Raw genomic sequence first — 72,089 nt, 5'->3', positions numbered from 1 at the left:
TATTTTAACCGAAATCAATAAAAAAAATTAAAACATTATGCAAAACATTGCATTTGATGCATTTCTCTTGATTGGCCATAGATGCCGATTTTGCACGAAAAAGAAAATATTTAAATACGTTATTTTGTGATTTTTTTTTTTCAATATTTTACAAAAAAGCTCTAATGAAAGAGATAAAGCATACACAATTTCGAGACGTTTGGTACCCTTATTCCTAATTATGAAAAATTGAGTATTTTCAAAATATACGGTATTCTGAGATATTTTTTGCATTTTACAAAAAAAAACTTTATTAAAAGTTCAAAAGCTTACAAACATTCGCTTAGTTGTTACCCATGCAGTAAATCAATTCGAGTTCAATTTAAAAAAAAAATACTGTATTTTGTGAAAATTAGAGTATTTTACAAAAAAAAAACCCTAAAAAGAGAAAAAGCATACAAAATTTCGCTTCGATTTAGTGCGTCCATATTGGAAATTCCCATTTTGCATTTTACTGATCTATAAACTTAATTTTAAATCAATTTTTCTTATAGGCCAATGCTGAATAAAAATTTAAATGCTATAATTTTTTTAATCTATTGCAATGTATTCTACTGTTTCTCTATTTCTACAACCAAATTTGATTTTCCAGACCAAAAAGATAAAATTTAAGTTTCTCAGATTTTTTTAATTTTAAAATATTTTCATCGAACTGGGATCTTTTTCTAAGTCCTAAAAACAATTTTGTTTTAATTTATTGATAATGTTTAAGGGCTTTTGAAAAACTCCAGATTTTATTGCGAAGGTTTTCAACACCCAACGAGTTTCACCTCCACTGCTCTGTGATCTGCCACACTGCTGCTCGCTGACTGATGTGCGGCGAAAAGCGCAGTGAAATGGAAAATCAGCAAAAAGCAAAAGAAAGAACTATGCTAATAGATTAATGTAACATTATCGCGAGTCGGTGCGAAATATGTGTGAGTGTGTGTGTGTTGTGAGCATCGCATCGCATCGTGGATCGTAAAAAATGATGGCTTTTGCGAATTAACAATGCGACCACGGCGTGCGCAAAAAAAAGCTGTTGATTTGAGGGAGGAAAGGAAAATCGAGCTTTGGTTGCATAATCCATTTTGCCAAGCTCCAGTGCCGGTTGGTGTGAGCATTAAAGTGAGAAATGAGTTCCGTTCAGTCAGTCAGTGGGTGGATTAGTTTTGATGGTGGATAATTTTCGAATTATTCAGAATCGAAGTGTTTTTTTTTTTTTACTTTTTCCCCTTTTTAACCAAAAAATCCTTCTCAAATTTCATATCGTCAGGGATAAATCTCTTCATCGTCATCATCTGCACACATTATCGACTGCTCACAAAATAATCCACCCTTTTCTTCCGCCACTTCCCTGAACATGAACTGAACATGAACATGTGCTCCGAAAGGGAGTAGGGCTGGCTAATCAGCACCATTTGATCATAATACAACATAAGGACAAATCACTTTAAACTTCCTTTTGATGTGTGTGTCGTTCACCAGATAAGTGAATTATCTCCTCCTCATGTTCAAACTTCCTGACTCGGGACAATTTACAACTCCTGAAAAGCGTCCACGTGAGCGATCCCATATGCTTCCACCGACGTCCAACCAACTGCACCCAATGTGGTTAAGTTCAAATAAGAGTGTGAGTGTGTATCTGTCAAATGTACACGCACACTGAGACTCACTTAAATCCCTTAAGTTAGGGGGCGAAACCTCGACTCAACAATAGCAGCCGTAGATGCCTTCAATCAGCTCACCCACAAAAGAAAAGCCAAATTGAAGCACATCCGTAAAACTGACAAATCCATTATGTGAGTGTGTGTAGACGACCGACGACGGAAGCAGTCAAGAAGGGGAAAATGTTCCACCCCCTCTCCCCTTCATCCTCTATCGTGACGCCGGAAAAACCCGGGGAAAATTGACGGAACACAATTGAAGTTAGAGGAAAAGAGAGAGGACAGAATATCACGCAGATAATCTACCTAATACGTCCTATATTAAGTGCTAATAAATAACAATAACAATCTCATTTAATTTCCATCACCCTCGCCCACCTCCACCCCCTATGACGCCACTCCTTATTTTGGGGTGAAAACTACGCAAGAGGGATGCTGAGCGAAGGAAATCCTTTTTGTCTCGGTCTCGGCTGGGAAATGCTATTATTCTAGCGTTATTTCACTGCTCGATAGGGGAGAGTGGGTTGAATTTTGTAAAAAAAATCCGCAAAAAAATTAATTTGAAAACTAACAACTAAAAACTAAAAACTAAAAACTAAAAACTAAAAACTAAAAACTAAAAACTAAAAACTAAAAACTAAAAACTAAAAACTAAAAACTAAAAACTAAAAACTAAAAACTAAAAACTAAAAACTAAAAACTAAAAACTAAAAACTAAAAACTAAAACTAAAAACTAAAAACTAAAAACTAAAAACTAAAAACTAAAAACTAAAAACTAAAAACTAAAAACTAAAAACTAAAACTAAAAACTAAAACTAAAAACTAAAAACTAAAAACTAAAAACTAAAAACTAAAAACTAAAACTAAAAACTAAAAACTAAAAACTAAAAACTAAAAACTAAAAACTAAAAACTAAAAACTAAAAACTAAAAACTAAAAACTAAAAACTAAAAACTAAAAACTAAAAACTAAAAACTAAAAACTAAAAACTAAAAACTAAAAACTAAAAACTAAAAACTAAAAACTAAAAACTAAAAACTAAAAATGACAAAATCGACATAAACGATAAAAACGATAAAACCATAAAAACGATAAAAACGACAAAACCCAACAAACACGACAAAAACGAAAAAACGATAAAAACGACAAAGAATTTTGTTTTTTTCGTGTTTAGGAGGTCATTTTGTGCAAAAACGACAAAAACGACAAAAACGACAAAAACGACAAAGACGACAAAGACGACAAAAACGACAAAAACGACAAAAACGACAAAAATGACAAAAACGAAAAAAAACGACATAAACGTCAAGAACGTCAAGAACGTTAAAAACGACAAAAACGATAAAAACGATAAAAACGACAAAAACGAAAAAACGACAAAAAAGACAGAAAACGTCAAAAACGACAAAAGAACGTCAAAAACGACAAAAAATGACAAATACCGTAAACTGGGGTGACTTTGATAGCCCGGGGTGACTTTGATAGGTTTTTCAAATGCCCGTCAAATTAATATCTAAACATTTTTGAGAGTTTTGAGTGTGCAAAAATGTGACTGTAACATTGGATGTATCAAAATTAATGGCCAAATCAAATTTCTATCAATGTCACCCAGGGCTATCAAAGTCACCCCATTTTACGGTACGACAAATACGACAAAAACGACAAAAATGACAAAAATTACAAAAAACGACAAAAACGACAAAAAACGACAAAACGACAAAAAACGACAAAAACGATAAAAACTACAAAAATGACAAAAATGACAAAATCGACAAAAACGACAAAAACAACAAAAACGACAAAATCGACAAAAAACGACAAAAAACGACAAAAACGATAAAAACGACAAAAATGACAAAAACGACAAAAACGACAAAAACGACAAAAACGACAAAAACGACAAAAACGACCAAATCGACAAAATCGACAAAATCGACAAAAACGACAAAAATGACAAAAACTTCAAAAACGACAAAACGTTTAAAACGTTTAAAACGGTTAAAACGATAAATTCGATTAAAAACAAAAAAAGCGATAAAATCGATAAAAACAACTAAGAATTTTTAGGAATTTTTATTTTTCTCGTGTTTAGGAGGTCATTTTTAGCAAGTTTTTTTCTACGAAAAATTAAAGAATTGTTTCAAAAATGTGATTTTTGGGCTATTTTGCCCAATATCCCCTAAATTCCGACCCGTTGAAAGCATCAGAGTGGTGGCGGCGTTGATTCGGCGGTTGGTTGGTCGGATTTTGGTCCTTGAAAGCATGACGAGATCACTCTCCCAGTGCACTGCTCTCTCTCTGCACGGAGAGACCGGCCGGGGCAAATCTAAGAAAATCTTGGTTAATTTAACTAAAAGTATGGGTTAATTTTTTACACAGCTTTTTTTCAACAATCGATTGTTGATTTTGCTAACCCGAAATTGCTGACCACCGATAATTAAAATTAACTAAAAAAATACTTGGAATTGCCATTTTTGTTGGTTAAATGGCCGAAAAAAAATTCTAGCAGTCGACTGCTAGAATATTTTTTTCAGAAAATTAACTAAAAATTTCTTGTTTTCAGCTGAAATATTGTGGAATATTCTGTTGAAGACTGGTTGGGAAATGTTTTTCAACTTTTTTTCAACAATTTTTTTTCGTTGTATCAACCGAAATATTTTTGCATGCAGCAAATTATTAGTATTTTATAACAAAACATTTCTTAATTAGACATAATTTATGTAAGTGTTGATATATATTTTCTTTAATTATCTAACGATATAGGCTGGGCCGAATTTCTAGCTATATTTTAACTATTGTCTTACTTGAATTCAGAAAAATATTCGTACATGTAGTCAATAACTAGCAGTTGTTAGCGATATTTTTATTGAATTTGCAGTAAATTTTGTAATAATGCCTCACAAATTAATGCTGAGTGTTTTTATTTTCGCATTTATTCTGCCTAAAAATTTAACGTTTTGTACTAATTTGTTTTTTTTTTTTTGCATGAAGTTGTTAAGTTACTGTTAAAAGCATCAAAACAAAACTTTTTTTTTAATGTTGTTATAAAACATGTAAAGTTTGAATAATGTTTTAAAAAATTACGTTGCATTAAACTAAAAATAATGAAAAGGCAAATTACAAATTTGTTAAACATATTTAAAAAAGATGTTTAATTTCTCGTAAATTTCTTAAAAATAGAAACCGAGCAAAATTTTCACCAAGTTTTAAGCTTATATTTTTATTATGTTGTATAAAATTAAGTGTTGTATCCACTTACCATCACTGTGAAATCATCCGATAAGTCATCATCATCTACAATGGTCTCAGGTTTAGTTATTTTTCTTGTGGTTGGAAACAGAATTTTCACTAAAGTGAACCTTTTGCTGCAAATAGACATGTGAAATGTATTAGTAATTTAATACAAAATTCTTAATTTCGGCTATAAACTGAAAAAAAAAGGAACGTAAATAAATGAAATTATATTGAGGAAAGAAGAAATATCAATAATGCTACTTACCAAAGTTGCATTAATTTAACAATTACTTTTGGCAACAAACTTTCATTGCATTTGATTCAATTTATTCAACGTACTTCGATTCCTGAAAAAAATATTTTGAGTTTTACTTACCAGTTTATTGAGCAGTCTTATTGCAACAAAACTTTCAAGATAATAATTATCTTCTTTTATGTATTTTATATATTTTTTATTTTTTTTATATTTTACTACATCTCTATTTTTTATGTTGTTTATGTTGCTTACACATGGCATTTCTATGTATTTTATAATTGATGATTCTGGAAAAAAAAATAATGGTTCATTAAGTTTTTATCCGTCGTAAGCACGAAGCTTTTTAATGATTCAGTTTTCTAATAAGAATCACATTAGATAAATTATTGTGCAAAAATAAACCCATACTTACTTGGATTAACCAACATTTTGTTAAATTTGCCCGGGCTGCTCTATCCGTGAAGAGTCGGCCCGCATTTCCTTCTATTGCCCTCTCGTTCCATCAAACATTCTTCTAACATGTTCAACTCACTCGCATTGGAGGTCCTCATGGCAAATCGTCCTCTTGCTCTTCATAGTTTATCACCTGCAAAGAAATCATCAACAATCCTACTCACCAATTCCACCTCCCCAGTTGCAACACTTTGATGTGCCACTTCAACATTAGCTAAATAGTGTAAGTTTCACCTTTCACATCCTCTCACTTCATAATTAACAACACAAACTCAACAAATCGACCGCTCTCATTCGAATCCTGACTTCAAATGACAGACGTAAACAAACCTAAGTTCATCTTTTAAATATTCAACCAAATGTAAATTATATTCAACCAACAAAATTTTTGATTTTCCTAAAACCAAAGCTAACAGTCGAGCACGTTCATTCGAGTTCGGGAAATCTGTTAGCTTTTTGCCTCTAGCATTTTCAACAAACAGGTTATTAAATTAATACTAAATTTTAGTTATTCTAACGGAATATTGGCAGTAACAAGTACGTTTTTGTTAAAATTAACGAAAGTGAAATCAACAATTTTAATTGTTAAAATTTCTGGGCACGGTCTCTCCGTGTGTCATCATACTCCATCCCTTTCTGGGGTGAACAGCTCTCCGGCTCTCAACACAAAAACACCCCTTAAATTATGTGCTTGACTAATAAACTTTGGCTGCTGTTTTGCGCCCTCTTTGCTTGCTTATATTAGCTGGAATAACGGTCGGACGGTTGTTGAGAACACTTAATTCGGAAGGGAAAGCCCACCCCTGCTCCCGAGTGAAATTTATTATTCTATTATCATTCGTGTAACGCGACGATGATTAGCGATAATTGACGGGGAAATGAGCGGAATTGGTTAATACTCTTAGTCGATTTAAAGGAGTCGGTTGAAATATCGAGAAATTTATAGGTTTTCTAAATAAATTTGTTTTTTTCATTCGCTCTACTTTTAGTTTTTCAAGGTTCCCTTCAAGTTCCTGGTATTACTTTCCCGAAACCTTAATTGGTTTCCCTCGAGCTCTTCTCCAAATTCCGCTAAACGAATTACGCCGATCAATTGAGAACCTACCACCACGGTCAACCGAAATGTTAACCGTGGAAAAGCCGCTCCGCTTCTAATCCCCCCCAAAACTCAGCCAATTTCACCCGAAAATCGTCACTAACTGTCGCCACCACCGGGACGACGGTCAATAATCTGTTAAAAAGTCCTATTACGGACGTCCTTCCGCGGAGGAGGAAGCCGCAAAAGTGGACATGTTTTTTTTTGACCCCCTCCAAAAACAAAATCCCAAACAATTCATTACGTAAAAAGGTGGCCCATTCACACGCACCGTGTAACGCGTGTGACAGTTCGCGCGGCTGGCGGCAGTGCTGCCAAACAAATCCGCTCCATTAAGCACCGCGAAGCTGAGGGGAAAGATATGGTAGCGGCTGCCGTCGAGTCAGTGGAGTGTGACAAATTCGGCGCCATAGAGTATTTTGCAACTTTTTTATTGTGTAGAAAAGTTTAAAAAATGCTGGTAATACTGCTTTGTTTGAGGTTATAGTCTGTTATAGTTACTACTCGTTTAACAGATCTACAGATGTTGGCTGACATGTTTTCTTAAATATGTCATGTACCATGAAAACGTGAATTTCGCGATTTTCAGGTCACGAACTATGAACAAGATTCTATGAAATCTGTTCATGTGATCGTTAACAAAATTCATGATTTAACGATAACAAAAACAACTCACGTTGCTTTACTGTAAGGCCGTTGCAAATATTTTATCCTTAAAATTGACTAATTTGGGGTCGCTGAACTTGTAAATAATGTTGAGAATAAGAAAATAAAAAAAAATATGAAAAATACGTTTTCATGATTCGATTATCCAAATTTTATTTTAAGATCTTCGAATAAAAGATCAGAAAATCAAAACATCGGATAAATAACTGCTCGGCATAATTATGCATAATTTATTTAAATTTCACAGCCCACTCTACTGTCGATCCCACTATTATTTAATTCTCATTTTACTCTCTATCAACCCTCTCCTTAGTTCACTTGGTTTTTCTCACTTTTTCAATTATATTCTCAAAATTCGGGAGACAACGCACAACGAGAATTCGCACTCTCTCATTCACTTTAACTTGCATTAATTAATTGTCTGTCAGTCACTTTCTCACCAAAAAAAAACTTCAGTTTCTCATTCATTCACTCACTTCACAAAGTCAGTAAATAAAAAAAAGATTCTTTACTTAACTCTTAACCAATTAAACACTCAATAGTACTTTCTCATCTCACTGTAATCTTACTCGCACCTCACCCCTGAATCTCCCCTCTTTGTCTCATCTCTCTCTATCTTAATTTAACTTACTTACATTTTCTCTCCTTCTGTCATATTTTGTCAATCTCATTCACGCACTCACTTTTCTCTTATATACTCATTCTCTTCTAAACTCGCTCACTCACCAACTACATTTTTCTGACTCACTAACTCATTTGGTTTATCTCATACTCACTGAAATACTTTTCCTCCTATTTTTTTTTCTCACTCACCCCACTGCCTCGTTCACTCATAGTTACTCGTTTTTACGCTTACTCATTATATGGCTTTTTAACACTCACTAACTCTTTTTTGGTCCTCACTCACACTTATTTTCCAGCAAACTAACTCACTCACTCTTCCGTTCTCATTAACTCACGTTCTTTCTCATTAATTTACTTTTTCTGTTAAGTTTTCAACTCACACAAATCTTCTCACTCACCCTCAAGTGAACGTTTCTTATAAATCTCGCTTACTCAGTACAAACACAGCTAAAAAAGTAGTAATCCAGCTGCGTGTAAATTGCCAGGGTGTAAAATAAATATTGCATTATTTTATGCAATTTTATGTGATTTTACACTCTGAATTATGTAGCCCATCAGTATGGGAAACCTACACAGCAAAAAATCCGATGGTGAAATCGCATGCAAAAGCATGCACATCACCTTTGTGAGCAAAAGCATGTAATATTGTATGAGAGAATGTGTACACAAAAAGCATGTACAAAAAAAAAAAAAAATTTTTGCACAACCCAAAAATAACATCAATCTAGTGAGAGTCATATCCAGATTACCAAGTCCGCGCCCCAACCGTCTAGGCTATCTCACCGTCTTGTAAATGTTGAGTTCAACGCCGATATACCAGTAGGTTTCCCGTACGTCGTATACTGAATTAACTGTACACGATGTATGGGGAACGTACAGATACATCGGTGTTGATCCAGCCAAATTCACAGCAGCGAGATAGCCGAGATGGTTGGGGCGCGGACTTGATAATCAGGATATGACTCTCAACAGATTGATGTTATTTTTGGGGTGTGCAAAATCCATTTATTTTTCTTTTGTACATGCTTTTTGTGTACACGTTTTCTCATACAATATTACATGCTTTTGCTCACAAAGGTGATGTGCATGCTTTTGCATGCGATTTTACACAGATTTTTTTTTACTGTGTACTCTACCGAAATGTCAAGCTCATATATGCGTTTATCCTTACAGCTTTGCATCGGTCTGATGGCCGAGTGGGCTAAGGCGCCAGTCCTTAATATTGGTGCTGGGTTTGAATTCCGTCGGTTGTAACTTTTTTTTGTGTGTTGCAAAAATTTCACATGCAGCGTGTAATATTAAGTGTTTATTTTGACGAAGGTGATGTGCATGCTTTTGCATGCGATTTTACCATCGGATTTTTTCTGTGTAGCTTTTTCTATCTCTCTCTCTCTCTCTCTCTCTCTCTCTCTCTCTCTCTCTCTCTCTCTCTCTCTCTCTCTCTCACACACACACACACACACACACACACACACACTCACTCTCACTCACTCAATCAATGATTCGCTAACTTATTCTTTTTCTCTCACCAACTAATTATCTGTCTTTCTCACTATTTCACTTAACTTTATTACTCACTCACTTTCACAATCTCGTTCACTCATTCTTGATTGATCAAGATTACTCGTCATTGACGAATACAAATTATCGACACATTCTGGTATCATTTTCAATGGCAATCTCTAGTGCGTCGATTTTTCCAAAACCGCGAAATTCCCGAATCCCGGGAATTTTCATATTTTGTACCGGTTCAAATAAGGTTGTGAAAAATAATAAACATGAGAATACTTAGTAATTGATAAGAATGTTACCACATTTAATTTTGTTCAGGCTTATATCAGCTTTTATATTGCTTATTTGGGAAACTTGTTGAAATTTTGGTTATCAGACCCACAATATTTTCTATGTTATTTGGGATATTCACGCATATTGTTGTTTTTAAATTTTCAAAAAATATCAAAGCATCGACATTTGGGGCAAATCAAGACAAATTGAACGAATTAACAAATTAATTGCTTGATTTTTTGTTTTGATTTTTAATTAAACTAAACAATTAGTACGCCCTAAAATCTATTTTCCTTTTCCAGACTAAAGCCCGATTTACCCAGTTGGCGGTAGTGCCTTGAAGATAATTAATAAATATGTTTTTAGAAAAAACACAAAATTATAAACTTACCTCATATTTTACACTAAATGACTGATTTTTTAATTTTCAAACAATTTTGTTGAGCTTTTCTAGTCATGTCACCAGAAACATTTATTGTGAGTAATATTTTAAAAGACTATTCAATTTAGGATAACAGTCGATTAATCCAAAATGTGATTCATTTAATAACCAAAGCCCAACAGAAAAAACTAAAAATACTAATTTTATTAATGCTGTCTAGAAATTGCTGCCCTTGTTCAGATTGTAGTTTACATTATCATCAATTAATAGTATTTACAAACCTGGAAATTCTTGTAGAGTTTGGCAAACTTTACAAATGATTCGAATAACATATTGCGCAAAAAGTTGTCGATCATTCCGCATTCCTGCTCGTCATGAACGTGAACAAAGTTCATAACTCCAGGAATAATTTTCATGAGCTTATGAATTTAATCCACACGGAGAGACCGTGCCCAGAAATTTTAACAATTAAAATTGTTGATTTCACTTTCGTTAATTTTAACAAAAACGTACTTGTTACTGCCAATATTCCGTTAGAATAACTAAAATTTAGTATTAATTTAATAACCTGTTTGTTGAAAATGCTAGAGGCAAAAAGCTAACAGATTTCCCGAACTCGAATGAACGTGCTCGACTGTTAGCTTTGGTTTTAGGAAAATCAAAAATTTTGTTGGTTGAATATAATTTACATTTGGTTGAATATTTAAAAGATGAACTTAGGTTTGTTTACGTCTGTCATTTGAAGTCAGGATTCGAATGAGAGCGGTCGATTTGTTGAGTTTGTGTTGTTAATTATGAAGTGAGAGGATGTGAAAGGTGAAACTTACACTATTTAGCTAATGTTGAAGTGGCACATCAAAGTGTTGCAACTGGGGAGGTGGAATTGGTGAGTAGGATTGTTGATGATTTCTTTGCAGGTGATAAACTATGAAGAGCAAGAGGACGATTTGCCATGAGGACCTCCAATGCGAGTGAGTTGAACATGTTAGAAGAATGTTTGATGGAACGAGAGGGCAATAGAAGGGAAATGCGGGCCGACTCTTCACGGATAGAGCAGCCCGGGCAAATTTAACAAAATGTTGGTTAATCCAAGTAAGTATGGGTTTATTTTTGCACAATAATTTATCTAATGTGATTCTTATTAGAAAACTGAATCATTAAAAAGCTTCGTGCTTACGACGGATAAAAACTTAATGAACCATTATTTTTTTTCCAGAATCATCAATTATAAAATACATAGAAATGCCATGTGTAAGCAACATAAACAACATAAAAAATAGAGATGTAGTAAAATATAAAAAAAATAAAAAATATATAAAATACATAAAAGAAGATAATTATTATCTTGAAAGTTTTGTTGCAATAAGACTGCTCAATAAACTGGTAAGTAAAACTCAAAATATTTTTTTCAGGAATCGAAGTACGTTGAATAAATTGAATCAAATGCAATGAAAGTTTGTTGCCAAAAGTAATTGTTAAATTAATGCAACTTTGGTAAGTAGCATTATTGATATTTCTTCTTTCCTCAATATAATTTCATTTATTTACGTTCCTTTTTCAGTTTATAGCCGAAATTAAGAATTTTGTATTAAATTACTAATACATTTCACATGTCTATTTGCAGCAAAAGGTTCACTTTAGTGAAAATTCTGTTTCCAACCACAAGAAAAATAACTAAACCTGAGACCATTGTAGATGATGATGACTTATCGGATGATTTCACAGTGATGGTAAGTGGATACAACACTTAATTTTATACAACATAATAAAAATATAAGCTTAAAACTTGGTGAAAATTTTGCTCGGTTTCTATTTTTAAGAAATTTACGAGAAATTAAACATCTTTTTTAAATATGTTTAACAAATTTGTAATTTGCCTTTTCATTATTTTTAGTTTAATGCAACGTAATTTTTTAAAACATTATTCAAACTTTACATGTTTTATAACAACATTAAAAAAGTTTTGTTTTGATGCTTTTAACAGTAACTTAACAACTTCATGCAAAAAAAAAAAACAAATTAGTACAAAACGTTAAATTTTTAGGCAGAATAAATGCGAAAATAAAAACACTCAGCATTAATTTGTGAGGCATTATTACAAAATTTACTGCAAATTCAATAAAAATATCGCTAACAACTGCTAGTTATTGACTACATGTACGAATATTTTTCTGAATTCAAGTAAGACAATAGTTAAAATATAGCTAGAAATTCGGCCCAGCCTATATCGTTAGATAATTAAAGAAAATATATATCAACACTTACATAAATTATGTCTAATTAAGAAATGTTTTGTTATAAAATACTAATAATTTGCTGCATGCAAAAATATTTCGGTTGATACAACGAAAAAAAATTGTTGAAAAAAAGTTGAAAAACATTTCCCAACCAGTCTTCAACAGAATATTCCACAATATTTCAGCTGAAAACAAGAAATTTTTAGTTAATTTTCTGAAAAAAATATTCTAGCAGTCGACTGCTAGAATTTTTTTTCGGCCATTTAACCAACAAAAATGGCAATTCCAAGTATTTTTTTAGTTAATTTTAATTATCGGTGGTCAGCAATTTCGGGTTAGCAAAATCAACAATCGATTGTTGAAAAAAAGCTGTGTAAAAAATTAACCCATACTTTTAGTTAAATTAACCAAGATTTTCTTAGATTTGCCCCGGCCGGTCTCTCCGTGCATGAAGGCATTGCAAATTAAGTTATAGTCATAAAGTCCTGAATCCAAATTTTTTAAATGTTCATGATTTATTTGTGATTCAAAAGTTTTCACAGTCGTAAATTCAAGGAAATAAATCATGAACTTATGAAACCAAGAAAAACGTTCACAAAACCATGCATTGTGTTATTCACAAATTCATGAATAAACATTCATGAGGGTTTGTGAAACATCTGTCATTTTTTGAATATTTTGTGAACATTATTCATGAAATCATGAAAAGTTTCACAAAATTTCTCATAAGCGGCCACCTCACAAAACAATCCTCCGCAAACGTCAAACGAAATGCTAACGAGAGAACCTGCGGCAGCGCCATCTCCACATGACAGCCGCAGAGGAGCTGTCACGCTCAACGGCGCGAGCCGTTACCGGCGGCCTACTGCGAGGTGCGAGCAAAAAAATCAATTACCAATCGTTAAACTTCATAACGCATAATTTGAACAGCGAGCTCTTTATGGAACTGGAGCACACGATGTAAAATGCCCGAAAAATTAATGAGGCGCTTCGTGGAAAAAATATCGAGTCGGCTTCTCGGAGGAGGAAGTGTACCATAGGCCTCAAAGGGCCGTCTTCCTTAATACGGGCGCCCAAATCGACGACGTTAGGAAGCCATTTGTTTATGCATGTATTATGAAGTACAAAGGAAAAAACGGAAGGTGTTCAAGCGGAAAGTGTTAACATTGGTATTATATCAATATATGATGAAGTGAGTTGGTTTCCACTCAACAACAGCGCAAATAGATTTGTTCGGACCGGCGGGAAAATCGAACTGGGGTGGGCAGAAAAACTTGAAGCAAAACTATAAACATTTGAAATCGGTAAACGGTGCGACGACGACGTCGACGCGTGTTCCGGGGCCACAAATTGACGTTTCAACGAAGCTGGCAACACGTGTTCGCAAAGGGGGGTATGTAAACAGAGCCCGGGCGACGCTCCGTGTAACGGAGCCGTTAGGTTCCGGACGTAAGGATTTCGTTTGCCCCAAAAATCGGTAAAATGCTTCCGTTCTAGGTCGCATTATTTATGTAAATTGCTCGGGGCGATTTGTTTTACCGCGTGACTTTCTTTAATCAAAGTAAGTTTGGTTTTCTGACAACTCAATGTACGTCGAAAATAAAATTCCTCAAAAATGAGTTCAAGCTACTTTTGTTTCATGGGTAGAATCGATTGGGTTCTCTTTTCGTCTCAAATCGCTTTTTGTCATCTTCCAAAAATCGCGCTCACCATCGCCTCGGGGTCTCAACTCCGACCGGTCATCACACAAGCTTCCGTCTGCCGTCGACAATATTCAAAAACTTGACCCCCTACCCTCGAAGAAGCAAAAAAAAACCTCAAATCCGTCCGTTCCGCCCCGACACTCAAGCCCGATTGACGCGCGATCAATCAGCGATTATTTCCAATCATCGTTTTCTTGCCCTGAAAATATATTATAAACGCTCTTCGGAGGCCACTCCGGGTCCGCGGGTCCTTTGCCCACAAAACCCAGACTCCTGCGGAACCGGACAATAGAATTCCTCCTGCCCCAACTCCCGCGGAGCAGCGATTCTTTGAAGTTTCCTCCGGGAGGAGGACACAAAAGGCCGCTGCGCTCTCCTGCCGCGTTAATGATCTTCACTTGATCGCCGAAACTGTGCTGTGGCCGGTATTGTTGTGAATTTATCGTCGATTTGATCGATGCCACTGGCCCGGCTTCCGTGCCGGGACCTCCCGTCGTCGGCGGGGTGTTGACGGGTTCAGGGAGGTTGCGAGGGATTTGGGGTTGGCTTTGGGTCGGTTTTGTGATCATATTTCTTGAAAGCTTGGAATTATTTGCTCTTGTAAACACAATTTCAAGATTTTCAGACGATTTCAGGTTTGTTTTGGTTCAATTTTGTCATCATATTTCTTGAAAGCTAAGAATTTTAGCACTTATAAACACTTCTTACCAACTTGTCGACCAATCTAAGATCAACTGTCAACTGTGACTGCCCAGTGAGCTTGACTCGTAACGAATCAATGTTTGTTTTGAAAAAGGTTGCTGCGATTGCGCAAAATGTCAACCAACAAGTGCCCAGTGAGTTTTATGAGTTACGAATTGACACTAAAACTGGTAAAAATCCACTTTTCTTCGAAAATGTTGACGACCGACGTTATGGTCAAAGAGGTTTCGAGGGAACGATCTTGTTGCATAAACCCGGAGTGGGTTTGTGTTGGTTCGATTTTGTGATCATATTTCTTGAAAGCTTGAAATTTTTTCATTTGTAAACACAAACAACTCGTCGACCCAACTGATATCAACTGTCAAACTGTGACTGCCCAGTGAGTTTGACTCGTCGCGAAGCGACGCAGAACCTCCCCAGAAACGTCACTGTCATGCAGGGGCAGGACTCATTCTTTTCTCCGTTTTCGGGAGGGGACTCATTCTGACGTCGTTTCCTCCACTTATTAGGCCCTCGTGTTCAGCCATTATTTCGAGAGGTGGTAATTTATGTACACATTTTTCCAGGCTCTCAAACGCACAATGCGCATTTATCCCGGGGAAGGTTTTTGCTTTCTTTCAGGTTAAAAGGTTTTTTTTCTGCGCCGACCCCTGACCGCGGAGATTCGAATAGCTTGAGCTTTTGTGGCCGTTGTTGTGAAGAAGCGCTTCTCGTGTTGTTGATGGTCGTCGCGCTGTCAGGAGCATGACCAAATTGGATCGTTAGCTAATTCGTGGACGTCCCACCGGGCCCCGAGTTGCCACGATTAACTTCTTCAATTGACCTGCCCGGTCAGTGTATTGGTCCCGGCATGGACGGTAGAAAAAGGAGCCCACTACTGGGCACATCGTCGTGGAGATAAAAGCGTTTTTCAACATGATTCTATTGTTGACTGCGGACGGGGGGTCTCGCGCAGCAATAAATATATCTTCACCCGAAAATCGTTCAATAACTATTATTAAATTTATCGAGCCCCGTGCCTAATGATGGCTAGTAAAAATACTTCATCATATATAGACTTTTTTTTTTCGCTGGTTTCGTTGTTCTTCTAAGAAGTGGTATCCGTTTCTGCGCGAGAAACGCTTGGAGGAAGAGCCGGGGGGTTAACAAATTGTCGGGGTCTCTAAGCGGTGTCTATCTGCAAGATATTTAAAAGCTCCAGCCACCTCACTACTAATGGATCTTGATAGGGATGATTTTGCTTCGGTGACTGGAGCTGGAGCAACAACAACACAAAAAAAAGCTGGAAATAAATATATAAAGAGCGCGCGCGCACGAAACAGAAGCACGTTGATTTAATTCAAAATGTTAGCCAACCATGAAACAGTAGAAAAACGAACAGTGAAGTTTTTGAATGGATCGCTGATTGGGGAGAATTAACCCGGGCAGTAGCTGGAAACAATCTTAATAGCATTAAGGAATCGCAACAAAATGAAACTATCAGAATCTTGTCAAACTGCCTTAAAAAAAGTAAGGTTAGGTAATTTATAACTTTTTTTTTCCTGAAACAACTCCTCAACCAAGTCCATCAAAGGGTCCTCCCGCAGCAAGTAATTACACGATGATGGAAGTTTCGGAATCCCGTGTTACCCACTGCTGGGCGCGACAGCCGCGCAATTATCTCCTTCTGTTTCCTCCTCCTCCTCATAACTTTAGGTCCAGCATCTTCCCCCAAAAAAAGATTCAAAAAGAAAAAAAAAATCAAAGAAAAATATTCCCTTTTCAAGCTCCCTTTTTTGTTCGTCTCTCCCTTAATAAAACGGTTAATTAACTTACAATTTTTCAGCGTACGCGCCCGCGAGTCGGTTCTTTCATTTCGGTTGTTATAAATACACTTGGGAGTTTAAAGTTTTTTTTTTGGGTGGGGGCCTTTTGTTCAGTTTTGCATTAAATTTTCCACTTCAAAAGTGCATCATGCAGAAAGAATTGACTGTGATTGCTTGTACTTTTAAGCAGAAGAGCAGCCGCTTTCAGACGCGGCGAATTTTTGTTTTATTTATAAGTTTTCGGTCAAAACAAAAATAAGGAAAAGGATTTTTCAGACAATTCGCGTAACAGTGCACCCACTGGGCACATGATGAGTGACAACTCTCAGCCTGAACGCCAAATCGGCGTGTTCAGTTTGTGAAACGTATTTGTTGAGACTAAGTGACAAGTGATTATTCCAGGCATTCAAGAAATATGATGACAAATTTTCCGATTTATCAAGCTTTTGGAAGAATATTTACAATCGCAAAATCAATCAAAACAATAATAAGCAAGAGATTTATCAGTCAATTCACGCCACGCCACACTCACTGGGCACATGCAGAATGACAACTCTCAGCTTGATCGCAGCAAGCTGCTTCAAATGTCAAATTAGCGTTCTCACTTTTCAGTTTGTGAGACGTGTTTGTTGTGTTTACAAGTGATAGTTCCAGGCATTCAAGAAATATGATGATAAAATGTTCCTGATTTGGGTGAATTCTTCAACTTTTGTGATAAAATATCACGAAAACCAAAACAATCGTGCTGATCCAGTGTTTACAAGTGATTATTCTAAGCGTTCAAGAAATAAGATGACAAAATGATCCTGATTTGACGCTGCCCCTCGTAAAACTCAGTTTTCCCAAGATTTTTGAGGATTATGTAAGGTACGCACATCGGAAGGAATCGGTCAAGAAAAAAATCAAATGGGCAGCAGCGGCAGCGCAAGCAAGTCAGAAAGGGTGAAGAAAAGCCCCAAGAAAACGCTCACTCTCCTTTGTTCTGATGTTCGTAAAGCTGTTTCTTGGCCCCTTTCCTTCCGATCTGCATACTAGCCTTTAGTTACAATCGTAAAATCAAAACAATAATAAGAAAGGGTATTCTCTGTCAATTCACGCCACGTAACACTCACTGGGCACATGAAGAATGTCAATCTTCAGCTTGATCGCAGCAAGCTGCATCAAAAGTCAACTTGCGTTCTCTTTTTCAGTTTGCAAACCGCGTTTGTTGTGATTACAAGTGAATATTTCAAGCTTTCAAGAAATATGATGACAAAATGTTCCAGATTTGGTGTTTTCTTCAACTTTTGGTAAAAATCATCACAAAACAGAAGGAATCGTGCTGCTCCCAGGCGCAGAACGAATTTGCCTTGTTTACAAGTGATTATTTTATGCTTTCAAGAAATATGATGACAGAATGCTCCTGATTTGATGCTGTCGCTCGTAAAATTACAATTTTTCACGCTTTTGGAAGAAAATTTTCAATCTCAAAATCTATTAAAACAATAACAACAGCCTTACTTAAAATCATGATTTTCTGAGTTCAATCTCCCACTTTTCTATACGATTTTTTGAGTTCAGCTACTACAACCATAAAAATGGTTATATGGGTTGAACTGAAAAATTCGCTTGATAAGTGCGATATTGAACTCAGAAAATCATGATTTTTGGTAAGGGTAAAGAGATAGATTTCTCAGTATATTCACGCAACGCCACACTCACTGGGCACATGAAGAACGACAACTTTCAGCTTGATCGCAGCACGCTGCGTCAAACGTCAACAGGCGTTCTCAGTTTGCCCAACCAGTTTGTTGTGTTTACAAGTGATGATTCCAGGCATTCAAGAAATATGATGACTAAATGTTCCTGATTTGGGTGAATTCTTCAACTTTTGTGAAAAAATATCACCAAAACCAAAGGAATCGTGCTGCTTCCGTCGAAAAAATATTACTTGTTTACAAATGAAAAAAAAAACACATTTCGCCGTCAATCCGTGCCACGCTACACTCACTGGGCACTTGAAAAACGTCAACATTCAGATTCAGCTTCCATCAAACGTCAAGCTGCGTTCTCAGTTTGTAAAACGCGCCTGTTGTGTGTACAAGTGATTATTCCAAGCTTTCAAGAAATATGATGACAAAATGTTTCGGATTTGCTGTGTCTCTTCCAACTTTTGGCTTTCAAGAAATATGATGACAAAACTGCTGCTGCCAACACGTTTCCTCCAGCATTCAACCAATATGATCAGCAAATCAAGCGCGGCATCATGCCGCTCTCGTCGGCTTGTTCCGAACCGAATCCATCAAACAAAAAAGAAAACAAAGTTGCATCGGCAAACGAGGCATCCAATTTATTAAATTTGTATGCAGTGCGCTCGTTACCGCAGGCTGCTGCCGTGTGAAAATTCTTCCTCCGAGCCTCGATGAATTATGACATATGTTACCTCGCCGGTTCAGTCAGTAGTGGCGGCGGTCTGTAATGCACTTTCGCTTGCCCACTCTTCCCGTCCCGAGCACTACATGTTGAACATAATCGTTCTGTAATTTGCTTTCAATTAGATTCAATATTCCCGCCGGGGTCCGAGGCTCCTTTTTTTCTGTGCGAGTTTGCGCTCTACATTTGTGTGAGTGAGTATTTCTCCGACTCTTTCTCACCTTCACAATTTAATTATGTTTTAACCATCTGTTACCAACCGGCTCCACCAACTAGAGGCCCAATTTGGTTCCGGAGGTTGTTGTTGCACTTCCTTGTTTGACGCGTCGGTGGCGACGCGGCGTCGCGGCCTCTTTCTCACCGGCGTGGCGGCAGCGATCTGTTACTGCGCTCTCTCACTCTCTTTTTCCTCCATCCAATTGTATTATCATTACCGGTTTAGTGCTGTTTTTTTTTTGTTCGATTTTTTTTTGTATTCGTTTTGTTACATTCCTACTCCTCCTCGCCAAACACACAGCTCGATGTGTGTGCGTACGTGCTCATTAATGTGAATTAAAAGTCAAATTGCATTTGTACGCACCAACGCGGATCTGATCGCGCGAAGCGATCGATGACAGGAAGAGGGAAAAAAACATTTGTACCGTTTTCAAGCTGTCATTTTGGGGTCGGCTAACAAGCAAGCCTCTAACTATTCTAGGATGTTTTGATCAGAATTTTCATCATATTTCTTGAATGCTCAAATTTTCAAACAGATTTTGTCATCATATTTCTTGAAAGCTTGAAAATTTCACTTGTCAACATTGCAAACGCAAAACAAACACGATTCGCTTACTGCGATCTCCAAATCAGCTGTCAACATTGGAGTGCCCAGTGAGTGTTGCTTGGGACGAATTGACAAAGTAAAGGAAACGAGTTCTTTGGAAGCCTCTCTTTTTTTTGTGAATGTTCTGTATTCATCAAACTTAGTTGATTACTTTTGATTTGAACAGGTTTTGTCATCATATTTGTTGAAAGCTTGATTTTTTTGTAAACATTGCGAACTAAAAACAAAGACTACTACTTGATTGCGTGATTCCCAAAACAACTGTCATCCTTGAAGTGCCCAGTGAGTGTTTCTATGCAAAAAGCAGCAAAAAGGGAATATTTCTTTTGTTCTACTCGACACCACGAGCTTGGTTCGTCTAATTTTCATAACTTTCCATGTTTATTTCTCGTAATATTTTCCAGTTAAGTGTATGATCTTTACAATGCGCGTTCCATTTCGATTTCTCAGCGTTCGGCTTTGATGTGTTTGTGTACGGGTGTGTAAGTGAGTGTGTGCTGGTTGAGTCTATACAATCTGAGAGTACGATTTTTCCAGCTTGTTAACCTCTTTTTATGAGCGTTTTGTTTTGTTTATTTCTTCAAATTTGTTTGATTCGAAACGGAATGCTGCTACCGGGGTGAGAATTTTCCACTTACAAACGTACGGAATATATTTATATCAATATGTACAATTTCCAATAACTACCTAGCTTACGTCGTTCACCCCCACTTGTGTGACGGAAACCAACCAACAAAATTATGTCTTCTTCTGCATTTTTAAAAATAGTTGTGTGTATCTCTGTTTATCATTTGTTTTGCTGCATAAAACTTAAGATGGAGGAATGTCTGTTTACATTTTCACTTCTGTTTATTTGTGACTTTCTTTAAAATTGTTTAATACTGCATCGCTTTTTCCGAGCCAAGGCGCACGCACTTTTTTAAACTAAATTTTGGCAAATCCGTTGCAACTCACTGTTATTTTTCTTCTTCTGTCATTTGTGGTTCCGGTTGAGCAAGTTTGGGTTGTGGTTCAGTCACAAAAGCGCAAAACATGATGAATGTCGGTCGGAGTTCTCACAGTCGCGAGAGCGTTAATTGGGCGGTGGCAGCGGCAGCTGCTAAAATCATAAACTTTTTTTTAAAGCGTTTTGGGAAAAGGCTTTCGTCACATTTTTTTATGGGGAAGGGGAAATCACATGGGAAAAGAGCATGGGGAAATTGAAGGGGGACGAAAAGTTTACAACATTTTACACTTATAAAATAATTAAATAATTATTTTCAAATACTATTATCATAAATTAAGATTATAGTTAATAAATTTAGTTCTCGTTTGCCGGCGCCGATCTCTCACTGGTTAGTCTCTCTCTGCTCGCTCACGATGATTTTTTATTACCATTATCTATACAACAAAAACAAAATTAACCACGGCGAGTTGCTCCCGTCATCGTCTGTTCCCGAATCTTGAGAATATAAACTTATTTACACAAACACGCACTCGCGCTCGCTCAAAGAGGAAACGTCATCGGATTCTGACAGCAAGCAGTTCAACCGTGCGCTGCGCGCACCCACTGGGCAACCCGGCTTTTGTTTACGTTTCGCGACCGTTTTCCGGATCTTTGGCAAATGTGGTCGCGCGATAAACGTAAACAATGCGCTGTCAGCGTGACATTTCAACTCTCGCTCGGATTCTCTTATTTTTTCGCTAATGATTTCACTTTAAAAAATAATATCTGCTTTAAATAAATGCTATTAAAAATAATAATCACTATTTTCTTTTCGCGCACGCTTTCTGCTCTCCCTTTTATAGGTATGTATACGTATATATGAGTGTTGCGGGGTCAATCACACGGCGCAGTCTTCAGACCTGAATGTTTTCCTCCTCGTCGTCGCTGGCGGGATTGCTCTCGGACCGTCCCGGCGGGCTGCCGGGGTTGAGCGTTGGACTCGGCGACCGCCGGGGCTGACTGCTGAGACTGCTGGTGCTGCCGTGGTTGTTGTTGTTGTTTGAGTTACCTGCGCCATTGTTGTGACTGGCTGCGCTTCCGTTGCTGCCGCTTCCGCCGCCCGCTCCGGGACTTGTTTGACTCCCTGGGACTCCGGCTCCGCCCACCTGGGAAGCTGCGGCTGCCGCGGCCACCGCCGCCTGCTGACTGCTCGCCTGGTAGTAGCTGCTCAGCGTGGACAGGGACGTGGAGGCCGACAGGTGTGGGAACGGGCCGCTCGGACCGGGGATGGTGTTGAGCGTTCCCAGGCCGGGCACTCCCGGGTAGATCCGGTACGGCAGAGGCTTCTGGAGGGCGGCGGCTGCGGCCGCGTGCCGGTAGTACGCGTCCACCGCACTCTGGGGCGCTCCTGGAGGACCGGCCTGGGCCGGGTACGGCCAACCGCCCAGATATGGGGGTCCTCCGTACAACCGCTGGAAGGCAGCGTAGTTTCCGGCTTCCGCTAGCAGCTCCAACCCGACCGCGGTCTGTCGCTTCCATTTGGTTCTGGAAAAGGGAGAGAAAGAAGGGCAAAATAGGCTTTTAATTACGCTTTTCCTTGAATTACGACTCTATTAATCGACGCTCAGTTAGAGCCGGAGAGCGACTTGTTGTGTTATGTATAAATAAACGTTTATTGTTATTTTTGCGCATTTTTTTCCGACATTAGCATCCATATCAGGTCGTAAGCAGTTTCCCAGTTTTGTTCCGTAAACCGAGCGCTCGCGCGCGTTGATCTATATTCGCCGATAAGACCGGTTTAAATGGCATATGCATGTTTTGCGCTAAGCTTACCCTGCCCCCCCCCCAACTCTTCATTATTATGCACACAGTTCATAACTTATAAAACATCAACCGCCAGCCAGCCAGACCCGGCACGGTTGGATGCGTTCATTCAGTTGCGTGCATCAACCACCAGACGGCGGTGGCGGCGTAGACCGGGGTGTGAAATGCAACTTTGCGAGGGGGGAGGGGGCAATTATTTCCAACAATTTCCACTTAATTGTTACCGCTGTTGTTTGAATTGGTGTCCCTTTTCCCGGGCGTGTAGCGTTGTTGCAAAGTTGCACGCATCTGCTCCACGCGACGTGCAAACTCGCTGGGTTGTTTGCCAGTTTGTCACGCGGTGCGGTGCGACAAGCTCACTGGGCAGTTTTTGGAGGTGGGTGACAGTGCGTCGTTTGGAGGAAAACAAATGTGTTTTTGGTGAAGAAAAGTGTTAAATTTTAAGCTTTCAAGAAATATGATGACCTATTTAGAGTTTTGACAGTTTGCACGCATTTTTGTGAGAATTTTCCAAGCTTTCAAGAAATATGTTAAATTTTTTTTCATCATTCGGCAGTTTGACAGCTTATCAGCTTATCAGTTTCGTGAAGTGTCAGTTCGTCGTGTCAAACGTGACAAAATTTCAAGCTTTCAAGAAATATGATGACAAATTCTGACTTCAACCAGTTTGGAACGCATTGTAGTGAGCAAATTCCAAGCTTTCAAGAAATATGATGACCACCATCTCGAGAAGCCGCCATCGCCCGGGCCAACATTCCGACGCGGCGTCACGCCGCGGGACATTCCACGATTCCCGGCGCGCCATCATCATCATCTCTTTGCCCGGCAATGGTTGCAATTACGGAGTGTGCAAGTACTGCTCCGCTCCAAACGAAGTGGAAAACGGCGCACGATTTACGAAAAAATGGCAGCAGGAACCTTATGGGAGATGTCCGAGGGGCGAGCGAACCAGTTTTCCGGCCTAACGTGGCAATTTAGTGGACCTCCCGATCGTTCCAGTGGGAAGTGAGAGAGGGTACAAAATGATCTCTTTTCTACCCGACAATCACGCAATTGATTCCGGTTCTGCAACGTTTAGAACGCATAAACGTTTTGGCGTGCGAGGCCCGGTCCCGACTTGTGCATTTGCATCGCCGGCCCGGGATCGTGCAAGAGGCAATAATTGGCCCCCGGTTCCCGGGAAGACCTATCACGCGCGGGGTTGCGAAGCAACCGCAATTACCGACGGCGGCCAGAACATCGCCCATTTAGAGTACAACAATGAAGCACTAAATGAGTTTTGTAGATGAAAAATCGCTACCTTCTCACTCGCACAACAACCCATGAATAATTGAAATATTCATTACTCATTATTTAATGTTTTCAGGTTATGTCTGTCTGCATTTTTGCACCACCGCAACTCTCCACCCTCCCTCGGAATGCATCTCAACGCCGAGTAATGATATTATTTTCATGTAAATCGCCCTCTCCCTCGTGATCGTGAGCTCGCGCTCACGTGAGTGAGTGATAAATTTAATCAAGCAATGTTTCGCGGAAAAATATACACAACTCGGCGCGCCGCGCGGTCAACCCATTACTACAAAGTAGTGGTCGCGTCGAGATTAAAGATTAAGACACTTGTAATTTGTATTGTTCGCTACAAAATGCACGAGCTTCGCTCGCCACCACACCGATCGCGACTCAGCCAATCACGAGCCCGTCCCCGTCGCCATTACTGACCGTTAAATCACTTTGTACGAGCGCTTAGCTCGCGCGACCCAGCTGGTTCCAGCTCAATAGCGACGACAGCCGGCAGCCATTTTTCTGTCCCGCTCTAACCACGCTCTAAAGTTTTACGAGTTTGTCACGGCTCCCCCCTCCTCGTCGCCTCAAGCTCATTGGGCATTTCCAGCTCATTGATTTTCGAAAAAAAGTCCAACTAACGAGCTCGAACTGGTTTTCTGGCTCGCTCTCTCGCTCGCTTCTGTCATAAAGGGGCTAAATGCAATAAATATAAAAATTTGCTTGTGTTCCCGCCCTCGCACCGGGCGAAGCCCGGTGAAGTGTGGCCGCCACAGCCATTGTGTACCGTACACAGATGGTGTCAATTACCGGTCCTGGCTAAATTCTTTCTTCGTGTTTTTTTTTCAGCCCGTTTGCAAAACTTTTCCCCTTGGGGCGAAATTGCCTTAAAAGTGCCGCGCACAAAGCAACGAGGGCGAATTAAGAGGCACTCGTTTTCCCCTTTTGACAGTTTTTTTCTTTCCTCTTTTCTTTTGATTTCAAAAGAAAACGAAAACTCGTTAACCGGCAGCATCTTGTCCATTTGTCACCCTTCCACGTGCAGATTGATTCGCAATTTCGACGTAATCATAACTTTTTAATTAATCTCTCGGACCTCTCCGGAGATGCAAGCGAGGCTTGTTCAGCGAAAAAAAAAAGTCATAAAAGTAATTTTTTAATCGGTTTTCTTGTTCTTCAAACTCCGACTACGAGAGGAAAAAACGTGAAAGGATCAAAACTTTCATTAATCACTCTGTCAACCCCTCCAGTCGGCAGGTTCGAGAAAAAGTTGAAAATATTGTCACCTTTTCCCGTACCCCTCGAGTCCCCTCTAAAGAAAGCGATTAATTTATCATTCTCCTCTGAAGCGAACACGCTCCTGCGGAGCGTATCGCGCAATAAAACTCAAATTAAGCTGCCCTCCGTCGACGATTACGATCCCACCGATCTCCCGGACGATTCCTCGTCGATTAATTAGCTCGATATTGCACCAATACTAGCGCGCGAGCGCTTATAACTGTAAGTCGTGCCTCGTTGACGTTTCTTTTGTGTGCGACAAAAGAGCTCAACACAATAAAAAAAATTCCATTTGCGACGGGGTTCCGAATTTGTGGCGTTTTTGCACGCGATTTGAATGTAAAACAAACTAAATTACTGTTTTTGAGGGGTGCGGGCCGAATTTGCCACACTAACGGTAACTGTCAAATGGTAGCGGTCAATTCGCGACGAGCGCGAACTCAGTGGGCACTTTTGCAACCTCCAATTTCGTTTGTTGACGCGGTTGACGCCTATTTGTGAAATTTCTATCAAATGTCAATTTGCACACGATCAATTCACGACTAAGTCACACTCACTGGGTAGTTTGGAGAATTTGAGCTGTCAAACGCGATTCTGCATCAAAGCAACCACAGATTGCATTGCGTTGTTTTTGTTTACGTTCGTAAAGTGAAAAGTGTGTGAACGTGTTTGTAGAATGAAAAATTCTTAGCTTTCAAGAAATATGATGACAAAATCGATTAAAATGCAGCAGATTCTCAAACTTTCAAGAAATATAATCACAACTGTTATGATTAAATGTCGAATTGTGAAATTTCTATCAACTTTTCACAAGTGTTCGAGGACCTCGAACTGTCAACCGCGATGTTGCATCCAAGCAACCTCCAATTGCTTTGCGTTGTTTTTGTTTACGTTCGTGAAGTGAAGTGTGTAAACGTGTTTCTAGAGTGAAAAAATCTTAGCTTTCAAGAAATATGATAACAAAATCGATTAAAATAGAGCAAATTTCCAAGCTTTCAAGAAATATGATCACGACGAGTTGGAGCCCAAAAGTCGGCGTCATCCAGCCAACTTTTGCCAAATACAATCACAATTAGCGAACGGTCGTCGCCGGTCATCAAACGTCCCGCAGCGGAGGCCGATGTCCCTCCTACCGTCGGTCACGTTGCCGCAGCGGCCGACCAAAGCAGCACAGAAAAAAACATGAAAAAGTTACCACCATTGATACATATCGCAGACACTTTCAATTAGGCTTCTCTAAAACAAATTTCCGCCCGTTCCCTCCCGCTCCTCCTACAAGAGAGCGCTCGAAGCCCAGTTTTGGGCAAGCTTCCAGATATCTCCGTGTAGGCATCAAAGTGATTTGGCACTCTTAAGGCACCTACACACGCTCAATCAATGAGCAGCAGCAGCCTCCAGGAGGGAAAAGAGGCCCCGAAAGTGAGTGGGTAATAATTAGAAGATGATATAGTGGAAAAAAAAGCAAGAAACGAACCCGGAGAGATTTGTGCTGACTCAGTTTCCGGCGCCGCAGGATTCGGGTGTGGCGCCACCGGAAAGGTTACTCTTAAAAGCGCCCTTTGACGCCCCCGGTCCAGATCCTTTAATGAGCGGGCTCGAGATGCATCGCACTCGTCATCGTCGTCAAAGATCCTCTCTAAATCCAATTATGATCGAGCGTGAAAAAAGGTGAGACGCCGCTCGGCAGAGGTGTCTCCGAACCCTTGGACGCAGCGGGAAGTGACCTGGCTTGGCGCCCCTCCCTACAGCCAAATCGTCAAGTGTGAAATGACAAATGGGATTTGTCGAGGCGCTTCGGGGTCATACCGGCGCGCACCTCGTGCGCCAATTAATCATCACCAGTTGGAAGAAGTGCACGGAGCGGGGTGGGGGTTCCCAGCGCTACTTTACACGAGATTTTCGTCGAAGCTAATTACCACCCGTGCAATTGGCCTCGTTTGCCCAAGCCTTTGATAAATCGTCATCTTGCGAGCGAGCGCGCTCGCAACGACGACTGAGTCCTGCTCTGCTCTTCGCACATGCAGTGTATGTGAGTGCGGACATAATTTATAGTTTATATGCAAATTTATTACACTCAAGTATGAATAAATTTGTTAGTTTTGTGTTAATTCCTTGCGGTTTGCGCCGAGAGGAGCGCACATTGTTACTGTGAACGCAGCTCTCTTGTACGCCGGTTTTTTTGCGAGGGACGAACGCTCTCATTCTTTTACGATCGCTGAAACGACCGTAAAAAAGAGCTCAACAATGGGCACTCGACGACGACTGTTTGACGAATTCGCGGTAGTATTTGAATACGCAGAGGAAGAAAACACCGCTGCCACTCGTAATAAATCAAATTCAAATTAGTAACGAAGCGCACGCATTAACGATTTATTGCTCGGTTTTTTGCCCGACCATTACCGGAAGCGAAAAGGATATTTAGGGTTATGTTTTACGAGTTTGGCGTTCCCGCGCGCGCGGAAAAGGAATCAATCGCGCACGAAGTGACACCGAAACTACCCGAAATTAATTTGTTAGCTCTCTATTTAGATGGTAATTTGGATGGCCTCGACGAAACACGGTAGCACCGTTAATTGTGTGCGGAGCCGGGTGTCATAAATCAAGCCTCGCTCAAAGTGGTTCAATTAGAGCGTGGAGGAGCTTTCGACCATTTTTCCGCTCGTTTTTCCACGGGTAAGCGTTTGTGCTGCCGATTGTGATCATAGCTCTCGAATGCTTGAAAAATCCGCTGCCTTTTGAACAGTTTTGTCATCATATTTCTTGAAAGCTAGGAATTTATCACTTTTCTAACGCGTTTGCCACTTTTCACCTCGCGAACGTAAACAAAAACAAAGCACGCGACGCCTGCGGCGTGCTACTGTCAAAACGTCTAACTGCCCAGTGGTCGCGACGCAAATTTGCAAACGACAAATCTCTGACTGTTTTTACAGTATTTGTGATCATATTTTTTTCGAATGCTTGAAAATTCGCTACCTTTTAATCGATTTTGTCATCATATTTCTTGAAAGCAAAGATTTCTTTCACTCTCCAATCACGTTTACACACTTTTCACCTCTCACGAACGTAAACAAAAACAACGCACACGCGACGCCTACTGCACGCCGCTGTCAAAACACCAAAACTGCCCAGTGGTCGTCGCTCGCGACGAATTGACGCGTGTTCAAGGAAACTTTCCCGCAGCGCAAGGAAAGGCAAATTTGCATACGACAAAACGCGTTAATTTCTGCCTTTATCTACAAGCGCCGATTGGCATGCAATAGTTAAACGCTGTTTTCCCCCTTCAAGCACGTCTTGGTGCAACTCGCGGCGGCGCACCTCATAAATAACAATCGCACTAGCGATTAAATCGACTTTTAAGCGGTGTGGCGCCCTCTACGAGGGCGAAAAAGGACCGAAAAAAGGTGGAAAATTTAAGTTTACATACCAAAACTGAAGTACGAGTCCTGTGGGGAGACCAACAACCGAAAAGGGGGTTGTTGCGAGTTCATTAGTTATGGAGACCCGGAGCACTGTTATCTTAATAGCTTCGCTGCGGTTTTTATGCGGTTACAGTCGTAAGAATTTTTATGTTCTAACAGGCGAACGTTTGTTATCCTGGCTGGTTTGGAAACAAATTCGTTCCGAAGGTTTTATTGGGTCCGGCCACTTATGATTGTGGTGTGGTAAAACGGAACGAAAAAAAAGCTAAATTTTCTCATCGATAGAGCCCGATTGCTTGGCTGGGTATCACCAGTTGGTCAGGAACGCCAATCTGTGCTGTTTGCTGTCTGATCCCTTGGCCAATTGCGGGGACGGGTAATTTAATCAGGTATTAAATCATGTTATTTTTTTCCATTGGTTTGGGCCCACAGCCGGGCAACGACGACGTTGCCCGGTAAAAATAATAAATAAATTGATATCGCAAAACCACAAACAATAAATCAAAGCCGTAATGACAGGTGCGTACGTGTGTTGGTCCGGCTGTCTGTTGACCAACGTCTGTCCGACTGACTGTTTGTTTGCCGCACAGCTGTCCACCACTGGCTGGGATTGGTAGCGCAGGGCAAAATAATAATTTAACATTTTGATCGAAAAACGAAATGACATAATTTGCATAGCGTTTGATGCGTTCCAATTGCCGGCCCCAGTTTGCGGTGGTGGTGACTGACAGTGATCCGACCTCCACTTCACGGCATATGGTTTAGACTCGACTTTCTCGCTCGCTCTCTCTCTCTCTCGCTCGCACAATATACTATTGAAATATGATGATTATACGGTTTACACAAATGTACGGTGATTCTTCCATTAGCGATGTTTGTTCTGGCGGTGTGTGCTTTTTGCTCATTAGCGAAATGACCGGTTTGGCGACTCAATTGACTCGCCCCCAGGTAATCGCCGTCATTTTGAGGTCGTTATTGTGATCATATTGCTCAAAACTTTGAAAAACGCTGCAAAATTACCGCACCACGTGCCTCGCTACGCGAGCTGTCAAACTGCCCAGCGGTTGTGCCAGCGCGCGCTTGCAGCGCAGCTGTCAAAATTTCCAAACTAGCCCAGTGAGTTTGTCCACCCACGTTTTAATCGCTTCCAGCTGGAAAATTTTAATCCCCGTTCTAAATTGGATCCACTCACACCCCTTTTCCGAGGATTTCCAAGAATTCAATCAAACTTTACCCCTTTGAACTCTCGACACCTTCCCGGCCTGTGCAAATGAACTTAATTTCATCACGGGGTTTCGGTTCCGCCAGCTTCCGGAAGTGATAATTGCTAATTACATTATCCTCTGTTCCGCCCGCAGACGCAGACTGCGCAAGCCGGCAGGTTCGGGGGGGTGGACGAAATCACTCCAAGCCCGTAGTTGACACCTCTCGCCGCAAAAACTATACACAAATTGGATTAGATTAAAATTTATTTTCCCCCGGCCTTCTTTTCGCCATGCCAACGACTCCTACTACACTGCGGAGGCGGAAGAAGCTGCAGGAACCGCAAACCTCCGAAAATAAAAACTTTGAAGTTGCCTCCAATTTGTTCCTTCGTTCTTTCTCTGTGGTGTTTTCCCTTGTAATTTCCGACCGGACCGGTTCGCTTGGAAGCCGGCAGCCTCCGGCTGCTCATCTTCTTCCCCCTCGCTCGCTCTGCTGTTCGTTCTCTAGTATAGTAAATTATCGACAGTAATTTACATCTATTTGATTTTGTGGTTCCCTTCTTCCCCTTATGCGTGTGTTCGTGCTCATTGATAGTTTTGGGACTCTCTTCCCCCGATTCACCACGCAAACCCCATAACAAAGCATGTTATAATCTTGTTTATTTAATTTGATTCATTTAATGGCACATCGGGCCACTCGATCACTTCTGCCTCAAGCTGGTGTGGTCCGGAATCGTCAATTTGTGAATGAAATCTGGAGCAGGCTGGGACAAAACCCGGGGGATATCCGGCATCACGCATGATTGGCCGCTGGAATGTGTAGTCTCTTCCTAGTTCCTCGTTCGGAATCAATTCGATCGCGTGTAACAAGATGGAAAGGGAAATATTTGAACGAAGAATTTCACGGACGATACTCGATCGTTCGTGGGAACGACAATGACGCCTGCGTTGGAAACTGGAGAACTGTCAAGTAATGTACCTTCGCACATACGGTACGGAGTCATGCTCGAACGGTCCGGATTTGGTCCAGCGGCCGCTGGGAATGTCTGTGTGACCGAAGCTGATTTATTGAAATCGAAGACAGGCCGAGATCGCACTCGGATTGCGAAACGCTGACGTGTAACGAAACCGGTTTCAGTGACAAATGTGCGCAAAAAAATTGTCTTGAAATCCTTTGGGCACAGCTGCATTGTTTTGGTAGAGAAATGTCAAATATTTGCAGGAAAAACATGGTCAATTCGTGTTTGACGAAACTCACTGGGCACGTGGCACGTTTGACAGCTCATCACAGCAGTCTCTGTGAAGCAATGTTTTGATCGCGTTTGATTTTGACGAAAAAGTGTTAAATTTAGTTGTTCTCTAGCAAAAACGGTGAAATTTGATCACAAAAACTGAGGGGAAGCTGTAAGAAATGATAATTTTGAGCAATTTCTAAGCTTCAAAAAAAAAATTGACAATTGTTATTGAATTTGGTCAATTCGTATGTGATGAAACTCACTAGGCACTTGGCACTTTTGGCAACTCATCGCAGCGAAGCATTGTTTTGATCGCGTTCAGTTTCGGTAGAAAAAGGGTAAAAGTGAGTTGTTTTCTATGGCAAAAACGGTGAAATTTTCCAAGCTTTCAAGAAATATGATGACCACTTTTATTGGAAGCTGACCTGCGGATGTTACGACCGTGTGTCAATTCGTGAGTGGTGAAACTCACTGGGCACAACGTTTGACAGCTCAGAACAGCTGCGCTGCTGCGCAGCATTGTTTTGATCGCGTTCAGTTTCGAAGGAAAAGGGCAAAAGAGAGTTGTTTTCCTGCTATAACGGTGAAATTTTTCAAGCTTTCAAGAAATATGATCACAAAAACGGGGAGGAAGCTGAAGGAGCTGATTATTCTGAGCAAATTCTTAGCTTTCAAGAAATAAGATGACACTTTCTGCTGAACAAGGGAGGAACCTACCTTCGATTTTGGTACCACGTCTTGACCTGGGTGTCGCTCAGTCCCAGCTTGTTCGCCAGCTCCATCCGGTCCTGCACGCTCAGGTACTTTTGCCGCTCGAAGCTCTTCTCCAGCGTCTGCAGCTGGTGGTCGGTGAAGGCCGTGCGCGCTTTCCGCTGCTTTTTACTCAGTCCGGACGAACCACCGAGCCCGAGGCCGTTCTTTATGCTGTTGCCATCCTCGTCCTTGCCACCTGGAAAAAAGAACGATAAAGAATTCATTAAAACCTTCGCCTAACTCCGCGGGGAATCGATGACAGCGCGTCCCTCCGGGTACTCAATAAAACACGAACCAAAATTGAAAATCATTCAAATACTTAACTAGCTTTGACAGTTTGCATTCATTTTTAATAGACTCCTTCCTCCGGACCTTCGGTCCGGGCCTAGCAAAAACCCAAAGTGCGAGCAATTAATCATCCTTTGTGACTCACTCCTTCTGCTCCAGGAGGAGCGCGGAGTTCGCGCGAGGGGCCTCGTTCCGTTCCCAATTATGTGAGAAACGGCAGTGACGGTGCAGTTTCACCTCGAGCGCTCTCGATCTTAATTATGCTTTTAAATATTTATAACAATAATAACAATCAGTAACAATAACACAGAAAAAAGCAGAGCGAACCGAGAACGCACCAGGAGGTAAGCGGCGCGCCCGTTTCCAGAACATCGCTACTGTTGGCGGCTCATTGTGACATTTAAAAATCTATTAGGCTGCATTACGTCAGCAGATTCGATTGTGACATTCAGCTGCTGCTGCTGCCGATGGCAGCAGCCTCGAGGCAGTGCTGCCAGTAAAAGGTTATAAACGAGGAAAGAGTTTGATCACTTTGTTCGCGAGCAAATGACGGATTTCACAGTTGGGAAGCGCTTTGGCGTAAGCGTCACTTTTGCGCGACTCGAACAATAGGTCGTAAGCAGATTGTGTACACTAGTGTTGGTAGGGGGTTAAAGTAGGATTTTATTGTAATTAATTGGACTCGAGAGGTGTCTAAACTGAGACCCCGAACCTCAATCATCTCGCTAAGCCGGCCGCGCTGACGGGTCAGAAATTGAGATAGTTTTGTAACAGTTGAAAAATTAGAGTACAAATTCGGATTTTATTCAAATTTTAATCCACGCCGACTTATCGTGCGTATCAGAGGGTAATTTTCAGCCGTTTGTTTTCCGCGCCCATCGCAGTAACCATATTTCATCGAGTAATATACACGTCAGCCGAGTTCGGACAAATTGGTGCGCGAGGGGCCGCTACTGTACCTGCCCGTCATAAAAAAGCACGAGTGCATGAAACTATTCTCATCGAGTACGGTGGCGGCGGCGAGGGGCCGCTCGAAATTAGCATCTAATCTAAAAGGCTAACAGCCATCGAATTATCATAGCACTCCAATCTAACGCTAAATTCAACACCTGTTTATGCTGTTAATGTCCTCCTCCCCTCCTTCTCCTCGCCACTTCTAAGTACTTCTCATCAACCCGGGCTCCAGGCAGAACTTGTAGAAGTTAATCTTTTGTAACTGCATCGCGAGATGTGCAAACCCGCTGGGTTGTGAAACGTGCCATTTAGAGAGACGCTCTCCACCGCTGGGCTGTCTAATTGACGTTTCGATCCGATGCGGCGGCGCCGCCGGCGCCATTTTGGTTTTTTTTTGTTCGTTCATTTCCAGAGATTCCGCGCGATAACCGGAACGGGACCGAAGCCGACGCGAAGAACAAAGTTTTCATTTAATTAATATAAATTGCATGAAATTGCAACTTTTGAAGCATTCGCGAGCATGACTTGTCAAACGAGCTGTCAGTCACCCTCGCGCGATGCGCGAGGGGCTCTCCAAAAGTGCAAGCCCCACAAAATTTTCGAAGGAAACGAGTTTTGGGAATCGCATTCCTGCGAATCGTTCGCGACGCCGGAGGAAGAAAATCACTTAAGCTAAAAATTATCATCATTTTGTCATGTCATGTCCAGGTAATTATAGTTTTATTGATTCGCAAACCCCGTACACATAATGATCATTTATAACTCCTTTTCATTTCTGTTCGAGCGCGCAATGGATCGTGGCAGGCTGTTGCAATTTTTATCGCGAGACTGTCGACGGGGGAAAAATCAAAACTTATTAATTTTATTTCTTCATTTCGCCATGCAGCCAATCAAACCAAGCAGGCGGATAAAAAAACGCTGCTAGCGCAGCAAATCAAGAAGCATGAATTTTAATTGAACGAATAATATCCGTTATCTCGCTGCAGCTGCACGTTGACCACGTTGCAAAACGATTGGCAAATGTCAGTCCGCATTAGCCGATCAAAAGGCCGACCCCGAGCAAAGTATGTGTGAAAATTGCCAACCTAATCACACACACACACACACGCTCCTCCTCCTGCACCCTCTTGTTTACAAATCCATTAACGTCAACTGTAATGTGCTACCGCATAATGTGCTGTCATCTGGATCCCGCGCGTCCTCGAATCGGTTGTGCTAGGTTGCAAAGTTGTCGGTAAACTTGGAGTTGCCGTCGCCGCCACCGCAGCTATCATTACCCTCTTGCGGGTTGATGATGATTGCCCATGTTTCACCACCGCCACCTCCGCCAACAACGATCGCGTCGTCGTCGTTTGTCGTCAGGGTTTATGGGAATGCACCCACTCACCGAGTGGGTCTAATTACGACAACGAGGTGCACTTTAGTACGGGTGGGAACGATGGCTTGACGAGGAATTGCCCTGGGAAGATGACGCCGAAACGGGTTCGTCTTGTTTTGGAATAATCTGGAGCGGTCGGGAACGTTTTGTGATCATATTTCTTGAAAGCCAAAATTTTAAAACACTTTTCCAACCGATTTGATGCAATTGATTGAGCAACTGTTGCAAAAATGCCACAAAAACACGTTTTGCATTCAACACTTTTCATTGACTGACAACTGTCAAACTGTGTGCCCAGTGAGTTTGACTCTTGAACTGTTGGAAGTGCCCAACGAGTTTGCCTATGTGCATTTTAACGTGTAAAAATACCAAAAAATCGCACTTTGTAGAAAAAAACAACGAGTTTTCTGAAGGATCCACCAATTTATGATCATATTTCTTGAAAGCTAGGAAATTTACACAAAACACTGAATGTCCAACGGGCCTTTTATTGAAAAACAAAAAACAAATTAAGCAACAAAAATACACGTTTTGCAATCAACACTGACAACTGTCAAACTGTTTGCCCAGCGAGTTTGGCGTTTTCGTTTGAACTAATGGAAGTGCCCAACGGGTTTGAAATCACGCAAAAGTATCCCAAAACTGAGTCAATTTCGTAAATTTATAGCCAAAATTGGAAGCAAAATGTTTCGCATCGAGTCAGGCCATTTCAGAGCATTCTGGAGCTGTTTGTGACCATATTTCTCGAAAGCTTGGAAAATTTTAAACAATGCGCTTCAAAAACTGTCTAACTGAGTGCCCAACGAGTTTGAGCCACGCGTTTGAACTGCAAATGATTGCATTCTTGCATGGTTCTGCCATTTGGGCTCAACGAGTTTGATTCCTTCGATTGAACAACAACAGACAAAAGTAAACAACGAAAACACCTTTGACAACTGTCAGATGGTGTGCCCAGTAAGTTTGACGTTTTCACTGGAAATGTTGACAAACTGCCCAAGGAGTTTGCACCCACCAAAAAGGAAGCCAATCGCGCCTTTCTCGGGAACCATTAGCGCGCGATTTACGGCTGCTCCCGGGACGGGAACGTAAAATTTTCCCATTTCCCACACCCCGAAAAAGAATCGCAAATCGCGCACTCCTGAGTGAGGTTAGGGGGTCGCCGGCGCACGCCCGACTTCTCGGCCCTCAGATTGCCGGGCTGAAATTGAAACGAATTTACTTATTATTGTAATTTCTGCAGCCTTTTTTAAAAGCTGTGTACTTAACCGAGAGCCAAGGATGCTGAGAAAACGACGGGCGAGAACGATTCAAATTATACACTGTACTTTTTCTCGAAATTAAGTACGTTCATTATTGTGTAAATCACGAATTCCCCCTCGTCGTCGCCGTCGTCTTCGACGACCAGTTTTTCTTCTCCATTGTTGTTATTGCCGGAGGAATTGAGAGCAAACAGTGGAGGAAAAAACCGAATCCAGGACGACGTGATGAAAAGTCGATACAAAACAAATTGCAGTCACGACGACGACGAGGGGCGCACCAACAAGTATCATTGTCGATAAGTGCAGCCTCTCGACTCGAGAGCCGTCCCTGCCGAAGAGTGGAGTGGAAAATTATGATTATGTTTCAGTGCGGTGCACTTTGGAGGTTAGGGTTGGGGACCTAACAATGTTATACACAGTGTTTCGAGGGGTTCCTCAATGGGCCCGTACTTGACAGGGCTTGGCAGTTTTTTTATATCATTTTCCGGAAAGAAGTGAGCAGTCCTCGCCAAGTGGGTATTGAATTGCGCCAGGGCGTTTGAGATTTCCAAGTGGCGTGTCAATTGGGTCGCCGTCGGTTGAAGGTCAAAGAGTCGGATTACCGAGAGTCCGAGAGGGTAATGATGCGATCAGAATCACGCCACTTAGCGTCGGAACGATGCGATGAGGGGGTAATTTTCCGGTAATATGTAAATAAATATGTATTCACACCAACACTGGTGTGTGTGGAGACGACAAAGAGAGAAGGAGAGAGTTCGATATCTAGCGCTGCGAAGCAGTGTGTGCGTGACAGCTTCGAGTGACAGAAGGACGACGAAGCAGGCGGTGCGCGCGAGAGCGCAGAGAAATGCTAGAAGAGAGAGCGAGCGTGAACGCAGCATCCCAAGAAGCGACAAACACAGTGGATGACGGATAAATAAAAATATGCCACGCCTTTCTTGCGTGTTTTGGCAGATCGGACGGGTCTGTGTTGGTGCGTGCCGTGCATCGTGTAAACGTTATATTCAATTCGCGAGACGGCGCGCCGGAAGCTGCGAAGACGTTTTCGCTGCGTTGCCGACGGACTCCATCGCTCCATTAGATATTCCATTACAGAAAGGAAAAAAAACTCAAACCCGCTGGGCATCCACCAATCAAACTCACGCAAACGGCAGCGCAGCTGTCATAACTAGGTGTAGACAAAAAGTCAAAACACCAAAGAGTAAACAGTGACCAACTGGGCGCGATCACGCTCACTTCGATTGAATCCCCCCTATAATTACCCAACCCTCTTGGGTAGCTGTCAAACCAAGCGCGCTCGCGCGCCGTCTGGCGGCTGAATTATTAATTAACGCCGAGACCGCAAAACAAGTTAACCGTAATTGAATCGATCCTTCTGGAAGGAGTCTTGTTGCAGGCCCCAGCAAGTCTAATTACGGAGTAAAATGCCATTTTCGCGTGGGGGTCACCGATTTCACCCGCGCTCAGACTCAAACTCAAAATATGGCGTAATGAAATTGTGTGTGATTGATTTAATTTGTTTTTCGGCGCCGACCCCTCGAGAAATGTGAAGGCATACCGAACGAAACAAAAAACGCATTATTTGCTTTTGCCGGTGCAGCGCGCTAGCGCGCTTGCGGGTTAATTAAATATTAAAACTCAATTACTTTTCAACTCGCTAAAATTTCATATTTCTCCTTGATGGCAAGCAACCCCCAAAGTGATCATCATCATTTCTATTTGGCCCCCGCGCGCGCGAGTGTGTTTTTATTTGGCCTGCGTGCATGATTATTATTTTGATGGCTTTGATGGAATTAAAAATGGCTTCCCCCCTTCGTCCTCTGCCCCGAAATTGCACTGGTTTTGCTTGTTGTGTTTCCGGGGAGGTGGGGGCGAAATTTCCACGGCTCATTAAGTGTGGACCGGGTTTTCGGCCCAAATCAGCTACTTTTTGTGATCATATTTCTTGAAAGCTTGGAATTAAATAGCGCTTTGTGCGCTTGAACGGCTTGAAACTCGCGATAAGCATGATTCACAGCTGTTGACAGCTGTCAACGGTGCGTGCCCAGTGAGTTTGTCGCGCTGCGAATTTTGTCCGAGAACTCGCACTCAAATGCTTCCTCGAGAAGCCCTTTGTTTACAAGTATTTTGCTGCCGGAATTTGGTTCATAAATGGTCACCATCTTCAAATAGCCTTTTTTTGTGATCATATTTCTTAAAAGCTTAAAATTAAACATTTTTCAACACTTTTTCACTTGCAGTCGCAAAAACGCACGATTTGATGTTTGACAGTTGTCAACAAAGTCAACGCAGCATGCCCAGTGAGTTTGTCGCGCAGCGAATTGACGCTGATTTTACCCAATTTTGAGTGCGTGACAGGTCGCACTCAAATGTAAATCAGCGTAAATTAACACACCGACACGATGCTTTGTTTACAAGCAATTCACTACCGAAAATTGGCGCTTAATTGGTCTCTCTCTCTCGCGTTAATTGCGCTTTGTGCTTTTTTCTCGCTCTCATGTGACACAATGGTTGTCAAACCGGAAGCCCCTCGAAGAGGAGTTTACCCCCCGCACTCATTAACGGACACACCGGTCGGCCGACCGGAACCAAGATGATGATGATGATGATGCCTCCGCTCTTATCGGCTTGCGCCGATCTCAATCACCTTCTTCGCTCTTTAAAGAGCTTTTCGTTTTCTAGGTTAGAAATTTTGTAAACTGAAAACTTAAAAGGCGCGTTTAGCGCCGCACCACGTGGGATCTCCACTCGTCTGCTTTATCGATCGAAGGCTTCCCGTTCTCTTCGCTATTCATCACCTCTCATTTGGGTTCCACTGGCGAACAAAAAATATCGCTTAATTTGTTCCATTCTTGTCTATTTTATTACCGTTTTATGGTAATTTAGCTAGAATAACAAAGCGCACCCCGTGTGTCGTTGGCGTTGTTTGTGTACGACCCGCGTAGAGAAATTGCGGCGCGCTGAACAAGCGATACAGCGGAACTTTATTATTCTATATTAAATTTATTTAGCGGTTCAACGAGATGCGACAATAACACAGCAAATCCGCGTGTGCATGACACGCTAGGTTCCAAAATGAGTGAATCACACCGCACAAAGCTGGCTTCGCGTGACGTGACGCGTTTTTTTTTTCGGCGGGGTCGTCCGCAAAACGAGGGGGAAATGTGTTTTAAATTATATGCCTTTTATAAATGTGCTCACTCGCCGGGGGTTTCTGTTGTGAGCGAGATAAATATCTAGATTGGAACATGTCCAGCCGGGCGGAAAAAGTTTGGTTAGAACCGAGCAGCTTTTCGCGTGCTAATGGAAGGGGGGGTCTCCAAAGTAGCGCGCACAGGCAAAAGCAAATAATTGTAATGAAAATCTACGAGTCCCCTCTACCCGAACGCCGCCGCACATGTGTGCGGAAGTTCTTTTTGTTAAATGGTTGTCGCCGATGCGGAGATTTTTCCGTGTGTATGTCATTAAAGTGCCTTTGCAGGAAGCCATTAAGAGCTGCTGCTGGTTAGGGTTAATTAGCGGTTTATGGTACGATAAACGCCCGGGACTGCATTACCGACGGGGCAATTTTACGCACAGCTCTGCAACACGATAGTTTGTGATCATATTTCTTGAAAGCCTGGAAGAATGCACTGAAATTGGACACTTTTCACATGAAATTTGACTTTTTGATGCGATTCGACGCGTGCTTGGTGAAAACCAGGGGGCGACATCTATATCTCACTACAGGCAGCTCGCCCGTAGCCAACACAAGCTGTCAACTTCGGCACCAGAACAAAAGGGAAATGTCAACTTCGGCTCCAGCACAAAAGAACAGCTGTTCGTTACGGAACCAAAACAAAGCAACTGCGCACTGTAAAAAAAAGTACAAAAACTGCAGGCATAAAATGGAAATAAAGTAATTATTGTTTCTATGTAAAATTTTACCGCAATGTACGTTTAAAAGTTAGTGTATGTTTGTGAGGTGATTTTTATCATTTTTTTTTTGCAAAATAAACTACTAAAGTTGGGATTATTAAGCACACATCGGGCTGATGACCTCATTTAAAGTTGTATTTTTATCACATGAAACGTTTAACTTAACTACTATGTAATTTGACTTTTACTAAAGTAATTCTTATAACAAAAATTGAATTATTAAAAAAAGAAATTTTATTGTTTTCACTGTGCGCAGTTTGCGAGCGTTATCAATCTCAATCACCCAAGATGGCTGCCGTTAGCATCCCCCTGGTGAAAACTATCAAACGCGTGCCCAGCGGTTTTGTCAGTTGTGGAACGACAATGAGTGTGCCCAGTGAGAATGCTACGTAACGAACTGCTTTCATTTCTGTCAAAAAGATGCTTCTAAAATGTTTTGTTTTGTAGAATAAACAACTACACTCAAACCCCGATGGTTTGACACCAACTGTTGTCAAACGAACGGAGTCACGTTTAAGTTTGACACCCCTTTTACACGGAGTTCACACACACTACTAAACGTGTGTTTTGAGCGCCGTGTAAAAAGTGACAGTTCGTCACTTTTTAGTTTGACTTTGACCAACCAACGGGGTACAAACTAAAAAAGTGTCAAACGAAAAAGTGACCAACCACCGGGGGTTGAGTGTATTTCGCGGATTTGCAGGTCTACAACACGACATTTTAAGAACATATTTCTTGAAAGCTTGAAAGAATATGCTCAAACTACCTTTTTCACTTGAAATTTGATTTTTGATGCAATTCGATACGTGCTTTGACAACTGTCAATCGAGTGCCCAACGGTTTGGTCAATTGCGCAATGACAACGACAAAATGCCCAGTGAGCTTGCTGCGTCACGAATCGCTTTTGTCTTTCGAAACTAAAGTTTCCAAAAATATGTTTTGTTGACAACGCCTGCGGCACTCTCTCACACTCGCGTCAATTAGCCCGAACCCACTTTGAAGTGACCGCGTTGCCGCAACCGGCTGTCACCTAAAACTAAATATTCCATTAGCACATAATCAATCTAGCTCGCTCCGAAATCAATAATCAAAACCATAACAACGATCACACAACTCGGCGTCTTTCTTGTCTTGTTTTTCGTCTCGTCCCCGTTCTCCTTCCTCCAAAACACCTTGATTGACTTAATGTTTCGTCCCGAGAAAAGGCTTAATTCCTCGTCGTGAGCGTGCGTTCGCTCGCTCTCAAACAATCCCAAAGGAGCCTAAATGACCCCTCCTCGTACCTCCTCCTCATCCCACTTCTCAAACCGGCCCGATTTCCGTTTCACCGTTAATCCTATCAAAATGTCAACCGAGAAAGACCATTTAACCGATTACCTAATGAGCGCGAACGCGCTCGCTCACTCCGAGCGCGACTTGTTTGTTTAGGAAATCATCGATTTCGGCGCGGGTTGGAGCTCTGGAACTGGTTCCAGCGGGAGATCCGCCGCGCGCACAGCTCTAAGCTGATTAAGCGATTACTGTCCCAATATGTGACTTATCACACAATCTATTAATCGACGTCGGTGAGCGTTCTTTTTTTGACAGTTCGTCTTGCGAGCGCAAACTCTCAACACAATAGAGAATGAGAGAGGAGCGGATTACGGGTTCATTATCGCGCGCTCAAATGGCGATCAAAAGAGCGGTGCGGTCAACCACGTGGAAAAACAGACCTTGGACGGTAGGCTCGCTGTGCACGCACCAACTGTCGGTAAGGTAGTTTGTTGTTGTTGGAACTCCGAAAACCTTTTAGGGGCGCAGTGATCCAGAAACTCGCCGCGTCAGGCTCGGTCGGCTTTCCCAGCAAGTATTCCGAATAATTAGGGCTACAAAAGACTTAAACGGCTCGAGAGCACTCTCAAGGAGACGAGAGAGAGAGCGAGAGTCCAGGTTGTACATAATTATCATGCGAGCATTGAACACGAACCCCCGGTCGTAGCAGGCCCCCCCTCCTGCGTTCTCCAACGCAGAGGCTACTGCGATCTGGCTAGTGCGATAGCTGACCAGTTCCAAAGTGTGGTGCGGTTAATGAGGGAATTTACAATGTGAGCGCTGCGTTTTTTTGTTGCTGTTTCGAGCAAGTTCCGGAGGGGATCAGATGGTCCCGAAGATTGCTAGGGTGGTTGTTTTGATTGAAACACAGGAAATTCTTGTTTATAAACTCATTGGGCATACCTACAACAATCATTCGTATTAAACAACACCCACTGGGCACTTCTGAATGACAGAATTTGCTTTGCAAAATAATCATAAGCGATTCGCAAACAATGAAACTCATTGGGCATTTTTCCGACCGTTCGTGTCAAGCATCGCCCACTGGGCACATTCAAGTGACAGATTTGATTGCGAACGCAGCAAGCTGTGTCAAACGTCAGCTCTTCGCTGCAGTTTTCAAAACGTGTTTGTTGTGTTTACAAGTGAAAAATTCTTAGCTTTCAAGAAATATGATGACAAAATGGTTCAAGTTTCGACTAATTTCAAGCTTTCAAGAAATATGATCACAAAAGCGAGCTTCGCTCGGCACCACCCCACCGACAAAAAGCGAAACCGAATGATAAACAAAACTCAAAGGAACAAAGCCACAAAGAAAAAACAAAATATGATGAGGCCCCTCGCGCTCGCCCAAGCAACGCAAGAGAGGAAGGAAGTAACGAATTTATAAATTTACCTAAAACTAAAAGATTGTAATTTGTTTCGTCCAGAATCACGCTGGCGACCTTGGCCTGCTTGAGAAGAATTCGGGCCGGTTTCCTGCCGCGCTGCGCGCGCCTTCCAAAATTATTAATCTTTTGTTTGCGCTAAGAGCTAATTGCCGCCGCAAAGTGACAGGAAGAATGCACCCGAAAACGGGCAGGTTGAGGCCTCAGCTGAACAGGAATCGCGTGTTTCGCGTTGGGTAATTTGCCGTACTTTTGGGCCGATTCTCCTCCTTCGCCATAGATGAGCGGTGAAGACACGATGCACGGCGGTATTTTTTTGGGGGGAGCTGTCAAAGTGACAGCTCGCGCGAGGGGTGTGCGACGCGTCTCAATTTGGACTCTATGGGCTAGATTGGGCCAAATCGGAAGCAATTGGCTGCCGAAAAGAGTCCGGAACCGCCGTAGGCGGGGCCCGGAGACCATTTGGTATGTAAATAAAATGTAAAACCGTAATGAGCCCCTTCGTGATCAGGCCGGGTACCGTTTTGGGAGCGGGCTCTAATTTGAGGTTTTTTCCTCCTGGTGCAATTACGCGCAAGGTTCCCACAAACGGGACCCACGCAGGGGTGGAATCGGAAGTGTCGCAAACACGACCCCCTACCGGTCAGGACATTTCCTGTGGACAACGGTGCGATTCCGAAGGGCCGATAAGGGGCGCACCGAGCCGGTGAATTGTTGTTTTTTGACGTGTACTTGAGAGTTAACGACGACGGGGGTGCCTGCCTTTTTCGGTTTTTTGATAGATAAGCAAGATAATCGAGTTTGTTGAGATCGCGAGGGGTGACAGTCGGTTCGGTTTTGTGGGAACCTTTGGTTCCTAATTGTTGTAAATTTGTACTTGAGCGAGCACAGGGAGTCGTTAAACCGCACGTTTAAACGTTTGAACGACTACACCGAGACTCGTTTGACGTTTGCTCACCTGCTTTGCGCTGTCACTTTGGCCGAGGGGTCCACAACCTGGCGCAGTGATCGAGGGGTGCACATTTACATAAACATAAACCGCACATTATTAAACTCATTAACTGTGCGCTCTTTCAGAACTGGCAAATGTTGGCACGGCTCGCTGCCTAGAACACAGACACTGAGAGAGTGTGCAAAAACCACACGTCGAGGGGCCTGCTCCCACACGTCTTCTTCTCGGAACCAATTTGGATCACCCCCCGTCCGTCACCCGACTCTTCCAGGTAGTGACGCCCTTGGCGGCTGAACGCCACACATTTGCACTCTCGAAAACGAGGAAGACGGGACGAGGGGGGTAACAACTTGTGTGCAATTTACATTTTTACTAGCCAATTTGTGCCGACTGGGGGGGGGACTCCCCATTTGGGCTTCCTGTGCCGGGTTCCGGCTTCCCCCCCCTTCGGCAAAACGCATTTTGTACCAACATGAACAATACCGATTTGCTCGGCCGAGCTGTCAAAGTGACAGTTGGAGCACCCCTCGGTCAAACCAGTTTCCAACCGCAGCGCGCCTACTTTGCGTCTGAAAAATGCAATTTGTTGTGCATTAGCCGGCTTCGATTGCGGTTACCGCTGGCAACACTGCCGTCACCGATTAGCCAATCGACGTGTGTGTGCGGTGGTGCAGTAATTAGATAAATCAAAAGCTAAAGCGAACGTTTAATCTTGTCTAAGCTAAATAGCGACAGCGAACGACGAGCTCTGCCCGTTTAACGATTTGCGGTTGTTGTTTACGAGCCCCCCTCGATCCCCCTAACTGTCAGAAAGGGTGAGGACGTCCGAGGGGTGAAGCAATTAAAAGTCATTTACGGCTGGTGATTTTGATGTTATTCACGGCTTTGAACTCTGGCATTGTTGGGTGGTGGAGAAAATGGGCGTTTGTCACGCTGCTGTCATTTGTCAGGTGTGACAAGCGTTAGAAGCGTTAGCGTTAGCGGTCAAAGTTACACGTTAAATGATGTTTCGATCAGTTTCAGTCGCGAAATCCTTCAATTCTCAACACTCTCAAGTCGTTTCAATCTTATAACCTAAAAATGTCGATAATGCGGCACACCGTTTACCACATTATCGACCCCGTGAAGCCGCGCCGTAATCCGATGATCAATTAAGTGGTGGTGCTGCTGCCGCTCAGCCAGTTTCAATTACCCACTGCCACACGTTGAAGCCAGCCAGAGAGTCAACGCACAACGAAAACTTAACGATTCGTTTAAAAAAGCACCACCGGTAATTGTTGCTTCCTCCACCGAGGTGCGCTTTATAACCACAATGTTTAATCGGCACAAACGTTAATAACAATATCGTGTGAGTACGGGGAAGCGTCGCGTCAATTTTCTGTTCCCCTGCACTAATACTGGCGTAGAAATGGTTGAGTGGCTTCCCCCTAGCAGTGGGAGGTGACTTTTTGACTCGAATTCCAACGCATTCCAGCTTGTTTGCTGTTTAGCGTGTAATTTTGACAGGTCCGAGGGGAAGGACACTCCAAAATGTAAATTTAGACAACAAAAGTTTCCCGAATAATTCATCTAAATTAGATTGTTTTTGTTTTTGTGTGTAACTTTGACAGTTCTAACCCAATTAAGCTGCTTCTTTGTTCAGCGTGTAGCTTTAAAAGGTCCAAGGAAAATGACGCTCCGTCCAACTCATTCGTTGCTTTTTGTGCAGTTTTGACAGTTCCAGCATCTTTGCTTTTTACCGTGTAGCTTTGGCAGGACCAAGGGGACGGACACTGCCGTCTTTTAAGCAGAATTCAACAGATATCACTCGTGAGAAAGACAACCAATCTGTACACCCCTTCTTCCCGGTGTACAGATTACGATCTCACACTCGCGCAAAAAACGAGTCATCCTCCGACTTGAACCTCGCAGACGTCAACGGGGTTTCCCAAGGCTTGCTGCGATCTCATCTGCTCACGCTCACTGAGTCGCTCGCTCACACTTGCTCGCGAGTATTTATAAACGAAATTATGATTATAAAATGTTAATTTCAGGTGAAAGAAGCGCGCTCGCTGCACAACAACAAAAGAACCCAAGAACGATCGTTTAACGAACCGTGAAAAAGTGTTTTTAATATGTACATTTACACACACACACGTACTCGTCGTGAGCGCAAAAAAAAAAACGACAAGACCACTCTTCGCCGGGGTTTTGTGGAGCGCTAAACAGCGCTGAGAACATCGCGCCACAACAAGTTGCGAGTTTATGGTGAATAAAATATCCATTCCGGTAATCCCTTCTGTCCAGACGTTTCGGAAAAAGGTGTTGCGCGTTTCACCCCGCTGATCCTCACCGCCGCCGTCGGATTATGACGGGTCCGGCCGAAAGCGAAAAACGTGTAGGATTTTCGCGTCCGTTTCCGTTTATTTATGTTTTATTTTAATTTATTATTATTTGTATTTAATTAATGTTGTTGAAATACGTTATTAATGCCCGTTTTGACATGGTGGATGGGTCGCCGGGCGGTTGCCCGGCCCGTAAACGTCACCACCGGGAGTCGTAAAAAGATGAAATGTTGGGTGAATTTTGAGGCATTTTGGGCTGGTTTGCCGTTTAGCGTGCAGCTTTGACAGGCGCGAGGGGAAGGACACTCGTCGCTTTGTAACATCTTTAGAAAAAGTTTCTAAAACTTTCATCTAAATAGTTGATTATTTTTGTAGAAATTGAGTCACTTCTGACGCAATTTATCTGGTTTTCTGTTTAGCGTGTAGTTTTGATTGGTCCGAGGGGAAAGACACTCAGTAATTTTAAGCATCTTCAGAAAGTGTCTCATATATTTACTTTTTTCTAGTTTGTTGATCTGTGAAATTAAGTATGTTCAGATGCAAACTAGCTGGTTTGCTATTCACCGTGTAGTGTTGACAGAACCGAGGGGAAGGATACTCAGTCATATTAGGCATTTTCAGACAAAATACTTAAACAAAAATTTCTTAACCAATTTTTTTGTTAGTGATGCTGACAGTTCTGACGCAATTTATTTGGTTCTCCGTTCAGCTTGTAACATTGACAGATTCAAGGGGGAAGACACTCTGTCGTTTTGTCAATTAAAAATTATTTCTCAAAAAAAAACATCAATCTTGTTTGTTTATGAAGCATAATTTTGGCAGTTCCCAGGGGTTAGACTCTCTTTCTTTACTTCATCAACATAGAGTTCTAACAAACTTCCGAATTGTGGCACCCCTCGCCCCCAATTCCGCCATAATGGCTCCCGCACTGTCAAACCCCTCTCCACGCTACAAAACAAGACAAAATGCCAAACATTTTCGCACCTTACTCATCGCCTAACCCCACAAAAGCCCCGTCGCAGAGTGTGTTTTATTGTTGCAGCGAATTAATAAAACGGTTTTTCAACAAGTTTTTTTTTTCTTTCCAGCTTTTGCTTTATCTCATTTTCGCTCTTTTGAGTCCATTTTCGCGCTGCTGCTGGCAAGATGTGCCTACAAGTTAATTAAATTATGATTCCCCTTACAGCGCAACAGCAACGTGGTCGTCTCGAATTTTTCGAGCTACGAGCAGGAGAGAAAATAATTAAATTGAACATTTCCGCGCTCGGTTTGGCAACACTGCTCTCTCTCGTGAGAAATTGTTTCCTAGTTGGAGGGGAGCACATTGGCTTTATTAATGATGATTAATTAGCACATCGGGGCATCGTCTTCTTCGTTCTTGCGTCAGGTTGGCCGTGATGATTATGATCTACTTTTCGTTCCTCGGTCAATGGCTACTTGGATGCAGCCCGACAGCTGTTCCCGCACTTCCAGAATCGATTCTTCCGGCCTACTCAAATCGATTGAGTACGTGATTCAAACGTCAAAATTGACGGTGTAATTGGGGTTGCCAGAAGTTGCCTAGTCATGGCGAGGGGTCGCGCGGAGCGCGAGTCTGCCATAAAAGTTCGGAAGAACTTACGAAAGGGACTCTGCTTCTGACAGCGGTCATAAATATCAACCGCCTTAATGTGGGGAAGAGTTATGGCGCACCTGTTTCCCGCGCGCAAGAGGTGACTTTATTTGTTTTTCATGTCTCTCACCTGCGGTGGTGGCAAGTGTCAAAAGAGAGGCGACTTTTATGGCCGGTTCCCTCAAACGCACACACATTGTTAGCGGTTCGAGAGGGGTTTTATGGCGTGTGCAATTTGAGGCTTAATGCTGGGATATCGGTAGCTCTGGATTGCCCACAACTCCCGGCGGGTTGGGAAGGTAATTAAAAATAATTGAGAGAGTGCTTTTCCGGTTTTGGGTTGTTACCCATTTTTATTTTTTTTTCGGGGTGAAATTAATAACTGCTGCGTGACTTCTTGCCTTGGGGTGGAGAAATGTTCTGAAGGAAGACTTCGACGGCGAAGTGACGAACCCCTTGAACCTTTTTTGTGATCATATTTCTTGAAAGCCAGGAAAATTACAAACTTACCACTTGATTTCACCACCAAAACACGTTGTTTTGAAGAGAAACGTCAAACGCAAGCCCAGTGGGCTTGCAAGGTTGCGTTAAAGCAACGCGCGACTGCCCAATGAGTTTGTCGCGCAACGAATTTACACTCCTTAAGCTGTCAAAGTGCGAGGGGTGTTCCAAAGTCAAATTTTCGCCACTTTCGAGAATCGCCGCTTCGCGGCCAACTTTGATCTGGCGGCCGCCCTCAAACGGAGGGGGTTAACCAACCGACATGTGTAGTTAATTTCAATATCCGGATTGTTTTTGCTCGCCCATCTCTCTCTCTCTCTCGCAGATGGAAACGTTTGTTCCGGTTGCTTCGCACAATGCCCGCCGAGGGGCTCGTTAACACTTACGTGCCGTAATTAGACGTCGGCGGTTACCAAATCCAGCCAAATGTGAAATTTTGGGGTCTGCCCCGCTTGCCCAATTTAGGCATATTTCTTTTGTTTTAGCAGACCCCCGAAAATCAATCGATTTCGGCGCGCTTCACGCCGCCAATTTGCGGCAGCCGCGGAGTACCCCTCGGCTTTCAGCGCTTGCGGCTCGTTTGGAAATGTTTGCCAAATTGATTATCTCAATTCCAGCAATGTGTGGCTAATGTAATGCTGCGGCTCGCTCGGGTAGACTCTGCCCAGGCCCAATTATCGTGACTAACTAGTTTACCAACATTGTAGGTGATCATACTCATGGGCTCCAAGGTGGTTGAGGAAGAGGTGTCATTATGTGTAAATCGCAAATACACTCAACCGCAGAGGAGTAGCAACAATTTATAATCTCCACGCCACCGCCTACTCGGATGCCTGTGAGACTTTCTTTCCGTCCCAACAGCAAGTACCTGCGACAACCGGGGGTGTAATTTTCTTCACCTACAATTTTTAATAAGCACCCCCAATCTCCGAGGCCATTGTGTGCACTGTTTGACGGAACACCGAGAGACCCGCTCCAGGGCCCTATAATCGACAACAACGGCATAAAGTCGTGTGAAACCCGACACACTCTACAAGGTGTTTTCCAGAAAAGCCCGGAGACTTCCTCGACACATAACCTCAAACAAAAACAATCATTGCAAGTGGGCGCTGCGCGCGCCCAACATAACCTAGCATAACTAGGAAATTGGCGCGAAATTATGTAATCCGGACGGGAAATAATTAATAATCATGTGTGTGAGCGCCAACACCAACCCCCCTTTACGAGTATGTGTGAGTGCAAAAAAAAAGAAGAACAATACATTTCTTTCCGCAATTTGCCGCTCAACCACCGCCTACTAAGACGCATTGCGCGCGTTTTGTGTTATGATTAGGTACAACACCCATAAAAAAGCAACAACTGCAGCGCCGCGTGAACGGTACTGACAGCTGTCACAGGCGGCGGTGAGGTGCGAAAGCGATGAGCGGGACATAATTAGTGTATTAGTCGCATTGCTGCACCGAAAGGTGCGAGAGGAGAGCAAGAGACATGCTAATCTCACGCATGCTGGAGCGCGGATGGCTGCGCTCGCTTGACAGTTAGGAACGTGCATTGTTGTGCGGTGTAATGACAGCCGCGGGGGGCGCGGGAAATGGCTTACTTTGATGCGAGTTGTTACAGTTGGTAATTAGTACCAATTTGATATCGTCTGTTTCATCTCGTGAATCTCATTGAATCTTTTTCATTTGTTGTAAAATTAATCATTTGAGTAGAGCTAAATATTATCATGCAAGTGGCACTCCCCTCGATTTTAATCTAAAGTCAATATATTGAGCTGTCAAAAGGTCATTTGTACGCTAAATGTGTTTCAGTAACACGCATATTTATACACCCTAATTTCAAATCGATCAGTTTTCAAAAAAAACTCATTTTTTGTCACAACCGATCAGATTTCAGTGAATTTCATTTATATCACCCAATTTTCGTTCAATTCTGAGCGAAAGTCACTAAAATGTGACAGATTTACTCATTTCGAAAACTGAGTAAATTTGAACCCTTTTGACAAAAAATTACATTAGGGTAAATTTTACCCGCTTTGAAGTAGTTTATAATCGAGTAAAATTCCTGTTTTTTATCCATCCCAAATAAAGATAAATTTTCTAAAACATGATTTAAAAAAAATGCTCTGTATAGAGAGAGAGAGAGAGAGAGAGAGAGAGAGAGAGAGAGAGAGAGAGATAAAAACATTTTTTTAAATTAATTTAAATTTGATCAAGTCGATAGGATCACTTTTCTCGAGTTAGTTTTAGGTGGTCAAACTGTCATCTTCACGCTAGAACCATCTTAATAACTTTATTTGACTTCATCCCAAAATATAATATCATTTTATCGTTGTTTTCAGGAATATTTCGTAAAAAAATATTTTTAAACCAACGTTTGGGCAAATATCACCCCATAGTTAGGGTGAAATTCGCCAACAAAATAAAAATTTACCTCTGTTTAATGTAATTTTACCTAAATTTATGTGTAAAAGTAGATTGTTACAGAAAAGGGAAAATTGCATCTTGCACACGTAATTTAACATGATGTCTGAGGTAGAATAATATATTTTTATGTTACAAAATGTTTCCATAAATATAAGGTAAGTAAAATTAACAAATTTTTGCTGTAATTTAATTTTAACATATTAATTATGTTAAAATTTCATAAAATTTTGTAAATAAATTACAAATTTCTATTCCATGGTATTAATGTAATGAATGTAATTAGAATTTCAATTATTATTTCGGGTGAAATGACGTAAAGTAAATAAGTAACCCCTTCAAATTACATAGTATTGATTTGAAGTTCAAAATTTACATATTTCAGCTATTATTAAATTAAAAACATTATTTAAGATAAAATTACATGATAGCATGTAAATAAACAACGTAATTTAGTATTTCCGCAATAGTTTTCTACATAATTTAACCTAATTAAATTATATAAAAGATGTAAATAAATAACAACTTCAAACGCATTTGTCACAATAATTAAGGAAAAAATACAATATTTTTTTATGGAACTTAGATTTTAAGCATTCTTTTCGGTAAAATTCAATAAAAAGATGTAAATAAATAACACCTCCAAATTCCATAGTATTAATTTCAAGATGCAAATTTACATATTTTAGCTAAAGTTCAGTTTTAAACATTATTTTCGACAAAATAACAAAAAAATGTAACAAATAACACTTCGAAGGTATAAATTTACACATGTTTTGCTGTAATCCAGTTTTTACACAATAATTAAATACATACAAAGATGAAAATTAATAATAGCTTCAAATTTCAATTTAGTTTTGTGCACACTTATGTTAAATTTGTATATTTATTAATTTTAGGTTAAATGACAAAAAATGACGTAAATACATAACACCTTCAAATTTAAAAATTTTAATTTGAATGTGATATTTTATATTTTATTGTTGTAAATCAATTTTTAAACATTATTTTAGGTAAATTTGAACAAAATGAAGTAAATAAATTCCATAGTATTAATTTTCAGGCGTAAATTTACATATTTTTAGCTGTAATTATTTTTTTATACATTTATTAAGGTAAAATTGTACAAAAAATTAAAAATAAAATTTGCAATTCTAGATTTATTTTTTTTAAAGGTCCTATCTGCTTAAAAACACATGATTCATGAAAATTTTGACCCATGAAAATTTATTCCAGAACTGTCCTAAATATTTTTGCCATTGAAATATTTACTACAAAAAATATGTAAATTACTATTTGCTGATGTAATTTTCCCCTGAAATTCTGCCCATTGTTTAATATAATTTTAACTCTGAAAAATGGGTAAAATTGATCCAGTGAAAGAAAATTTACATCTTAGTGTTGCTTTCAGTTTTGCTGTTTACAAATTACAAATTACTAAATAAAACTACATAAAACGAAGCTGATGAACAGTTCATAATTACAAACTCAGAGTTTTAACTTTTTGTCTACGGCATTGCATAATGCTAACAAAAATATTGCTTAAAAATGAGTAGGCTAATGGAGGCCACTGTCATATTGGGGTGAATACATTTATTTAGGATAAGAACCGCAATCCAAGCCTTAAAAAGCATTCAAAATCCCATAATAAATTTAAAATATTAGAATAAAGCTCGAATTTACGTTTATAGTACAAGTGGCACTCCCCTCGGGATATGTTATGGTCTAACTGTCATTTACACGCTGAATTAATTTCAGTCATTTTGAACATATTCAATCCCACGAAAAAAAAAACAATGTAACATGTCGAAAATTTTAGATATGTCGAACAACAGCGACACTACCTTCGATTTAGTTTGTTGTCGAACTGTCATTTACACGGTAAAATCGTTTCAGCTTTTTTTTAACTTATTTTAACCCAAAAGAAACTTAGGCGTAACTTAGTCGAAATTCGTGCGACTTTACGCTTATCGTACAATTGACCCACCCCTTGGTTTTTACTTGTTGTCGAACTGTCATCTACACGTTAAACTCGTTTTAGTGATTTTAAACTTTTTCTAACCCAAAAAATATCAAAGCAGGTAATTTCGTTGAACCCCCCGCGAGTTCAAACCCATTTTGCGCGGAATCAAATACGTAAAACTTTTGCGTCGTACCTCTAAGAACTCATTACATAACCTCAAAAAAAGAACCAACCCAGCTTGCGTGCTACCTGAACGTTTCATTCAGGCACATTTTTTTATTCTTCATCCGGATATTGCTCATGACCTTCAATTTCCCGCCGCGGTGCGGCGCAATCTTCCTCTTCTTGGGCGCGCGTGGGCTAATTGTTCGTAACTCCGTAACTTCTTCACCCGGAGGGGTACGCAACAGCTGAGCTTCCCCTCTTACTTTTTTCCAGAAGTCGATTCGATAATGACCATCTTCGATAAATTTCAATAATCTTCCTCCGGCTGTTGGCCGGAGCTCCGCTCCGGCAACATCTTCAATTGATGGCTAGTAAAATTAATTTACTTCCGTTCTAAACAAACACTTTACAGGTTTTGGGGAATCGAACTCGGAACCAGCAGGTTTCGGAGCGGCGGCTGGGCCGCAATTAACCAAAATTTGTTTCCATTATTCATCAAGTAGGCGAAGAACTTTGCGCTAGGTTAGGTTAGGACCACAGCGATCGCGCACCCGAATAATAAAAATTAAACGGAAAAACGAAAATCACTGGGGCTCCACAGCAAAAGCAAACTGATGATCAACGCGCTAACGAGAAATCATATTTCTTCACCACCTCCACCGCCACCTTCTTGAAGTTTGACGTTTGGGCGCGTTTTTTTTTGGAGGTTAGGTTAGGGTTTCGCTTCGCCTACTCCGCGGCTGGGCCGCGGCCGCTTTTCACTGATACAAATCTAAGCAATTTTAGTTTAGTGTTTCCAAAACTCAGCAAGCCGAACCTAAAGCCACTATTTATCATTTTAATTTAACTTTTATTTCGGCCGGCCAATGATACGCTCATTAAGTTGGGAGTGTTAACGCCGGCGTGGATTTTCCAGGCCACGACTGGCAACACTGGCCACACTTGAAACAATAACAATAAAAAACCACCGCCAAAAAATCACTAAAACTGGCAGCTTTCTCGGAGCCAACCAAAACGAAGAAGCGTGGTTTGGGCGACCCCTCGACTTGCTCCTAATCTCACTTTTAGGGGGATATATAACTTTCGCGGATGGTTAAACGCCACCCGTTTTCATATTTTTTTTTAACTCGAGCAGCCCCCGTCAAATTTATTAACGCAGCGACATGGCATTTATGGCGCTAGAAATGGGGAATCGGTGGACCCCTCGAGCCCCGTTAGCTTTTTGCTTCTTCTTTTTTTTCTTAAGGGGTGCGAAATTTATAGACCATTGCGCGCACCCAAAAGTTTGGCCGAAAATTTCCGCTAATCGATGCCAGTCAGCGACTTTTTAGTGTGGGCCGAATTATTTGAGCGTGTAGCGAGGTGGCCGCCATGTTGAATTGCAAATTTCGGGCTGACAGGTGCAAGCTTTGGGATGGGTTCGCTTTGAGCAAGAAAATGCAAGCTCGTGTTTGGACAAGTCGGTGTCATGGTTTGATGACGAGCGTGAGTCACGGAGTTCATCAAGTTATTTTTAGATTTACTCAAAAAATTTAAGCGTGTATTTGACAGCTCTTCATAAGATACACTGTTAATCGAAGATACATAAAACAATTAGTCAGATTTCTTCCAGATCAACCTCACACAATAATGTAAACAAAGCAAAATTCGTAAAAAAATGATAAATGACCTCAAAACTCGCTCTGAGTAACTTTAATTTAGACGAAATCTGAGTACTTATAGAGGATCGTTAAGTTTCGATTGGTTTAGAAAGTTCAAATTGTTGAAAGCTTGTTTATAAAAATATAAACTTTCAAGTGACAGTTTACTACACTGTAAATCGAGAATTGCACGCTCAATCAAAATCTGTAAGATTTTGCTACAATTATACTCATAATACAACGAAAACTGAGTAGAATTCACACAAATTTTACGTAAGACCTCAAAACTAATTTCTGAGTAAGTTTGATTTTGTCGATATCGTAGTTATTTGAGAAGAGCGTGCAGCCTGAAAATTTTTGACAGTTCAATTCGAGTCAACAATAAAACTGTTTTTTTTTTGTAACCTTGAACGTAAACAAACAGGTCATCCCAAACACACTATTTGTTTACATCCAGCCAAATCTGACAAAATGGTTAGATCTGAAAATTCGCTTCTAACCTTCTAAGGAAGTTCAATTCTGTCAAAATCTGAGTAAATTTGGAAGAGCGTTTAGTTTAAGGTGTTTTGACAGTTCAATTAAAGTCTACAGTCCTACAATAAAACGTAAACAAACAGCTCATTCCGCTCAAACTCACTTTCTGAAATGTTTGTTTTGAAGAAAAGCATGTTTACAAAAAATCTTTTGACGTGCATGTGACAGCTCTTAGCTACACTGTAAATCAAAGATTGCATGCACAGTCTAAATCGGTCAGTTTTCGTCACAATCAATTTACCCAAATTTGACCTAACTTTGACCACAAATCTAATATCTGAGTTAGTTTGTTCCAGCATAAATCTGAATATTTTTTGAAAAGCGTGTTGTTTTGAGTGCTCTGACAGTTCAATTGAATGTTATTTTTCTACAATTTAAAAGTTAATTTTTGAGTAAAATGAGAATAATCCCATTGCATTTCATAATTTTCTTCACAAAAAATTAATCTTTTTCAATGTTTGTCTTAATTTTTGGAATATTGTAGAAATACTTTGAAAATATGGAGAAAAAATGTTAAATTTCTGTTTTGCTGTACTGAAAACTAACAGCAATATTCCCAAGAAACCACTCAGAAACAGCTAACCTAGTTTGTTCTTGACAATGATTGAGTAATTGACTTGTTTCATCCATAAATTCTTCCCAAGCTCCCCCATAAAATCCTAACCACAAACCCCGTTTAGAAAAATAGAGCAAACCCTTTCCTCAAAAGCAAAAAACCACCGCTCCATCTTGCCACAATGGCTTCCAATTTCGCGCGACAGACAATTATCGAGCATCATCTTTCTAGCTGCGACGACAACAACAACAACAACACTGCCAACGAGGGGTCCACAATTAGTTCAAACGACTCCCCGTTGGCCGTCAAACTCGGTAGCACCGCAACCACCGCTGAAAAACCATTAACGCCTAGATTTTGGAAGATTAGTGACACCTTTCCAGAGCGCTTTTGTTTTCGCCATCGCTCTGACAGCTGCCGAGGGCCCACCTTTAATGTGAGAACCTTGAGCGTCCCCGCTCGCGCCACCTCTCTCTCTAGCCTACTAGGATGAGCTCTTAACGACCTACTAGTGTAGTATAATTAGTCAATTTTCTTTTAACACATTTCCGCACCCCAGCGTTAGGCAAACGCTTTTACACTTTTTATTTGTAATTAAACTCTCCTTAATGCGTTTTTAGTAGCCCCTCACGGAACGCGAGGGGTGCCTCCCTCCGTCCTCCTCCTTCAAATAATAATAAAAAAATATGAAACAAAGTCAGCTAACTAATTCGGATTTTTTCTTCCGGCCGGTCTTATTTATACAATATTTATGGCCGCGAGGTGCTCCCCCCTCCAAAGAGTCATAAAACAGATAGCTAAATCACTAAATTTTAACCGTTGCTTTGGCAACCGAGGTGCCCAATTGAGTGGGGGGGTACGTACCTCTTTGGCACCTTCCGGACCAAAACACTCACTCGCACATTAGCTGGTCCAATTAATTTCATCGAGCATCACAATGTTATCTCTTCCCCCCAGAAGAAAAGCCTCTGCTTTTTTAATTAATTTTTCAACGGCAGCGCGTGATTTTTTTTTTTTTCGAGTGTCTTACCCCTCGCCCCTCGACTCAAAAAACCGAGTTGCTTGCTTTATTTCAGTGAATTTTAAACGTTTTATAGGGTTATTTATGATTTTTTAACGCGCGCCCCTCACACACACACACACTCTTGCGACGAGCTCTTCGAACCGGGATTCGAGAAAATAAAAGAAATATTGACAGTTATCGACAGTGGCGAGGGGTAAGACAGTGCAAGGAAAGAGAAAAAGGAGATTAAAGGTTGTCACGACTCACGGGACCCCGAAAATCGATACAAATATTTTTGACTTTTCAATTATGAAAATGAGAATCGAAAGGTAAGCAGATTAGCAGGCGAAAGCCATTAAGTTATTTGTGACTGATGGTGTGCGGCGCTCGGGGATTTGAAAAGTTGGAAAAAGATTAGAGCGTTGTTTTTTTTGACGTCTTGATCGCGAGCGTTGACGTTTCTCACGGTCAGACGGACGCGCGATGGAAAGGTTAAATTGATTGACTTTTGTCAGGGATTAAACGCAGTGAGCGATTTGTTTGGAAATTGCGAGTGTGAATCATTTGCTACTGATTTGAAAATGATTGTTTTTGTCAGTGTAAATCCTGAAATTTTCGTTAATACAAGAAATGAGTAAAAAGATAAAATGTTATATTGCATGAATTTTACACATTTTTCGTTCAATTTTAAGTTAAGAGCTAAAGCTAAAAAAAACTTTGATTTACATTTATTGAAAATCAAGTTTGTTTCCAAGGATACTAGATGACACCAGGAAAAAAGCAGCTTCTTAATTTTTTTATCTTTCATTTTTTAAAGGGTTAAAATGGATGAAAACAAACATTTTTATGCATGTTTCTAATGTGAAATTGTCTCAGGAACACGATTATGATAAAATTATCAACAGAAAATGGGATCTAAGGGGTCCACCGAGCAAAAATTTACTACCAAAAAATTCACAAAAAGTAAAAGTGTCTATTCAATATGTTAAACTGCCTTACCCAAAGCGGTCTCAGTCTCAGATGGTAGTCTCAGATGTCCCCTACAAGCTGCAGGTCGAAGCGAGTTGATATCTGGATGGAACACTTTTTTATTTCAGTTTGAAAATTATGCTATTTTTTCACTAAAATGCCAATAACTCCCTTTAGAATTAACCAATTGGAATGCTCTACCCTGCATTTTGTTGCATTTTTAAAGCCCTTCAAGATGCATTTTGAATTTTGAAAATAAATTGAATTTTGCCTAAGTTATAGCCTTTTTAAGATTTTTTACGTTTTTGAACCTTCAAACTTTATGTCCCGATTTGCCCCACTTCCCGTTGACCTAGAGTGCTCATATTTTGGCCAGATGCTAGTTTTATATGTACAAACAACCCCTGACAATTTCAGGTAGATTGGTGAGGTCCATACGACGTCCCATACAAAGGGGTATGCCCTGTTCGTGGACTCGCTCTTAAACTAATTAAAATAAGACATTTGCTCCATTTTCTATTTTTTTTAAGTTTGACAAAAAATGGGTGATTTTGAATAAGAGTGCTGTTTTCAGTAAAAGTTTACTGAAAAGAAAGCTTAATTCTCCAAAAACATTATTTAGATTTTGTTTGACTCACTTATTATTCGTCGCAAAATAAAAATAAAGCTTACAAGAAATTTATTTTATAGGGCTTTCGCAGATCAATATATTTTTGATAATTTGACACATCGGAAAAATAATAATGATGGATCTTTGCGTTTAAAAAATTATATTGCACATGGAATTTAAATAGTTAGGCTTAACGTTATAACATTTGTAGTATTTTTGAAACTCTCTGAAGCTTCCTTATAAAATATCATTCTGCAAAAACATTTTTTTATAATAGTCTAAACCTAAAGAAAACTATGTGGAGATAAAAATTTACTCTATCAATAAAATACTTTGGCACAATTTTAACGATTTGAGAAAATTTATTCAACAAATTTCTAATTTTATTTTAAATTTTATCAACTAAAAAGCAATGAAATTGCTTCAAGCGTACAAGAAAAAAAAAGACAAAACTCAAATTTTTCACCAAACTAGAACAACTTGAAGCCAGTCCTTAAATAATAATTGAAAGAAAATTCAGTTGTTTTAAATAAGCTAAAATTTGCTCTTAAATGTTCAAAAATAGAGATTTATATAGGCAAATTCAGACCAGATTTTGTTGCGCACAGGAATCAAACATCTCAAAATCAAATTTAAAAAAAGAAACTTTCAAAACATCGTCATTTCAGTGAAATTCACTAAGAAATAAGTGAACAGAAACCTTTAAAAGTCAGCTCAAGTTGATTAATTGAAGTAGAAACATACACACAATCTTAAGAATTCTTCGACAAATTTTAAATTTGCGTTATACAAAAATCGTCATTTAATTAAAATTAAAAAAGTGGCAGTTCTATGTAAACAAATCACCGGAACAACAGTGTAAACATTACAGAGATGATTCGCTAATTTGATTCCCACTTTTTTGTTAAATCGAATCCCGCATATCATAATAAATTAGTTCTCATTTCAAATTACACGGAGGGAATTTTGTGAGCGAATTCATAAAATCTATTTTGTTGTGTTGAATTTGTAAACATTGAGTTGTTTCCAAAACTACTAACAAGAAACACTGATTCCAAATTTTAAGGAAAATAGAATAACATGTTCAAATTTGTTAACATTTATTTCCGGATTAGTTTACAAGATTTCTATCCGTGTAAAAGCACTCAAACGTCAAAATTTAGTCAAATTTGTACTGATTTGACGTTTGATGAGGGGAGCTGCCAAAATGTTTGGTTAAATAATTGTTTGCATACGCCAATATCGTGATAAGTGACCACCCCTATCGGAATTGCACCACATTTGACACTTCATCCGTTGTAAACATTGCACGCACAACTAAGTTAAACAACTTTTGGGTTGTTATCTTCCTTTTCAATCTGTCACATTCCCCGGAAATCCCGGCACTCACCGTTACTGCACAGGCTCGAGTTATCCATATCGTCGCTGTCGCTGTCCTGATCGTGGTCGTGATCGTCCCCGGCCATCTGCTGCTGGTGGTGGTGGTGCAGGGCGGCCAGGTGATGCTGCGCGGCCGGCGACAGTCCGCCGGGCCCGCCCGCTCCCTGATGGTGGTGGGCGGCCGCCAGATGGGCCAGGTGGTGGTGTCCCTGCATCAGGCTCAGATCCCGCGGGCCCGGACTGGGCGTCCGACCCTCGCTACTGCTGCCGTTGACGCTGTCCGCGCCGCCACCTCCCCGTCGATCTTCGCTTCCGCCGTTCTGGTTCGGGTGGTGGTGGTGGTGCTGGGTCTGGCTGCCGGCCAGGATGTCGGTTATCATGAACCGTGACCGCGGAGGCTGCAGCACGGCCATCGAGTTGCGCTGCACCGGTACCGTCATGCCGCCGCCCCCACCGGTGATATCCGACAGGCTGTTAATCTTGGTTAGCTCGAAGGGGCTTTCGCCCGGGATATGCCACTGGAGCACGATTTTGACTGCTTTGGCTGGGCACGAGTCCCAAGGGAAATACAGAATAGGTGTTCCTTGACGTTACACACTGCAGTTCCGGTGAGGTTCACCGGGTTCGTGATCTTCCGAACTTCACAATCACTCAAGATCGCGCACGCGATCGTTCACCAATTCTTCCCACCTTTGCACTAGCGATCTTGATCTCTCGCTGACACTGTACGATCGTGTATTCAAACTCCACTAATCCATCCAGCTCATGGCTTGCTCTTCAAATTTATCACACAAACACACGCACTTCCGGTGGTTGGTCACTCGCGCGATCACTTGCTCAAAGTAGGCGACGAACGCGCAAATGTCAACACAACGCTCGCGGTTGACAGTTCCTCAAGGGGGTCGACACTCCACCGCGAAAGAACAGAAACAAGAAAGCAAAAAGGGCTCCCGAAAAAACCGAGGTGCCGCGACTGTAGACACTGAAACACTCGTCCGCTCACGGAACAAACACGCACATGTTCTATCGATCAGCGTTAAACGTACACTAAAAAGGCAGCATTTTCCAAGCGTCAATACAACCGAGCTCTCTGCCGCGGCAGAAAACCGGATCCGGCCCCGCACCTCTTCCACTGTATTGGTGTGCGAAGAGCACGAGAGAGGAGGGACGCGCGCGCAACACGCACACACTGCGAGCGAAAAATCGCTCGCGCTCTCGAAAACCGGATTCTCGAGCGCAATCAAGCAAAAACAGAGTAGGCGCTCTCCCGAAAGATGGAAGAGTGGAAGGAGTAGCGAGCGATACATAAGCTTGCTGAGCTCACGCACACACGCTCGCGGAAAGCAAACAAAAGCAAGCTCGCCGAGAGGCGCTCGTGCGAGCCACGCCCAGCATAGATCGTTACGAGAGGGAATCGGTTAATCTTTAAGTAGGCGTGGTAAAGCTTTATTTACATAGAGCTCACCAACACAGCCGCGGCTCCTCTTCAATTTCCGCTGCGATGCTCTCGAGGAAGATATCTTTCATCCCCAAAACACCGCTCGGCGGCGGTGTGAGTGAGAGGGCTCGTTAGCGAGCCGTGAGCGTGAGCGAAACGGCCGACCGCCTAAATATCCTTATTCTTTTCGTAAGCCGTCATGTTTTCCCTCAATTTGCGCTATTAACTCTCCGCTCTCCCTTCCTCTTCGCTTCCCACACAATGTTTCGAGGGGGGGTAAAATAACAGCTTAGGAAAAGTTTTTCCCGTCGTCGCCTCCTGCGATGCTCGAGGCAAAGAGCCTCAGAGGACCGGGAAAATGGCTCCGGAAAAAGGCATGCCAACAGCAAAAAAACGAAACCTAACCTAAAATAAAACGGAAAATTGCTCCCCGACACACATTTTAGGGAGTAAGAGGGGGAGAAGGTGTCATCTTGCTGCTTTTAAAACTACCCTCTAGAGCAGCAAGGAGACACTCCGGTGACATAAAAGGTATAATTTAAATTTTAAATTGTGAAAAACAGAGGAATTAATGAAGCTGGGTGGTGGTGCCGCAAGTGTCATCAACGTCAAACGAGAGGCGCGAATGCTTAATGACATTTTTGTTTCCAGCCCCGCGAGGACGAAAACATGTTTTTTTGCTGTGTGTGTCTGTCGAACTGTCAGAGTGTCGAGAGGGGTGAGAGGTGTGGGGAAATAAAAGGAAATTGGGCTGGCGGTGTTGTTTTTTGGCACCATGGGTTTGTTTGACCGGTGACGGTGGAGGTACTCTTATTTTGAGGGGTTTTGTTACCCATGAAAAACATGACTTAAAAAAATATAAAATAAAAACAATTCAAAAAGCTTTCATGTGGTTTATGGATGGTTAAATTTTTTAAGGGAATATTGTCGAATAGGTTTCTGAAGTCCTATGTAATTTTTTACACACAACGGTAAAAAGCACGATTTTAACCCATTTCCGATTTTCATTTTAAAGCAAAAAAAAGTTGCAGTACAACATTTTACGATGGATCAACTATGGTCGGTCCCCTTGGAACGAGCTGTCAAGTAGGAACGTTTTCTGTCAGAAAGCCGCGAAGTTATTAAATGAATTAAAAATATATTTTGAATCCTTTGCGGTCAAACCAGGAGTCATTGTACTCAGAAAAATAAGCTTCATAGTTGTAAACTATAATATCATCAATTAGAGCGGTTTGTGAAAATTATAAAATAAACTGATGTTAACATCCAGCCATGCTATTTCGATGGTCCATTAAACTTTTTGTTTTGTTTTTTTGATGTTTAAAAAAGTCCTGTTTTTTATTTGTTTTGATAAGGGCTAATGATTTTTTTGCGATATCGCGGAAGTCGAGTAATCCGATCTTGGGTGTAAAATTTTGTAAACCTTGTGAAATGCCACAAAATTCGGAATGGTCTATTGTAGAATTGCTTCTCAGTGTATTAAAACTTTGATTTCTAAATTCAATCATTTCAAAATATTTTCAACTGAAAGCAGTAGTATGTTGTTTTACACAGATCTGGGTATTTTCGTTGATTTTTTTTTTTTTTTGCTTTAAGTAAGGCCTTAATTTTTCTGAACTGTGTTAATCTACAATTTTGGTACCAGTAGTTCATTTTTTCCATGAGTAAACAGAAACAGGCAAAAAAAAGTTACATTTCATTATTGGACGTTCTGGGTCCTCCAAAGTGTCCTGGAATATAGATCTTGGAGTCTACCGCCGTAACAACACGATTCTACCAAGATTCCGATTATGGTTCATATTCAGTGATGTCCCTGGGACCCTTTGGCAACAATATGAGCTATGTGGATCACTTTGGGATGTTCTGGGTCCTCCAAAGTGTCCTGGAATACAGATCTTGAAGTATACCTCCGTAACAACACGATGGTACCAAGTTTCCGATCATGGTTCATATGCAGTGATGTCCCTGGGACCCTTTGGCAACACCATGAGCTATGTGGATCTCTTTTGGGATGTTCTGGGTCCTCCAAAATGTCCTAGAATACAGATCTTGGAATCTACCGTCGTAACAACACGATTCTACCAAGTTTCCAATTATGTTTCATATTCAGTGATGTCCCTGGGACCCATTGGAAACACTATGAGCTATTTGGATCACTTTTGGGATGTTCTGGGTCCTCCAAAGTGTCCTAGAATACAGATCTTGGAGTCTACCGCCGTAACAACACGATTCTACCAAGTTTCCGATTATGGTTCATATTCAGTGATATCCCTGAGACCCTTTGGAAACACTATGAGCTATGTGGATCACTTTTGGGATGTTCTGGGTCCTCCAAAGTGTCCTGGAATTCAGATCTTGGAGTATACCTCCGTAACAACACGATTGTACCAAGTTTCCGATCATGGTTCATATTCAGTGATGTACCTAGAACCCTTTGGAAACACTCTGAGCTATGTGGATCACTTTTGGGATGTTCTGGGTCCTCCAAAGTGTCCTAGAATACAGATCTTGGAGTCTACCGCCGTAACAACACGATTCTACCAAGTTTCCGATTATGGTTCATATTCAGTGATGTCCCTGGGACCCTTTGGCCACACCATGAGCTATGTGGATCACTTTTGGGATGGTCTGGGTCCTCCAAAGTGTCCTGGAATACAGATCTTGGAGTCTACCGCCGTAACAACACGATTCTACCAAGTTTTCGATTATGGTTCATATTCAGTGATGTCCCTGGGACCCTTTGGCAACACTATGAGCTATGTGAATCACTTTTGGGATGTTCTGGGTCCTCCAAAGTGTCCTAGAATACAGATCTTGGAGTCTACCGCCGTAACAACACGATTCTACCAAGTTTCCGATTATGGTTCATATTCAGTGATGTCCCTGGGACCCTTTGGCAACACTATGAGCTATGTGGATCACTTTTGGGATGGTCTGGGTCCTCCAAAGTGTCCTGGAATTCAGATCTTGGAGTATACCTCCGTAACAACACGATTCTACCAAGTTTCCAATTATGGTTCATATTCAGTGATGTCCCTGGGACCCATTGGAAACACCCAGAACATCCCAAAAGTGATCCACATAGCTCAGAGTGTTTCCAAAGGGTTCTAGGGACATCACTGAATATGAACCATGATCGGAAACTTGGTACAATCGTGTTGTTACGGAGGTATACTTCAAGATCTGTATTCCAGGACACTTTGGAGGACCCAGAACATCCCAAAAGTGATCCACATAGCTCATAGTGTTTCCAACGGGTCCCAGGGACACCACTGAATATGAACCATAATCGGAAACTTGGTAGAATCGTGTTGTTACGGCGGTAGACTCCAAGATCTGTATTCCAGGACACTTTTGAGGACCCAGAACATCCCAAAAGTGATCCAAATAGCTCCGAGTGTTGCCAAAGGGTCACAGGGACATCACTGAATACGAACCATAATCGGAAACTTGGTAGAATCGTGTTGTTACGGCGGTAGACTCCAAGATCTGTATTCCAGGACACTTTGGAGGACCCAGAACATCTCAAAAGTGATCCACATAGCTCATAGTGTTGCCAAAGGATCCCAGGGACATCACTGAATATGAACCATAATCGGAAACTTGGTAGAATCGTGTTGTTACGGCGGTAGACTCCAAGATCTGTATTCCAGGACACTTTGGAGGACCTAGATCATCCCAAAAGAGATCCAAAAGGATCGAAGTGGTCCCAAATGGTCGTGAGGATGTGACTGGTAATAACTAAACTTCATTTGCCTTGAAAAATCGTTGTAAACCTGAATTATCTTCAACATTTTCTGAAGTTTCCAAATTTCAGGTTTTCAGGATGTTCTAGGTCGTCAAAAAGGCCATTAACAACCACTCAAACATTTTTTTCTAGGTAGAGAAACTCATAAATTACAACTTTGCTGAACAATGTTATATGTTTTGAGCACTGTGTGATTTTATACAACCGAATTTCGGTATGGGTCATATATGACCCATCAGGCCTGAAAGGGTTAATCTGACAGGTGCCCCATTTACTCATTTCTGAGTAGGTCCAGTTTTGGAGAAAACTGGGTGAGTGTACGAGATACCCTCAAAATTTCAATGTATGAAAAAATAAATACAAAATACTATCTGAAATCGGTTGAAAATCAAAAAAAAAATAAAATGATTTTGTTTTTTTTTATAAGGATTTCTAGTCATAAATTTACCAACACATTCAAAATATGTTTACATTACAGCTGTACGTTTGTTTGCATCAGGTTTCCCTTCTCTTTCTAGCAAAACTTATTTGTCAGGCGACTTTTAGCTGGTTTTTTTACTGATCACCCGATATGTCAGCCAACATACTTCGCAGGGCTGTGACAGCTCGAGCTCGATCATTGTTTGCATCAGGACACTGTGACGAGAAGTTCGTTATTTTTGGGTTAAATTATATTTTTTTCGCTGGGCATAGAAAGCCCAGAAAAATCTGTATTTTACAATCTGTAAAATATCCGATCCTAAAAATCACAAATATTTAAAAATGTCAACAATTTAAAGGAAAAGTGCCATCCACAGATGACGTAGCATTTAAGAATATAGGGGTGGTTTGAATGACGAACCATACCAAAATGTTGGATTTTGTATGGAAAGCACTACAAGAGATGGTGAGTCTCTAATCCTCCAAAAAATTCTACACTGCTGTGTTATGGGGTTATTCACAAACTACGTAAACATTTATTTTTTTGTGCCAACATTTTTGAATAATTTTGTAGGAACTTCATGATAATAATTATAAGGAGAAAAGCACGTTATTTTGACAAATTAAGGATTTGGTGCTATTTTCATAACATTTTGCAATTATCACAAAAAAAAAACATTATCTGCACATAACTTTAACTGACTTGTTTTCAGTTGAAAACGCTTTTTTAAAAGTTCTAGTTTAGTAGCATTTTCAAAAAAGAACATGTTTACTGATGAAGATCAAATTGTTATAACTTAAAACTCTAAATACACACAAGATGAGTTTTCAACTTTGAATCTAAATAATTTCAGCGATAATTAAGGTTTTATTAATTAGTAAAATCGACAGTCATTGAACCATCATCGCTCTAAAAGTACCTCTGCCACATATTTCCATCAAAAACTGTAAGTGCATAAATTACCTGCGGAAAATAGTCCAATATGCCGTATTCAATCTCATTTTACCCTCCATTAAGCAAATTGCAAAAGATATGAAAAAATAAATAAATGTAAAAACAATCAACCCAACCAAAAGAACCGTCATTATTCGCAATTTCATCCCATTTAGAGCAAAAGTAGCAACCGAAAACAATTCGCGCAATGCAAACCACCTTAAAAATTGCACATGCTGGCCAAAATCCGCCATGATTGCTCATTAAAGCATGCAAATTTTTAATTATACGTTTCTCAAAACACCACCCATTGGGGGGGTTGTACCCAACCAAACAAAAATAATTTTCCAGTGGGAGGTACCCACCACTCTCGAAATTGGCTCCTCTTCCTACGAAAAATTTCGTGTAATTGATACGTTGAGAAATTTGCTTCCTTTTTTTTTGCTTATTTTATTTCCCTGTTTGAACCCACTTACCCCTCCCCCCCCCCCCCTCTGTGATTCGGTTTTGGTGGGTGTTGCCAACTTTTCAGGACCACCCCATCCCATCACCACCACCCTCGAACCACGTGGAATCACTTCCGATTTTTCCTCCTCCAGCAGCTCGCCCAAAAGTGTGTAAGAGAGTGAAGAGTGAATAATTGCTCCCTCCTCGTCAAATGGGCTCGAAACGTGGGGGAAATTGATCTCTTTTTTGCTTCCTTTATTTTTCCACCAATACACTTGCACAAAATTTCAACAGCCACCCTCTGAGGTTTTTTGAGGATGGTTGTTGGAATTTGAAATATTTATTCAAATAATCAACCGTAATTACTTCCTCCGGCGCTGCCACTTTTGAGGAAGAGGAGTGGAGAGGAAAAACATGCCACTTTTCACAAATTGAAACGAACACTTGTAATGCACTTAGCCCTTTTGCTTTCTTCTCTGCTTACGTTAAGGACTGACAGTTTGACGGTAGAATTTGAACATTTGTATTGTCCGTTTCTCTCGAAGGTACACGCCGCGTGGCATTTCAGAATGTGCCACAGACAGTGTTGCCAGCGATTTGCTGCACTTTTGGTGCAATAAAAACCATACCTGGCAGCAATGCCAGGCGATTCAAAGAAGAAGATAAACAAAAACAAAATGCGCAGTATGGGTTTTGACAGCGCGCATTTGCCGAAAGTGCGGCGCGTCGTTTCGAAGCTGGTATGCCGCGTGTCTTTTTCGGGAATACGCGCAATAGTGATTTTTTTCGACTTTTCCATCATAGTTTTTGAGCTCGTTAATTTATTTTTTTTTTGGGTCCTAAAATTGAGTTGATTGAAATCAACAAAAAGTCTAAAGCTGATTTGAGCAATTCTCTACCAAAACCGGAAATGGATTTTATTTGTATTTTTTTATTTGGCTCGAACTTTGTGGGGGCCTTCCCTATGACCAAATATGCTATTTTGTGTCATTGGTTCACCCATACAAGTCTCCATACAATTTTGGCAGCTGTCCATACAAAAATGGTATGTAAATATTCAAACAGCTGTAACTTTTGAGTGAATTTTCTGATCAATTTGGTGTCTTCGGCAAAGTTGTAGGTATTGTTGAGGACTTTTGAGAAAAAAATAGGTACACGGAAAAAAATTGGAGATTTTTTTATCAACTTTTTTTTCATTAAAACTCAATTTCCCAAAATGAGCATGAGCATGAGCATGAGCATGATTTTCATTAAAACTCAATTTCCCAAAATACGTATTTTTTGATTTTCGAGATTTTTTGATATGTTTTAGGGGACAAAAATCCGCAAATTTTGAGCCATAGAGAAACATGGTCAAAAAATCTGCCGCCGAGTTATGATTTTTTGAAAAAATAGTGATTTTTGGAAAAAATCGAAGTTTTATGCAAAAACAAGTTTGACATTACTTTTTAATGCAAAATTGAATTTGCAATCGAAAAGTACTTAACAGATTTTTTGATAAAGGGCTCCGTTTTCAAGATATAGCCACCGAAAGTTTGATTTTAGCGAAATATTTGCAGTTTTTCAATTTTTAAAAATAGTGACCATGAGTGACCATTTCTAAAAATATTTTTTTTTAAAGTTCAGAAAATTTGCTATAAAGTTGTCTAAGAGACATTGAAGATTGGACCTCTGGTTGCTGAAATACAGCGGCTTAAAGAAAAAGAAACACGAAAATTGAAGTTTTCTAAGTCTCACCCAATCAGCCCACCATTTTGTAATGACGTTATCTCAGCAATTAATGGTCCGATTTTCAATGTTAATACATGAAACATTCGTGAAATTTTCCGATCTTTTCGAAAAAAATATTTTGAAAATTTTTAAATCAAGACTAGCATTTTAAATGGGCGTAATATTCAATATTTGGCCCTTTTAAAATGTAAGTCTTGATTAAAAAAATTTCAAAATATTTTTTTCGAAAAGATCGGAAAATTTCACGAATATTTCATGTATTAACATTGAAAATCGGACCATTAATTGCTGAGATATCGTCATTAGAAAAAGGTGGGTTGTTTTGGTGAGATTTAGAAAACTTCAATTTTCGTGTTTCTTTTTCTTAAAGCAGCTCTATCTCAGCAACCCGAGGTCCAATCTTCAATGTCTCTTAGACAATTTTATAGCAAATTTTCTGAACTTTTCAAAAAAAATATTTTTAGAAATGGTCACACATGGTCACTATTTTTAAAAATTGAAAAACTATAAATATTTCGCTAAAATCAAACATTCGGTGGCTATATCTTGAAAACGGAGCCCTTTATCAAAAAATGTGTTTAGTACTTTTCGATTGCAAATTCAATGTATCATGTGTATCATAACCACTGTGATATCCTCCTATTTATTAATATCTTATTTAAACACTGTTTATAATCTTAACGGGAGCAAAGCTCCATCATCTTTGGGATCATCTACTAGACTGACCCCCGATTCACGTTCGCTTTTCACTCACACATTCACAGCTCTACACGCTTATCGCTGATTGCCTAATTTAGGATAATCTTCAGGATGCCACAACCACCAGCACCTTTTTTTATTTAATTTTTAGCACAATAAATGATCAGATCATTTCACAAATATTTCGTTTATTTAACATTGAAAATCGTTCTAATACTTTGCATAGAGGCATCGATTTGCTTGGATAATACCTGAAATAATTAGTTTTTTTTCTCCTGGAAGCTATATCTCAACAACCAGTGTGAACTTATCTTGAATATCTTGGAAGAAAATTGTCTGAAATCGTCTGAAAAAAATGTTTTAGAAATTGCCGAGCTTGGTCTTGACTTCTAAGGAAATAGGTCACGATTTTGGAAAAAGGCCCATTTTCGATTAGCTATAATTTGAAAACAGTGCACAAAATCATCATTTTTGCACTTTTCGATTTGAAATTTTATTTTAACATCCAAGTTAATTCGAAACATTTCTCAAAAAAAAACAAAACAAAACAAAAGAAAGGAAACTGCGCAATTCAATGTTTTGGGTTTGAGGGTGAAAAGAAAGTGTGGTATGTTTTTGTAAAGCTTACTTTTATCTAGAAAGTGCAAAATTATTCCTGCAACTTTGCCGAAGATACCAAAGAGAACAAAAAGTCATCACGGTTGGCTGGAACGGGCTTATTATGCAATTTGAATTTACCTAAAATGTTTTGATGGGGAAAGTCAGTTTAAGATTTCACTCTTTCTTGATTTCTTGACTCCATTTGATATTTCTTCAACGACTAATAAAGACCATCGTAGAGCCCCTTCATCTCAATTAATTTAATAAACTAAATAAATTATGTTAAATCTTCTTTTTTACAAAAAAATCATTGGATTTACCGATGTTACGTAATGTTAGAATGATCCACATTTTGTACATATATATATATATATATATATAACATACCTTTTTGCATTTAAAGATTACTTAATTTAAAATTCAAATGCAGTTCTTCAGCAAGCATCAAAAGACTCTGATTGGTTGGTCGGTGCTTGGGGTGGCTCTATTCAAATAAGGGTGTCCCCATTTTTAAAAAAAAAATCCATGAAACATTTCAAAAATAACACATAACGATAACAATTACAAAAATAAATTAATAACAATAATAAATAATTATTGAAAATCCAATACAAACCATCGAATAATCAAACTGTTGATAATCGAGTCTGGACCGTACTACAAGAATATGCAATAATCCATTAAGTGTCAAAATGTACATGATGCTTTTTGAAATGTTGTCGTCGACTTTTTTATTCCAGAATCGCTACTTTCAAATGTGGTTTATAAGAAATTTTCATTCCAATTCTTCTAAGAGCGAAATGTTTCATCGAGAAATTTCTGAGATATCTTTATTTTATGTTACGCTAAACTTTTTGAAAATTATATTTTTAACTGAGTTTTTGAAATTTCGGAGTTTATTCTGTAATTAAAAGCAACGTAACGTATTTAAATTAAAAAAACTAAAATTACTAGATCCTTACATAATTTTTGTGTACATATATCACGTGTCTACTCTGATTTAGCTGATTGGTAAGGGTGTTATTGGATTTTTATGAATAAATATGATATCTCCTTAAACAAAAATGAACCAGGAACATAAATACAAAACATTATCGAAAATCAAGAATATACTACAAATTACTGTTGCAAGCTTCAAAAGTAATATTTTCATGAGCATGAAGTAAAAATAAAATTTTAAAAAGTGTTTTACTGTTGAAAATACATTTAAAAGTAGCAATAAAATACGCGTGTTTCAACTGAAAATGTTGAAAAAACATCTTCAAAAACTTTTTTTTTGGTTCAAGCAAAAATAAAATAATAATTTAACAAAAAAAATCAAACACTCTTCATTACAAGCTATTTAAACAAAACGCAAGGTACTTGTAAAACGTTTTTAAAAAAGATAAAACTTCTATGATATTGCTGATTCCTTGATCAGTTCATACAAAAAATAAACTAAAAAAACCTTTAATACTCATGAAAAGTATTTCTCCTGAAAATTATCCACAGTAATTTGTAGTTCAATTTCGAGTAAATAACATGTTTTGGTATCCATGCAACTGGTTATGCTTGGTTAAGGAAATATCATTTTTTTCATTAATATCGAGTAATACCCTTAAAAATCACAAACCTGCAAAAATTCGGTTGTATCAGCTAAATCCAAGCTAAATCAGAGTAGACAGCTTATATTTGTATATAAAAATTATGTAATAATCTATTAACTCTTGTAAACATATATTTTAATACGGTTTTATGATTTTAATTTCTAAATAAATCCCACATATTCAAAAACTTGGTAAAAACCTAATTTTTAAAATGTTTATCGATTTGCAAACTTTAATAACGTTGTTTATTGTTTTATTTTGCACATTTTGATGAGTAAATGACACATAAAACACATCATTTTACAAGTTTCCTGAACTGTTATTGAAATGTTTCCAATAAATTTAAAACAAAGAATAGAGATATCGCAGAAATTTCTCGATAAAATATTTTGTTCTTAGAAGCATTGGAAAGCTGAGAAAATTTTCAATAAGACACACTTAAAAGTAGCGATGACTATTTTTTCTCCTTAAGGTTGCCCAGAAAACACGCCGTGAGTACTTTAGTGAAATTTTGATAAAGAGCTCCGTTTTTAAGTTAAGGCCATTTTATGTAACTTTTTTCGAAATAGTCACAGTTATTGATTTTTTTTAAAAATAGTGCCCATGTTTGCCCACTTTTGAAAAAGATACTTTTGAAAAGCTGAGAAAAAATTTGCTTGTTCGGACTTTGTTGATACGACCCTTAGTTGCTGAGATATTGCCATGCAAAGGTTTAAAAACAGAGAAATTGATGTTTTCTAAGTCTCACCCAAACAACCCACCATTTTCTAATATCGATATCTCAGCAACTAATGGTCCGATTTACAATGTTAAAACATGAAACATTCGTGAAATTTTCCGATCTTTTCGAAAAAAAATAATAAATTTTAAATCAAGACTAACATTTCAAAAAGACCAAACATTCAATATTACGCCTTTTCCTCTAAAACATATCAAAAAATAAAAAAAAAAAGTGTTTTTTGCAAATCAAGTTTTAGTGACAAAAAGTGAAATTAAAAATCACCAAATTTTTTTACCGTGTATCATTTTTTTTCAGTGTAGTTCATATTCACCTACAACTTTGCCGAAGACAACAAATCGATCAAAAAATTCCTTTAAAAAATACAGATTTTTGAATTTTCATACATCGTTTTTGTATGGACAGCTGCCAAATGTGTATGGAAAATTATATGGACAAACTTATGATGTGAAATGGCTTCTTTGGGCATACCGAAGGCACCAAAAAAGTTTCAGCCGGATTAAAAAATAAAAAAATTAAAATTAAAGAAAAAAGACCGATTCCGTAGAGAACTGCTCTGTTTTGACAGCATAATTTAAGTTTTATAAAATTCAAAATTGATACAATGTCTCTTAGAAAGTATAAAAGACTTTTTTTCTCGATATCCATTTTAATTCTAGTCTAGTTAATAAATTACTTTATTTAATAAATTAATTAATCAAGCAATTTATAAACTAGACTAGAATTAAATTTTTATATGTTTTTCATCATATTTGTATTATTCAACCTAAATAAGATTGAACTTTTCAAATAAATCCTGCCTTTACAATTATGTACATGGTTTCAAGCAGGAAAG

General features: G+C 40.2%; 1 protein-coding gene across 1 annotated transcript; it reads right to left on the bottom strand.

Moving 5' to 3' along the window:
* Positions 1 to 20,223: 20,223 nt before the first annotated feature.
* LOC6044379 (homeobox protein B-H1) lies at positions 20,224 to 59,954 on the bottom strand. The gene is made up of 3 exons (XM_038248529.1): positions 58,923 to 59,954; positions 31,749 to 31,980; positions 20,224 to 22,334 (listed from the first exon to the last, which is right to left on the bottom strand). The coding sequence occupies exons 1-3, from the start codon at positions 59,350 to 59,352 to the stop codon at positions 21,704 to 21,706; spliced, it is 1,293 nt and encodes a 430-aa protein (XP_038104457.1). The 5' UTR covers positions 59,353 to 59,954; the 3' UTR covers positions 20,224 to 21,703.
* Positions 59,955 to 72,089: the final 12,135 nt, after the last annotated feature.

This window comes from Culex quinquefasciatus, chromosome 1 (assembly GCF_015732765.1).
Source record: "Culex quinquefasciatus strain JHB chromosome 1, VPISU_Cqui_1.0_pri_paternal, whole genome shotgun sequence".
In the NCBI taxonomy this organism is placed as follows: domain Eukaryota; kingdom Metazoa; phylum Arthropoda; class Insecta; order Diptera; family Culicidae; genus Culex; species Culex quinquefasciatus.
Note: the sequence above shows the minus strand (reverse complement) of the source record. Positions and strands in the feature narration are given on the sequence as shown.

Bases quoted from the DNA above. Each gene is read 5' to 3' on its own strand.
- LOC6044379 (XM_038248529.1), bottom strand. From the start codon at position 59,352: ATGACGGTACCGGTGCAGCGCAACTCGATGGCCGTGCTGCAGCCTCCG. The intron at 31,981-58,922 runs GTGAGTGCCGGG...TCTTTTTTCCAG, and splicing joins CTCGAGCCTGTGCAGTAACG to GTGGCAAGGACGAGGATGGC. The intron at 22,335-31,748 runs GTAGGTTCCTCC...TCCCTTTTCCAG, and splicing joins ACGTGGTACCAAAATCGAAG to AACCAAATGGAAGCGACAGA.